The 72089-nt window shown below is 37.9% G+C and overlaps 2 protein-coding genes across 2 annotated transcripts; both read left to right on the top strand.

Moving 5' to 3' along the window:
- The first annotated feature begins 45843 nt into the window (after window positions 1-45843).
- Window positions 45844-57944, top strand: LOC137912712 (adhesion G protein-coupled receptor L4-like). The gene is made up of 16 exons (XM_068756847.1): window positions 45844-45889; window positions 46199-46348; window positions 49127-49276; window positions 49874-50023; window positions 50319-50389; window positions 51585-51764; window positions 52073-52256; window positions 52406-52519; window positions 53048-53244; window positions 54234-54413; window positions 55084-55287; window positions 55561-55781; window positions 56326-56392; window positions 56506-56597; window positions 56783-56951; window positions 57470-57944. Exons 1-16 carry the CDS (start codon window positions 45844-45846, stop codon window positions 57530-57532), a joined length of 2238 nt encoding a protein of 745 aa, XP_068612948.1. The 3' UTR covers window positions 57533-57944.
- Window positions 57945-59234: 1290 nt separating this feature from the next.
- On the top strand, window positions 59235-70485 carry LOC137912716 (vitellogenin-like). Its single transcript, XM_068756851.1, has 27 exons — window positions 59235-59274; window positions 59727-59747; window positions 59848-59999; window positions 60361-60612; window positions 60705-60866; window positions 60959-61107; window positions 61188-61332; window positions 61620-61777; window positions 62004-62169; window positions 62935-63060; window positions 63213-63431; window positions 64737-64954; window positions 65045-65142; window positions 65221-65345; window positions 65439-65522; window positions 65613-65732; window positions 65861-66050; window positions 66408-66495; window positions 66589-66774; window positions 67566-67659; window positions 67758-67926; window positions 68584-68693; window positions 68785-68865; window positions 69212-69418; window positions 69810-69949; window positions 70105-70240; window positions 70363-70485. Exons 1-27 carry the CDS (start codon window positions 59235-59237, stop codon window positions 70462-70464), a joined length of 3738 nt encoding a protein of 1245 aa, XP_068612952.1. The 3' UTR covers window positions 70465-70485.
- The last annotated feature ends 1604 nt before the right edge of the window (window positions 70486-72089 follow it).

Below are 72089 nucleotides of genomic sequence, written 5' to 3'. Positions count from 1 at the left end.
TTCAGATATTAGCCTTGCATTACAGCAGCGTGGCGATGGTGGGACTGCATGGCTTCAGGTGATTTCAAACACTGATACTCAATCCAGAATCACCGCACAGCAGATTATAATACTGCGAGATGTGATTTCACAACTCTAGCAATTATTAAATTGTTTTTGCAACATAAACATGGGAAAATCTGTTCAATATTCATGTTACAAGGTAATACAGGAAGAATGTGTGCTTGATATGCCAACACTTGCTGGATGATGTCAGGCTGCATCAAACGATGATCTTGCAATATCTTGCAAGGTTTTGATGGCGCCCCCAGCAGTGGCGCCCAGAGCACTTTGGCCTCATTCAAATGATCTCAGCCAAAATGAAAGGGGGGGGGGGGGGGGGGGGGGCGTTAGTGTACAACTTTAACCCTCTTGCTATCCTTGGCTTGACCCCAATCTGTTTTAGCTGTGTAAAGCACTTTCTAAATAAATAAATAAATATACAGCAAATAAAAAATACACTATGGAAGTGCTAAATTCAAAGCTCATGTTATCAACCTTTGCTGTCAAAAGACTAAGACTCAGTTCATTTAGTTACTTTGTTTCCACCATAGTGAAGATCAAACGGTTCAAAGGGCTCCATGATTCTCCAGCAACATTGTTTCCTCTCTTTGTTCCTTTACTTCCTGCTTCAATCCTGAAGATGGATTTTCCTCTCTTCCAGACCAGTGTGTCTCCATCCTCACATAATTTTCGGGAGGCAAATATCCCTGTGGTCAGACACACATAAAATGTGTTAGTAATATTAAGGATAACACCAGAGATTATTATTTTCATATTTATGTTTATGTAGCAGTGCATATGGGTCCTAAAAGTATTTGTTATGTGCAGGAAGTGCCATAAGTAAAGAAGACACCAATAATATGATGGCCGATCTATCTCTTATGGAAATTGATTCCTTCCCTGTTTGGCCATATGTTAAGTTAAACAGTTTAATTCTTATAGTCACAAGTTCAACCTTTTTATTTTCTTTAGAAAGCCCCCCTGGGAGCTGTCTCTCTACAAATGACCTCGCTTGAATATGAAAAATTGTTCTGCATATAGGCCTGATTATGCAAACACTGAATCTGTTTGGAATGGGAGATAATTTGAACCTGCATAATTTCCTCAATGTGTATTTTTTGTTTGGATGATGGATTGGGGAACATGCTGTAGCTCATATCGGCCCAACTGTAGCTCATCCTTCTTCCTGTTACCTGGACTTAATTTAATACCCTAAAACCCACCCTGCCAACTGTGATCCAACTGTGCACCCCGATGGCAGAAATATGTGTAAACACCTGCACTAATTACCTTCTCAGGCAGATTATTTATGAAATGCAATAAACATGTGTAAAAAAAAATATTCAATGGTCAGATATGAAGGCAATTTTTCTCCCCACCATCCAAATGTCTCCCATCCCGTGAGAAGCGGAGTAATTTCCCATTGAAACCTAAAGATATTATCGCTGCATGACTATTTCGAGACTGTTTGTTGAAAGGAGACTAAACTAGCTTATCAAATAGACAAAGAGGAATAAGGCTGTCTTCTCTGCTTTGACCACATTGAATGTTTATGTTTGGTGTAATCTGCTTAATGTGTTTATTTTCCTGCGTACATTCCAGATTCTCATAAATTTGCCTTTACGAAACAATGACAACACCTGTTCCTAAAATCAAGATCTATGTAGAGTAACCTGTGCCAAGATAAGCTTCATGAATATTTTCTTATTATAAAGTTTGTTCACACATTGGCTGCACTGCTGGTGCCGAGTAGAGGACAACATTAGGATGGCTCACAGCCTTGAGTGTTCAGGAGACTAATTGAGCCAAACATTGCATCTCTGATTGCATTACATCGGTGAAATATTCTTGTTTCACAATTTGTCTAATACTGAAGTGTCAATGACGGATACAAACCTCCATCATGATTAACGGCGGATCAAGCGTTGCCATATCCGATAGTTATCTATGTTTGGTTATCTTACCAGCAGTTACTGAGAGGGAGCCAAATTGGTCAAGAAATTTGTATTAATTTTTTACTTTAATGAATTTTGAATTTAATTAGAAGAGTTGCCACAACCCCAATGCAATGACATCAACAATAGATAATCGACATTCAGACTCTGCCATGTAATCAGCGAACCATCTAATAAAATTGATATACCGGATAATTAACAGGTGCAGAACAGCATCAAATTCTTGCATCATACCCAATAAAACATTCAAGAGCAAAGTTGCAGCTGGTTTTATTTTGCTGCAGTGTAGATATCATAGAAGTTGAAGGGAAAAACTCCAGTGACATGAATTTAACAAAACTGAGATTTTTTAAATAATAGTAATGTCGTAGACTATTTTTAGCTCATTACAATTAAGGATAACATACTTCCTGTATATTAAATTTCCCGGTTAAGGGATTATATGCTACATATGTTAAGTACGCAATAGTAAATTGTCAATTATTTGACAATGAAGTGGCTCAGTGAATATTAATTATGAAACAATGTTTTTTCTCTTCTTTTAACAAAGACCAAAACTCACCTTAATTTCAGGTTTTAGCGGCCTAACCATACTTAATCCTGTTTTTATTCAAAGAACAATTATAACCACACTAATTTTGTCAGATCCTATCCTGCTGAAGTGAGATAATTGCCAAATCATTTTTATTTTAGTGCCTACACTATATATATTATATATTTTTGGCTTTCATTATGGATTTTAAAAATCAATAATAGCATTTATATTAATTAAAGCCATTTATGATGTTTTTCTTGCTACTTGGTTACTGTTGGAGACAGATAATTCAGCAGAAAAATCAGATGTTTTAATTCATAATAAAGCAGCATGTTTTCATGTCAAACCATGTGTGCAGAACCCTACAGTTATTAAATGACATTCTTCACATTTGAACCAGATCATCCTGCGGCAAAATGTCAGTATTTCCCTCCACTGCCTAAATATAAAAAAGTACGAATGATTTTTAAAAGCAGTGGGTTGGCAGATTGTCAATAACAAATAAGGGATCAGGGTTGAGGGCCATAAAGCGAATCTGGAAGTCACATTTCCTGCAAAGGGCAGTAGTTACTACACTGTACAAACCACAAAACATTTTCTTGGTCTGATTCTGCATTTATAAGCAGGGTGTAGCCGAATTCTCCAAAGCAACAGAGCTCAGTATGACCCTTTTCACAGTCTGCTCATCGGACAGCGACATCATGAGAGGATGATGAGTTTGAATTATTGATACATTTTCAATGTTGAGTGCATCCTTCTTTTTGAGGGGTTTAGAATGCTATGAGAAGGAGTGTATTCCAGTCTGAAATCCTACAATAAGAGATACAGTAATTGTCATCCGAGCGCAGACACAGCTCTCGGTGACCACGCAGGGCTTATGGTTTCTGAACACAGAGACGTATGACAGATGCTTCCATCTTTCTGTTGCAGTAGGAACATTTGCTTGTACCATGGATCACGTGGAGAACATTTGTTATAATTAACTCTAAGGAGTCGATGCATCCTACGGAGATTATACTAATTACTTGAGCTATCTTGGAGGTTCACCGTGCGTTTCTATGTAGTCTGTGTCTCGAGGAGGAACAAACAAGCGCGCTTGATTTGTTCATTTGAGCGCTTCATTCAGGGATGAGATCCACTAGCCTTCAGCAGTGGGATAACCAGTTCAAAATAGATGGATATTTTATTTTTTGTGTTTTTAGGGAGGGGACATTTTACACTTCATACTAAATTAATCTCAGAAACAAAGTGCCCGATTAGCTTTCCTTCAAGACACCAGTTCCAAGTCTAAAAATGCATCATTTTATGTCACTTGGCAGGGGTTTTATTCTGAAATCCATGTAATTGCTCCCTTGCCATCTGCCCTGTATGTTTAGCACTTTTAACCCAGTCATCCCTCCCATCTTCACCTGCCCCGTGGACTCGCCTCCAGGCAGGAAGCCATTTGAAAACAGATCTAAAAAATTGTGAACTTATCCTTGAAAGTGAGTCTTCATATTGAGCTCACAACAACTCAACGTTGTAAGCATAATGTGTCTGTGTTGTCAGCCATATTAACAAAGTGAACACATCATTAAACAATGTCATTAACCACCGACTCATGCTAATGTCTTCCTTTAACTATCAATGACGCTTAGCTTGCTGGTCTGAAAGGGGAATCTGTTTTCTGGATTATTAGTCCAAAATAGAAAGTCACCAAGCACTTTGAGCGTTGTTGCGGTGCTTCAGAGGGTGGGACGCTTCAGTTAAATTGAATTGAAATAATTCAAATGGAAAGCATGGGCAATGTAGGGATACTTGTGATTGTTTTTATTGATGTATTTGTGAGCGGCATATACTGAGTCAATGAATTGGGTGTTGCTTTTATATTGTGTCCTGGTCCAATATCCCATTTAACATGCCCATCTAAATGCTAATAAGATTAGAGCTATTTACAATTGCTCAGTGTAACTTATGTAGTGATTGCTATCTAACTGTAACTGTGTGGCAACTTAAATTGTGCACCTTAATTTGTTAGTAAATCACTTTATTTGCACTATGGCCCTTAAAAACAATTTTGCCAGAGAGTTTTTCTTAATTTTTCTTCCATCATAATAATCCCTTCTGACCAGAATTTTGTCACTGGCCTCTCTAAAGAGCTACTCACATTTATCTTGGCAGGCTGCATATCTTAAAAATACCATCCCATAAATACCAGAGGATGCTCAGCAAACATGACCCTGACATAGCAGACCTTTTTCGCAAATGTTTTGCATCTTATCTAATGAGACAGTTAACAATACTAGACCTAAAAAGTTGCTTTTTCTTGTATGAGAAAATCACATTTGTGATCTCATTGATTGGAGTGAGGCTTTACGTCCTTCAATTACTTTAAGATATAGTGTGGCTGGTTTATCTGACTTTTGTTCCTATGTGGCACTCTCATTCTGTGGCTATATTAATCAGCGCCGCCTCGTGGGCCCAAACAGATGGCTTTGATAACTTACTTAAAGCAGTCCAAAACTCCACAGATAGTTCTCAACGAGACCTCCATCTTTGGCTCTGTTTGTTTCACTGCAAACAGAGACATTACACACTTGGCTTTGAGAGCTGAACCCGTTCCTGTCGAGGATTCAGATTGTCGTCATCTGTAATTCTTAAAGCTGTCAACTGAAATTAATATTGAGATAAAGTAACTGGTTGCAGTCACATTTAACAATTTCCACTGTTTTTTTGGTATGTACACTTTGTTTTAAAATGAAGTCTCATAATATATCGAGTTTGAACTTTTTTTTATTTTATTTTGTTGTAGATGAAGGGATAGGCTTTTGGCAATTACACTTAAGCTTCTCACGGATGACATCATGAAACTGAATGGAAAAATTGACATTACCCCTTAAAATTCTTGATTTTTTTCTTACCTTATTCTAGATCAGATCCAGGTCCGATATTCACTATCATTCTGCATGACAGATCCGGAAAAACATTTAATGGTATACAAGTGAGATCATGACCCATCTTCATATTTTCCTTTCATCAAGATCCATCCGGCAGTTTTCCCATAATCAGACGAACATCGTCAAAAACATAATCACCTTGGTGGAGGTTTATACTATGCCAAGGTGGTTCAAGTAGTTATAGAGACAAAATTATAGGTTTAAGACTGACTTTTCAAATTGTTGACACTTCATGCAGCTAAAATCTTAATAGGTTTCATTTGAAGGTACCTGTAATAAAGAATAAATCCTGTTTTCATTCAAATTTTAACTAAGATGTGCAGTATGAGCTGCTAATTCTAGTGCAGGGGTCTCAAACTCAAATTACCTTGGGGGCCAGAGGAGGCAGAGTCTGGAAAGGTTGGGCCACATCAGGTATTCCACACACAAAAATAAAATCTTCTCAAATGTCATTACTAAGATTTATTTAACTTCAATGGGTTCAAATCAGCCCATTTCAACTGATAAAAAAAAAAAAGAAATCTGTATGAAGCTGAATCTAACATTTATTTCATCCAACTCTAAAGTCAAACATGATTTTTTTTCAAACACAGTAATAAGTAGTTAGGTATGATTATGAGTCCACTCATAATCATACCTAATCTGCCATTCCAGCCCTTCTCGTGACTGAAATGAATCACATCTGAATCCAGTGGGTTTATTTCCTGTGCGTTATATTATATTATGGCTAAGAGGTGTTACACGAGCGTTCCATAGTTGTTGTGAAATATTTCTTTGCTTGCACCTAATAAGGAACCATTTGGACTGGGTTCGGGGGAGGGAGGGGGGTATTTTCTGAAAAAATCCAGCTTCTAGAATTATTTCTTATTTTACCCTCTTTTCAACATTTTTGACAAACAAAAACTCAAAAGGCATTCTTAAGATAGCATTCATTGACAATAAAATAAAAAACTCACAGGCTGCATTAACAATAAACTTTACCGTCATGAGGCCAAAATATATTATCCCACGGACCGCAAGTGGTTTGAGACCCCTGCTCGAGTGTGATATATTGATTAAAAAAAATAAAAACATAACCTGGCACATAAAACTAGCTCATATGTCACAGATTTAGCATTATATCTCAAGTATCTAATCTTAGTAGTCCATTTTAACTAACGTGTAACTAAATATCATTGTGCTTTGAGTCTCTACATTTTAATAAACACATAACAACAATTAGAACCTGATAGTTAGAGAGAACATGTTGGTGTTATGAGAGGTGATAAGGGCGACCAGAGCAGCAAACTCCAGCAGTAATAAACAGGACTATCTTACTAAAACACATCGCAGTATAAACTACATCATGTGATGACTTTTCCCAGAGCTAACTAACGGTGTAGCAGAGACACTGGTCTTCACGGCCGGAGACGTCACGTTATCACTACAACAGAGCACTACACCTCTACCTCATTTGTTATTCTCAAACAGACAGGGGGATGTTACAATAATTAATTTATCTATGCAGTTAAAGTTTTAAAATACAAATGCTGCAGCCTGTTTATCGTATCAGCCAGTGGCTGGTCACTTCAATCTGACAGACCTAGATCCTGAATGGAGAACTGATTCTGCAATGGCATCCAAACAATGATACTGTAGCCTAGCATCAGGTCATGATTGTCAAAGCTAAGCCATCTCCGTTTAAAGCATGCCTCAAACATGTAAACAATACTACATATATGTAATTTCCTCACCATCAAACCATCAGTACACATTGCATTTTTATCCGTTTTCCATGATTGGTAAAATTTCACACCTTTCATCTGATAGGCTGTCAGATGAAGGCTGCGGATTTATTTTTATTTTATTTATTTTTTGGTGGGGGAGGGGGTTAAAGAAAAGAGATACATTTTATGTTAAGTATGGAGAAAAAAACAACATTTATGCAGGGTCACAAGAACATATTCAGACTAAAATGTTAAACTAATAAACAAAAGGCACCATCCAATCATCTTCAAGTCATTAAAGTAAAATGAAGTAAAGTAGTAAGTGAAATAGTGGCTTTTTTTATGTTTTATGATGACTATGAAATAAGCACAAATCAAACAAGAAATGCATGTTGGACTTTTTCCTACCATTATCACAGGAATAGTTAAATTTGTTATTTTCTTTCAGTGCAGCATTACAACAGCAGTAGTCTTCAACCAAATAATATTAACGCAACAGATCGGCTTTTTAACAGCCACAGGAGTGACTTTTCAAATATTTCCTTTTTTTTACTTCCTTGATTACAACTCAAACATTGGAGATCTGGCTCCATTCCCTTCTGGCTCCACTCACGTTTACAAGGAAGCCAGTTTTCTTTGTTCAGTGTTACAGCTAAAATATACACCCATTTCACACAACTGCAGTTACACCCATATGTTAAAATTTTGTTATCAAAGCAGTTTATTTTTCCTGGTAAAACCTGTGCCTATCCAGTATTTAACGAAGACACTTTGCAAAAAATATAGTCCTCTCCAAATATTTTTTAGACACCTATTTTACGCATATATTTCAAGCACAAATGAGACACGGCTACATCGAATACCGAAAACTAGGGAGAGAATGGCATGTGGGCAGATGAGCGTTGGATAAAGTCTTTTACTGCCACTATTGAGCAGCTCCACACCTTGGATAATAGGAGCCAATTCAGTTCAGCCCATAAATAGGTTTATCAGTACCTGTCAGTATTCCCTGCAGGGGTGAGGTGGCAAACAACAAGGTACAAACAAAATCAGCTGAAGTCCAGCTCCCTAACCTGGGTCCCCTCTGCTAATGCCATCTGCATGTTCAAAAAACACTCCTTTCCATTCAAAACATAGCAGATTAGAAAGGAAGACGTCTTATTTGGGAAGCATTAGGAGATATCGAAGTTACGTGATTCAAAGAGTCTGCAGTTGGCACATCTCAGAAATGTCACATGTCAAGCATTGCATAGGCTGCCTGCTGAAAGGCCACTTTTTACCCACTGCTTTAGTCAAATATATGTCTTATTTAAAATATATATTTTAGAATGGGTATAAGATAAATAAAAACAGCAATATCAGTGCTGCATCATTTTATTTATTTATTTATGTATTTCTTTCTTTAACAAGTTATATTATCCTGAGCTCTAATATGGAAAAAGCCCTGGTTTAACATTCTTGTGGAATCCAAACTACATTCCTGTCTTTTCCCTGATTAAATTAACATTTTAAAAAACTGAATGAAAAAAATAATAATAATGAGGCATGACATCATCAATGTGGAAACAACTGAATCTTTGCTGATATTTGAAGAACAGGTAGGAGGAGAAAGAGGAGGAGGAGCAGGAAAATGTGAGGTGAATTTAAGAAACTTGCTATTAATATTTTCAAAGGTTTCGGCTCCATTGTGCTCATAGTGTGGACAGCAGAAGATAGGGTAATTTTGTTCATCCATAAAAAAGTAAAGGGAAATAGTTGGACTGTATTTTAATGTCCACATTAAGTCACATTAAAAAATAAATAAATAATAAACTTTGAACAGATTAGAATTAGGCAATTAAAAAAAGACTTGTATGCACTCTGGCCAACTTGTTATGTAAATGCTTTTAAACTAAACATAACAATAAAACCCATTTTCTCCTATTTTCGGAGAGTTGTGGAGCCACAGTTGTGAAAGTTCCTCAACTGAGTTTGCCATATGCTTGCTGGAAAAAATTGGTACCATATGGTTAGTTGACAGGATCACTCAATCTTCTGTGTACCTGAACACCACATTAATCATTTTTTTGGAGGATATACTTTCCCTTTCATCACAGGAATTTCCAAATAGCCTCTGCCTTTATTTCTCTCACATATGTAGTGAATTTACATACACAGGCTACACTCTGCCCTTGTTAGGAACCAGACAGTTTGACCAAGTTGGAACTGGAGCAAAACAAAATGTTAAGGTTAGGTGTCAGGTGAGCCTTCCTTCCTGTTCAACAAGTTGACTTTCTTTCATTTTAATGAGGTAAAAAAAAGAGAGGCATGTTGTATATTAAATGTCTTGCACACCATGTGTACATTTAAATAAAAAAAAGAATGTGCTAAATATTTTAGGTATTTTTTTATATATATATATCAAATGAAAAAAAGCTACATTAATAACTGAACAGAAAACAAGTTTGGAGAATGAATGAGTAAATTGATTTCAACTATTCAATTCAATTCAATTAAATCTTGAGAATAAAAACAGCAACTTAAAAAGTGTTAGAATCATGTTTACCTACCTTTATTTAAAAACTATGCTGTAGTTCCATTGGTGTATGCATCAGCATAAAGCTCCTTCCACTAATTCAGTTTTTTTAGACAGAGAAAGGTGAACAGAGTAAAAAGGGTGAAGTGGCCCAGAGGTGAGAGAGAGAGCGAGAGAGAGAGCAAGCGAGAGAAAAAAGAGAGAGAAATGGGACAAAGGAGAGAGAGGTTTCTTTATAGCAACGTCCGCTTGATGAATCAGACATGTCTTATTTGTTGGCTGCACTGCCAGGGAATTTGCATCGATTATTTTCCCCTCAACAGATACATTTAAATCAATGTGGCACCGCGGAGCAAGAACGGTGTGAGAAAATGTGCAAGGCACACAGTGAACCACGGAGCTGTAACCTTGGTCAGACAGGAGGAGCCACAGCTCCCCCTTCATGCCAAACAGATGAGATCAGGACTAAAGAAACTGTGAGGACAGCACCATCTCAATCTCCTTATGAGAAAACATTCTCCTCCCGAGACCCATAATGACATTTCTACGGGCTAATATGTCTTCATTACGCTGCAATGTTTCATATGTAAATGTGTCACGCTCAGTTTTTTTTCCTCTGGTTTTATGAAATATTGCTTTTGCACAGTTTTGCTTTTGTTCCTTTTTGAAATTCCTAAATAAGGTTTCTTTGTTTTCTATTGTTTCAGGTATCCACACAGCTCTGTGTGGATTGACCGACTATGTGGGAGTAGGTCAATCAAAATCCTGTCTGAGACGCTGCTCTTAATTTTGCCTTGATATTTACATTTTATTGTAAAATTCAGGCTTCCAAATATTTTTGTTTTAGCAATATTTACAGCAGTAAATAGCAAATATTCCATTCATAAGACGCATGTCAACATTGCTTCAAATATTTTGCCAAAAATATACTTTAATTTGTAGAAATTAGTGTGTTTTTATGAATAAATAAACTAGGCCTTCCTCATCTTGTGAGGACAAATACTCCACAAGCACACAGTTGTTCAGAAGGACCACTTTTGATCATCTGAAATGTTGTTGGTGAAAAGTAGGTTAGTGTATTATTCATTCTGTGACAAAATCCCTTGGATTTTATGCCGACCCAGCGTGGAGCTGGAGCCGTGCTAATGCTTCATCACAGGGTTTTTATCTTAAATCAAATTTTCAAGAAAGCTGATCTCGGAGGATTCTGTCTCTAATGAAGTCCTGCACTGCCCCCTTGCAAACACTCAGCTGCATGTTTACAGGGTGCAGGGAATTTTATATTTTGTTTGGAAATAAGTTTTTGCCAAATAAATGCATTAATGCAACAACAATAAGTGATTTAAAAAGGTTGAGTCTTTTTTATTTTTATTTTGAAGCTGTAGACTCTAAATAATAAATATTGCTTCCTAATTGGAAGGGCAATTTTTAACACACCCAGCTCACACCATAACACCATGCTCAACTCCAACCTGCTCGCTTCCCCCTGTCTTCCCCTCTTTTCCCATCTCATTGATAGTTTCTCCTGGAGCTTCAGCCTCCCGCATTGAGATCAAAGTGGCTGTCACACACACACTGCCAGTGGAGGATGGTTCAGGAGCATTTCCCTACAATATATTATTCCACTCTGGATGATGAAAGAGTGTATGCTGGGGGATGGAGATGACACTGTTACGGGGCAAATACAGTAGGGGGCGTTCCATTAGGTTGCCCTCCCAGGGGATTGGTTTGCAGAGCGACAAGAGTATGGTTTGGGTTCACAAATCTAGGGATGACCTTTACAACTGATTAAGCTGGAATTTAATAGACACACATACGCTCCATGTGCCCCACTCGAAACTAATAGTTTTGTTGGCGTAAACAGCATAAAAAGGGGCAAAGAATTATGGCAGGTTTGCCACTGACTGCCTTCGTATGGAGTAATCTTTTCTTGGCAGAGAGAAAGAAGAAAATAGGATCTTTCCAATATCTCCCGACTGTCTCTGTTCTCTGAAAGGCACTTCTTAAGTCTGACTAAAGCATACACTCCTCTCTCCCCCAGGGTGTAGAGGCAGTGGTGCAGAAAAAGTGAACTGCAGAGGACCCCACTGTTTAGCAAACACTCCTACTGAGGGGGGGAATTAATTATTCAAAGCTAAGGACCAAAGCAGCCCAATTTGATTGAACCACAAAGGAAAGGTCAGAGTGTTTCTTATGAGGAACCTCTCAGTTCTGCTTGATGACAGCTGAAAGGACGTGTACAGTGCGTAAGGCTGAATCACAGTCTGGCCAACAGCTCAATTAAAAGGGCAAAGATGTCTAGGTGAGGATGTGTTCACAAGACATGTGATAAATAGCAGCTCCAACATAGTTTTTCTAAAAAAAAAGCTGTGGACGGTCTGGAGGAGCTGAAGATATTTCTATCATGTGAGTCAAGCAAAAACTGGTGAGAAATGATAAAGGCTTCCACTGCAACTCTAAGCAACAATTTCATTTCTTCCCTTTGAAAGTCAGGATATCATTTTTCCCTATTAATTTTGACTTGCATATTATAATAGACAATTGTATAATTTATTAATAATCTTAATCATATTTATTCTTATGCAAAATGGCATTTGAAGGGCAAAATTCTTAAGTTTAAATATCTGACAATGCTTCACGGACTCATTTGAAAACTAATAAAGGCAAAGTTTGTTGTCAAGCTCCATTCCCATCCTGTGATCTGCATAATCCTATCAAATTTCACTGTGAAAGACCACATCTTTTTTTTGTAGCCATGCTGCAAATGCCTGGTTTTCATCAAGTCCTTTCTCCCAACGCTGAGACCACAATGCATTTTTCACAGACCATGAACATACAGTAGGAGTTCAACAACATCCAGCTACATGATCTTTGGGGTTTATGGAGTAAATCTGCCATTAAAGTACAATACTGCTGAGGCCCTGCAGCGTTGTGGACCAATACTGTATGTTATAATCTCTGAAAACTGTGGACTAATGCACCCCAGCAGGGTTGAAAGCGGAGCCAGGAGGGTTAATTCTACCGCTGTGCAACAGGGGGTGCCTGATCAGTCACTATTGGTGCGTGCACGCCACGCACATTAAGCATTGTAATCCTATTGGTCGTTTCCAATGCCCTGTCAGCCAATCATCATTGCCCCAGCTCCACCATTCCATGGAAACCAGGCCTGAACCAGTAACGACATTAAATTAACTGCAACTTCATTGTGCTTCAGACGTCTCCCAATAACCCAACTAGAACCAGAACAAAAACGTGATAAAAACAGATATTAACGCATCTAGTAGTTTTTGGAAAATGTATATTCATATTTGGTTATTAATAAAATGTATAATTACAAGTACAAAAATAATCCACAATCTGAAAGCAAAAAAATAAAATTAAAATAACTCAAGCTCTTCTGCTTTAATTGCAGATATTTAATCACAATACTGCATTTGTAGCCTCTTTACCTTACTAATATGAATTATCTAGCCGATTTATGTTTTTGGGGTATCCCAGCTGATGGATATAAATAGATAGATATGATAGGGGATAGGTCCTCTCTCAGATGATTTCTCACAGATGGTGCAGCCATTATATCTTGGTCTCTCAGATCATTAATTTCCCAGGTAATAAAGCCCCGTGTTGTTAGCAGGGCTCCCCTTTCCTCCCATTCCCCATGTAGTAGGATGAGGCTGGATGTGGCTGGTGAGTAGGTGCAAAATGAAGATGACAGTTTGCTCCGTTGTTCATCAGTGATACCATGCTGTGTCTATAGCACATAGATGAAAAATTAAACTCAACACCAAAAATGTAATGTGTTGTAATAGCATGTTATTTGTCCCCACAGAGATTTCTATCACTGCTTCAGGTCTGCCGTCAATGCATCCATTAAGGCTTGATAGATATGAGTGTTTGAAAGTAAATTTGTCTCCAAATTTATGACAGATGATATGTCTTGCTAATATCCAATAAGTGGAACGTTGGAAGCTTCCAAAGACCCCAAAATAAAGCCATTAGTAAATGGAAAACAACATTCTCAGTGAAGCCCTGATATCCTGAAGATTAAAATTACAATTTCATACCGAGCTGACTCCATTGTTAAATATATTGACACGGTGTCAAAGAACAGAGCTAGCGAGTTGATGTTAAGAATGAAGATGTACCCTTTACTCATAACTGACAAATTTAAAATGAACAAAAACAAAAAAATCAAATGAGAAAGAGAGTAAAACAAAAAATGAATTTTAGGCTTTTTACACGTAAAAAATAATGGTAATCCGAGAGGTCAATTAAAAAAAAAATCAGTTTTACCGCATCATCGGTTATAAACAAAATTCAGCACCTTACAAAAATGAATTTACAGTTAATTTAATTTATGGACATTTTTCACTACTGTTTATGTCACCATGTCTTCTCTGTAACAAAAGTGTTGATAGATGCTTACATTTTGCTTTTATAAAATAAAATAAAAACACTTTTCAACCTGTTTCAAACATAGCATTAATTAAAATAAAATTGTATGCGTTTCCATTCCTCATGTACAAAAGTATGTAATAAGATTTAATAAACAGAACTGAGTCCAAACATGATGACCTTAAAATCCAGCTATTTTGAAATGCATTATATTTGTCCACTGATGACATGATTCATGTTCTTTTCTGATTTACTGCAGCTATGGGGCAAAAGAGAAGTGAGAATATATTCAAGATGCTCTCTGTATTAACAGCAATACTGAGTGAGAGTTGCCCATATCAACTTTGAAGTCAGGTAAAATGCATCAGTCTGTGGCCTCTCTTCCTGATATACATATATTTCATCACATTTCACATTAAATACCCTGTAGTGATGCCTACTCACCGCTCCCTGGCAATGAAAGGCTATACACTACGAAAAAAAAAACAGATAAAGAAAACAAATTCAGCCTTGATTGTCAAGCACTTCAGTGCTATGCCAGCTTCTATGAGGCAAAACAGCAACACAATGTTCCCACTCATAAGACATGCAAAGTTCTCTAGAGCAATAAACTGATTTTGAGAGCTCTCATCAATCTTTAATCCTTCCTCGGGCTCTGTGGGGTGAGTAAAAACCTCTCCGCAAACCCAGAACAAGGCCAAAATGCAGCACATTCAAGATTCAGGCAAAGGTCTTGTTGGCAATTGGAGGGGCCAAATAGACTGGGGAGACCTTTAAACTCTTTCCCCAAATGGCAGAGACATGTGCCAGTACCTATTTTCTGTCCAAATAAAAAAATAATATCCATCAGATCATAGGAATAAAACATTCCAAAAGACACGAAAAGATTATTAATGAGGAAAAAATTGGCAAATTATATTTTTTTGTGTTACAATCCAGATGTAATGGAACATAGTGAGGGTTCCAAAGAAAGAAAGAAAAATAGCTGGAAGGCATATTTAAACAGAAACTGCCTGGTGCTGGGTGGCTCTGGCACTTCTCTCTAGCATCCAAAAGTCAAGGACACAAACTAGGCTGATACGACAGAGGAAAATCTAAATAAATATCTGCACCATCGTACCAATGCCACGAACATAGCCGCTGGGTGTAGCTTGTGAGTTGTTGCCAAATGGATATGACAGTTCAGTGCACTGTAGATCAGTGAAACCATGGAGTCTTGTTGAGTCTAGAGCACAGTGATGAAAAATTAATTCAGACACCAAAAAAAATAAATAATTAAGAGCCAGAGGAAGCGTGTGTAGTCTGTCCCCTGAGGTTGTCCTCTGCTTTAAATGTGTCTATTCTGAGTGGAACCCCGCAGTTTGTAATGCGACCTAAGCAACTGTCTGCTGACTGATAACCTGGTGGGACTAAAGCTCAGGCTCTCTCACTGGCAGATCACAACCCTACAAAATTCAAGCAAATGATTACATGTGGAACACAGAGTAGAAAGGTGGCTGGAGAAGGAGGGTGTCATGGAGGTTCTGTCGAAGTGTGTGCATGTGTCTGTCTCACACGAAAACACAAGGGGTGGTTAAAAAGGCCCGACAGAGACTACAGCAAAACAAAAAAAACATTACCGGTAGTTGGACATCATTTTAAAAGTGAAGCTACTCTGTGTGAGTGATTTGCCGCATCTATCCAGAGTCCCTGCATCAAGAACATAGCCTAAGAGGACGTGACAGAGACTGATCACGCTCAAGCCGCAAACAAACATATCTGTTTACTTTTAATATTAGGTGGAAGTGGAATGACCAAATGTGCTGGAGTAAACCCAGAAAACCTTTGCTGGCCTCTCCCATTTGTATCGGAATCTGACTCCCCAGAGTAGTTTGATTTTCTGTTACATCCTGTTTTATTAAGGTAGAGCAAGTTCGATGGGAGGAGGGGGGGGGGGGGGGGGTCTACCGCTCCAGCAGCAAAGCAGGTGGCCAGTTTGATGATAATAAACAGACAGCATCGGTGGCCTAATTTCTTCATGTCAGACAACACCATATGGCTCCTCTGCGCTCCTCCACCTATTTAGAAACCTTGTATACATAAGTATGCGAGTACCACAGTCTTCACAATTAATTAAAAAAGGGACGAAACAGGATACACTTTTCATATGCTGTACCGGTAAATGGGGGGGAAAACATATCCCCCCAGGTATGTACGTGTTATGTATGACATGTCCTTGAAAGCAGAACAGTTTTAACAGACAGCATGCCTTTTTTCTCCCCCGCAACAGATCCTTAACTTTTACATAAAATGGAGACAAGGCCTTTCACTGTTGTAGAGCATTTGTAGGGATACATTGAATATGTTCAATGTCTGACCTTGAGTGAACATTTCGGGCTTACTTCGCTTCATACCAGCACATAAAAGCTTGTGCAAAACAATATGAAGTTAAGTTAAAATGTAGTGCATCATCATTGTAATGAAAGTTAATTTCATTTAAGGTTGATTAAATGTTTAAAAACTTTATGTATTTCAATTGATGACAATTCACAATACATTGATGTCTTGGTTGTAACTGTCACCAGTCAGCAGAGTAAATCATAATGAAAACATTTTCCTGGAAAGCTTCAAAAACCTGAGCCACTGATGGTCTCTAAAAATGAAGCTCCAAAGGCTTTTCATGACAGCTTTGCCAGCTCACCACCAAGAGAAGGGAAGGACTCAAAGAGGTACCTCAAGAATATATTCATAACCATGCGACTCTTGACAGTGATTGCTGACACAAAGACTCTTAAACTGAGGTGGTGACAGGTGATGAGGCAAACTTTGTGCACCACAGAGACAGGACAATCCTTCATGTAGCAGTAAAAAAAAAAATATATATATATATGCACTATATGTCTCATATGTTGCATGCTATGTTGGAAAGTAGAACACATGATTTATTACTCTTGGTATTGAATGTAAATTGTTTCCAATGGAATATTAGATTCTGCTTCTGCAGCCACATCACTGATGATGGTTCCCATTTCTAGAGAATTGGGGTAAATGCTCGCTACCACTTTCACTTCGATTAACATTATTAGTGTTTTTTGTCTTATTATAGTTAAACTCTTATTTCATTTACATCTTTAAAGGCTGTTCCTTTATATTGAACTGAATGAACAAAAAATGGAAAGATGGACATAATCCAAAACATATCCAAAATTGTAATAGTTATTATGCCCGTTGTGATAAAAGCATTTAATCCAACTAATTTACATTTCATTCATGCCAAAAACACAGGAATTATTCCCCAGGTGTCGTTTTAACACAGTAATAATCTGAACACAAAAGTAATACGTTTTCAGCTAAAGAGTGGTTAGGGCCCTTGTCCCCCACCCCCTCCCCCCATGGCTTCCTGGCAACATTATGGCAGTGGGGGAAAAATAAAGCAGAAAATGGGTTTTCACAGCAGACAATATCATGCAGATAACAAGAAAGACAAGTATTGAAAACGTTCTATTGGGACGAGTTTACAGAAATGCCTCGTTTCGGTGAAACTGTTGAATTCCCTGCTCTTAATGGCACACTAGTGGGGGTCACCGTTAAGTGACAAAACAATATCAGTGGGGAAACATTTGCATCGCAGCGTACACATATACAAGTTGTCAGGCATAGCAAGCCTGGCCTTTACAATGTGACAGCGATCCCTTTAGGTGTGAGGCAAGCGCAGCTCAGCGGCACAGGGGATGGTGAGAGATTTGGTGGTGGTGGTGGGGGGGGGGGGGGGTGACTGCGGAAGTTGCATGCAGTGAGGTGTGTGTCAGGGCACCAGAGAAAAGCAACGATTACACACAATGAATGGACCAGAGTGCATGCTGACACTAATGCTGTCCAAGGGGAGACACGAGACAGAGCACTTGTGACAACTGTGAGAGGGTGTCACTAGCCCAACAGATGGCATTATGGGTACTAAATTGAGCAAAAGTTGTTTTGGGTTTTTCTCAGCCCTGGAAATATGTAAAGTTCTAAATTGACACCCCAAAAAATAAAGAAATAGAATAATGAAATAGAAATTCTGCAAAAATAATTAAATGATGTTTATTTAGGGTCCACTTTATATTCAATGGTGCAGCAGATGAAACGTATCTGATCTTTATGAAGCAATTAAAATAGCAGGTTTGCTACGGGCAAACGCTGACTCACAAGCACTTTCTGCTACAAACCTACAAAGTAAGAATGTGTAGATTAATGCATTGCCCTCCCACCATTTCACTGTTGCCATCATCAGCCAGTAGGAGTAGAGGTTTGTTTGGAAGCAGGTTCATCACATCAATAGGAGCTGCATCAAGAAGAGAATACCATCCTACACAAAAACTGTCACAACTCAATGTTAATTTAATCTGTGAGGAACCAGGCTTGCATTTACACATAGACAATGTCCTCCACAACATAAGGCGGGGTGTTTCTCGAGACAATAATATTAGCATAAGATTCAGTTATGCTCTCAGAGTTCATCTCTTCATGAGGGGATCCCAATGTGTCCCAAGCATCATCTCGCTTAAGGGATGCGTTCAGACTCACGCCGTCTGATAAAACAACACCTGCACGTCTCGCTACACATGAATAATTTAAATGTTCATGCAGATCTAGTGAACTTGTGCAAAACTTGTCCCACTGCAACACTCATTTCAATCCCATGACTAAATCATGCAGTACATATAAAATACATGTGCCTTTATATCTAACACTTATAACATACAATAGGTTGAATGTATACATGTTTGAATAAAGATATGTTTACAAGATATAAATGCATTCAGATTATATACAGCACACCCTGCACTGACCTGAATAATTTGCTAACTACTATGTCATTACAAACCTGCAATGGGTACGGCAAATGCGCACAAAGCACAGAACTAGTTTTACAAAATATGCAGTGACAATGTGAAGAATATTTGTATGTGTTTTGTAACATTATTGAGAAAGTAGTCCTGATACTGAAGTGGCCAAAAATGTAAAAAATAATCCAGGCTCGTTTTTGCTCTTTTGTGTTTTGACACAGACAAATCTGAAGGCAATGATAGCAATTCAACTTCAGCTTAGTAAAGGTGTTGAATAAACATGCAAGGGGCCAAAATATTTTTTTAGTGTCGTCCCAAGACCGAATGGATCTGCCGATCCAGAACGAAGTGTAGACCTGAACTGAAACTACTACCAATGGGTTAAAGTGGATGGAAAATTGTTTTAAGCACATTTTGGAATTAATTCCTGAAATTCATTGTAAACTGAGATGGGTGAGCATGTTTGTTCTTTGACTTTATTTCAGGCAGTTTCAGATTATGACTGCTTATATATTGGCCATTATGATATTCAAAACCCCAGGGTTGAATCACAAGACATGAGTTACGCTTTGTTTCAAAAAACAGTGTATACATCATTTTCCAGTCTAATTTACAGAATGGCCATCACATTTATTAAGGACAATTTAATCTATTTACAAATACTGCCATAGAGTAAGCCCAGAGGTATCAGTGCCTTATGGAGAAGAGGAATTACATCTCCAAATGACAGCGAATGCCTATCAAAACATAATGATATACTTTATTTTAAACACAAACAAAGCCTTAAGAATGGACATCTTCTCCCTCACTGCCAGGCGAGGTGTCAGTGTAAGCTCTGCTCTATGACTACTGACTGGGAGACACTTTTGGGAAAATCAACAAAGGAGAACTCTTCATCATCTTGGCAGGTAGGTCTCTTTACAAATTACCTTTTCCCCTCTATCTGTCACACAGGGGAGTTCACCTGCATCTGGAGCACAATGCTCTGCTGCTTTGCTTCTTCATATCCCACTTCTCCACAGCTCGTCTCATAAAATATCGCTTTATTATGTCTTGAAAGAATGTCGCAAGTGATGTGAATTTTTAAATAGTTTAAAAAAATTGTGAATAAGCTTGACTCACCTGCATGCTGAATACAATGCACATCAATCTATATGTATATTGCAATCAAATATTGATGGAATAAAACATTTATAGCAAAGGATAGATTGTTTCTTGTCACTTAATTACATTAAGACATATTTCTTATCAAGGTTTTTATAGCTCATATGCAGCTGCTGGGGTTAACACAAGTTACCATTCTGTGTTTCATTTGCACTTGAAAGCAGACTTGTGTCAGCCCTCTTGCAAGTTGCTCTACTCTTCATTCACATACTGCAACAAATGATTAAGCCAATGTGAAACAGCAATAAGCAGCGAGCATCACCCGGTGGACTCGCCTAATTGGGTCAGTCAAACAGGATCTTCAGAGAATCGCAGTAGGAAGACAGTGAGCTTCCAGCACCCTGACAGTTCTGCAAGTCTCCATGCAGACCACTGCAAAGGAACAGGCACAGGCTTATGGACACCATGATGGGACTTTGATTAAAAAAGAACAGTCTCCTGATAGCCTCATGGTGACACCGCATATCTTGTCATCTTTCTTTTGGATCTTAGATGTATTTATGAAATTCCCCTTTTCGCCACGCTCTGAGAAAGGGAATAGTTTCGTTATTGTAAGAAAGGTACTTGAATGTCCTCAACTCTTTTGTGATATGGAGTCCCATGGGACTTCTGGAGCATCTTGCCCATTGTTTTAAATACTGATTGACAATGGAGGCACATAGCTGCCATTAAATACGTATACAGCGATGTTTTCTTTTTTTTTCATTACATCTTATCTGGGCTCTGCAAGATGAAATATTGCATCATAATTTCACTCGTACTTTTAATATTAAAACCCCTCCTGCCATTTATGGTTGACCTCAATAAAATTCAATCAAAACACCAGAGATAGGGGATTGGTGCCAGTGCATGATGAATATATGATGACAGAACTCTGTGTTCAGTGATTTAAATAGCTGAATTTTATCTAATTGTAATTGACAAGGCTTAATTTGCCCGTAAAATGATTGAATTATATGAGATATATTTTTTTCTTATATTATGGTTTTACAATTTTGACTCAGCGAGGCTGGAACTTTGGGGCGGATAGCCTGAAGAACTATTAAAGATGTATGTAAAATAAATATAGAGGCACCTTTTTGGATGTGATTAGAGGATTCAGAAGGTCAGTTTTGCCTAAATTGACTTTTTTTCTGCAGAACATAGACCAGATTTGTATTTATTTGCTGTCAAGTTACCCCTCACAAACCTTCCATCTTAAATTGATGCTACCACTTCTGTCCAAACTAATGCCAGACAGTGAAGGTGGAACAAATTCTTTTGGCTGATGTTCCAATGTAGAAAAACAGACAAAAAAGGATTACATGCAACTACATGCAACTCTAAGTCTGAGAACACGCACAACAACACAATAAGAAAGCGTTAGACGATTGCACCCGGCATGTAACAAGTTTAGAAATATTGTGCAACTGAGGCAAAAAAAAAAAAAAACAGCGCAGATGGTCGTGCTGTCCACATGGGAAACATACAAACATACCCAGTTTAAATATAGCAAAAGTGATTATAATCTAAAGGTGGGAAGCAATTAATTACACCGGCATTAGTGGATTAAATATTTTAGGAAGTATTTATTTTTTCTAGCAGCCACAGATATAATAAAAAAAGCCCCACTAAAATTAACATTTTATTACATTTATTAACTTAAAATGATTGCTATTTTCACAATTTGACTCTTGAATGTGAAACTGCTGTTTAACCTTCTGGCTTTATATGTCTGCATCAAAAGATACATTTCAGTACAGATTAAACTGATGGTGTAGCATAGCAATAGGCTTGAACACCTAAACAAAAACCAATTCCACAACTGCAAGAAACGGTGCTGTTATGCAGGAATAACAATTTTAACCCGACTCATCATTAGTAACATGTATTAAATAATTTCTGTTAAATCACTATCAACCACCTAATGAGGCAGACTATCTATTAAATAGATCACACACTCTCACACACACACACACACACACACATGCTCTCGGACACAGGGAGAGCATAGAAACTCTGTACATAAAAATGGTAGAATCGAACCAAGAACCTTCTTGCTGTGAGGCAACAATGCTACCCCACTGTGCCACCACGCTTAAAAAAAAAAGAAATATTCATCTTGGAGCCTCATAAAAAGAACTAAATTAGAGGATCTTTAAAATAACAGTATTATTGCATCTCAGCTCTGCATGAAATCGACAAATTTTGCTACTATCAATAATAGTTTTTATAATTTGATCCGAGTCCAATTTTCAAAAACGTTATGAAAAACAAGACGTTTTGTTTGTTCATCAATTCCCACTTCTCAAAATGCCTGGCCTCCTGTTGGTTTGAAAGCTGGGGTTCTTTGACCACCGCCGTGACTGCAGTTCCTCATACACAGGAGAGAATAACATGACATTTACCAGAGCTGCAAGGCGGTAATATAGTTTTTTTTTTTTTTTAAATGGCACGGTTGGAATATACAAGGCTGAAAGGACCCACGCTGGGCCCCCACTGGGACTAGCCTGCTAAGCACATTCAGATGGGGGTAGCAATCACAAGCATGGAGGCAAAGCTGAACTAATTCATACAAGGTGCAGGACATTTGCAGAGCAAATGTCGGTCAGCTTACTGTTGGAGCCCACGTTATTCAACTGGAACCGCTATGACAGAAATGCTCGTGACAGCTCCGCTAATTTATAGTGACCAGAGTGACCTCACTTTTCAAATTGATCAATCTCATAATGACTTCATCCAACATAACATATAATTTGAGGTGATTAATTTTAGACACATTCTCACAATAATGCCCCATGAAGTTTGAGAAGGAAAGACTGTACGGGAACGCATTTGTTTCATTTTAGATTTTCATTTATCCTATATTTTTTCTACACAACAGAGTAAAAGAAAATGGTTTATTAACTGATTTTTAACACGTTACAAAACTGACATTTTCCAATCACAAGCGTCATTAAAGCATTGTGTTGTTTCATACAAGCACAGAACAGTGAGAATGTCAATGTCAGACTTTGGAGTCACACAACAAGCCGGTGAATTTGCTTAACACTGGGAGGTATATTTATTTCCATCAACAGACATTTGTCCATGAAAATATTGTGTGGAGAACACCTGTGGGAACAGTAACCTCCAGCTCAAAGGCTATATCTCCTGATTTTAATTGGATGTCTTTGAAGTAGCATTGAGAGAGGTCTCTGCTGCAATACAAAGAATGAAACTAAGAATACTACTGCCCTTTTTATTATTCCCATAAACACTACCATTGCTCTACAGTGACATGAGAAGTTTTGTAAACTCTGAAGAGCTTACAAGCACTTATTAACTAAAGTTAGAATCGCAAGATAGCTTATTAAAAAAATGGTTTCACTTCTTTACAAGTGAGTCGTGCGCTGTCTGTTTGTTCATTTTGTTGTTTAAGCAATTTCAAATGTCTGAGACAGCAACCAAAAACATCATCTCAGTAGGGTGGCACTGAAGCACTCATAATCAAAATCACATCTCAGCGTCTTTGATATGATAGCTGACCCCCCTGTGAACATGGAAATCAATCTCTTTGACTGGCAGTGAGAGGATGTTTTTTTTTCTTTTCACATCAATATACAGTAAGAACAGTTTAATTTTTTCCAAGGACCTTTTCATACTTTTTCCATCATGCCTTTACTTAAATGTCGGACTTATATAAATTATTTATCTGTGAAAAACAATGACATGTAGTCTACACATGGGACGAGAACGATCTATTCACTTGCAATAAATATAAATTTCCGCCATACATAATCTCTTTTTTCTTAATTTCAATTAAATTTGGTATCGAGCAATGGTGAAGGAGACATTCCAAGATGTAGTAATCAAGTTAAAGTAGAAAGTGCAAAAATGTAGCATCAAGTAAACGTTTTGCATTTAAAATCAAACTTTAATTATATGGAATTTCTGAGATTCAAGTCAGAAGTCCAACTTTTTTTTCATCTGGGCTTAACTTTCATTGTAGTACAGGTGCACATGACATGTATATTTATCTGAGAATGTGAAGCATGGTCCTCAGTGGTAATGTTTTTATGCAGCACGTTATTGATGCATTATTTGAATGTTTTGACTCCTCAGGATTAAGCTGATTTTTAATTCTAATCCACAGTTTTGTTGTTCAATCAATAACAGTATATTTTATTGAGAGGTTGCATATATTATATTTTAATCACAGTAGATTCTTAATGCTAGACATAAACACTAGATTTGCTCTCCTTTGTTCAGTTTGATAAATTGTTATATCAACCAGATTTGAATTTCAGTTAACCATTTTACTTCCTAAGGCTGCACCAAAAAGCCATTCAAAAAAATAACACAGTAAATGCTAGAAATTATAACTCAAATCTATCACTGAGCTTCTGCTGACAAATATAATCCTATCAAGTTCATTTAGCGGAGGTGTCGCCCATCCTCTCTTATGCACTTAATGGATAGGAGATAGAGTTACCGGTTCCTGTTGTTGCAGGGATTGGAGTCTTGAGCCACCGAGAGCGAGTTATTCAGCGCTGATCTGCTTCCTGTAATGAATCTTACCATGGGGTTTCTTTGAAAACCAGACAGCTTCAGTAGGAATCAGTACACACAATTTCAGGCTTACAAAATCATGTTTGAGTGTCTGGTGAACACTAGAGTGCATGGAGGTAATATAATCCTGTAGTCCAAATTGTAGGTATTAAATCATGAAGCGATAAGTTAGATTTGTCATATAGTGTCACCGATACATGCAGCTCATCAACAAATTGCACTGGTCACTGCACCAAATTTCAATTCTACACAATATGGTACTCAGAGTAACATATTCAATCTAACTCACAATGCTTTTTGATTTCATACTGCAGGAATCCTCAAAGACACCATTAAAAACCCTGGTCTCAAACCTAAATATATTATCCTTTAAAACTGTTAATTTTATATTAATAAATATGTATATTACATTATAAGGTGCATCATAAAACTAATTACAGCTTTAATAAGGATTTGGAAGAAATTTATACAAGTCTGTTTGGGTGATACATGATATATGCTTTCAGTATTAAGACTCCAACTGCAGCAAAAGACCATCCATGAAAAAAAAACATGTGAAATATTAATCGATTTTAATGATGGATGAAAAGATAATTGGAATGTCAGAAATGAAAAAGTATGGAGGAGTAGAGGTGTTTTTGAATGTAATAGTTGAACTTATGGTAGCAATTCAACCGAATTATAGCCATAGCAAATGAGAATTAATAAAAAAACATTCAAAAATGATGAAAACTTGAAAAATTAAGCTGCAGTCAATTCTATGCTTGTTCATTATTTAACCTAAAGCAATTACATTTAAACAATGAATAATGCAGAGATGGATATTATGAGATACTGTATTTCATCCGGTTGTAAATACCATATAAAAATATCCAGATTTCCTTAAATGTTGCTTGTCACTATAAAATATTCCAGACAAATAGTTTGCTGTTAATCAATGAAGCAACTTCTACATACGACAAGAAGCAGTGAGGCAGACTTCTATGAAACATTAAATGTGTGGAAATGTGCAAACTTGTAGCATACAATACTTTTTTAATGGAGTGCATGCAAAACAAACCTTCTGACCCTTCCATGATCACTGCCCAGAGGGACATTTCTTTGACAACAAATAGTCACTGCTAAGAGGAGTTTTAAGGCCCACTCAATAGCCAAGGGTGAACGCCTTGGCTATTGAGTGGGCCTTTAATATCATCCCACCGATATTTAAATGAGCTCTACTATTCTTCCCAGCGCATTAAATAGGTCAGGTTAAATTTAATTGATTGGACCGATCCCACGGGTTGGTGGAAGAGCTTCACATTGATGTTTTTTATTTTTATTTCCTATGTTGGACAAATGGTCGTCCTGTATTCTTCATGAAGAAGACTAGATGAAACTGATACTTTGCTCATCATTTAATCCAAATAATAAAATCAGAAATGTTTGATCCAGCAGAGAGAAGATTTAGAGAAAGATGGAGATGCTGAAGCATCAATACTAAGCTGAAAGGTCAAACATTCACTACGGCTACTGTACCTACTCATTTTCTTAAGGAAAGTCCTGTCACACACACACACACACACTATTGTGACCAGTGTGCATATCAGCTTACAATGTCACGCCCCGCCCTACTTTCACTAACTCCTCTGATTGGCTTGGCATAATGATGATGTTTCTGCATCCCTGAGTGAATGTTGACCACGTCAGTAATGACATCATCATAGCAGGAGCAGAGAAGGGTGGGTTATGATTACACTGTACCGACATTGAGAAACATAAATTCTGGGATCCATACTACCTGCTGGATGAATTTTAAAATTCAATCATCTGTTCGCCTCCTAAGGACCTACCGTTCCAAAAAGTCAAGTTGAAATTCATCTGAACATTTTGAAGTCATCCTTCTTATACACAAATGCACCGAGGCAGTTATAAATAGCTGAAGATGTTTACTTTGTGAAGTTTAACGTTCTGACAGTTGATCAGTATACCAATAAACGGCAACATAGAAATAATGTTAGAAGAATTTCATGCATCAGGTTACATGAATAAATATCTAATTATAATATGGAATATATCCCACGGGTATAAATGTATAAAGTTAATTTATGTATTCATCTTCATTTTTATTATGAGCAATTTTTGTTTTGTTTATTTTTTTTAGCAGCACAATCTGGTGTGTGCCCATCATTACCATGCAGCAGCAGTGATTTTTCATCTTTCCCTAAATGAACATGATCTTTACACGTCAAGAAAGACTCCAAAGACGGGACCTTCCTCAATAACTTGGCAGAAGCCCTACAAACAGCGCAAGCGTGAGGCAGTACACCATATGAGTAGTAACTGTCAATCACAGAGCAAAATGTCTCCTTGAACAACTTGCTATTCTTGTCACGTCACCGCTCTTTTACTGTACAGGAGCACTGCTGAGCAGAACGGCAGGCTGTGCAGGGGTGTCCTACTTTAATAAATGAGCTATAAGAGCTTACATGCTCGCAAAGAAAAACGATACTCCAGAATATCAGAACTGGAAATGTCTCAGTAACTATGTAATATTCTGATATTCAGACACATTCACAGGATCGCTTTCAAGACAATTTTCTTCTAAATTTCCGGTGTATATTGCACATAGATTAATGTTTCAGGTGCCAACATGATTTCACGCAAAACAGAAAGCCTGAACAAAGACATTTTTCAGGGAGATAAACTCTGACTTCCTACATTAAAGTGAGTCTTCAGCTGTCCTCATTTATTTACTTTAGTACTTCTGATATTTTATTTGATGCGTTATTATATTGCATGTATTGTTCTCTCTTATTCTACCTCAACTACTCACCAAACCAAATACTAATCAATGTTTTATTAAAATATCAAAAAGCCTTTAGATAGGGAATCTTACTTATTCATGTTTCTCTAAATAATTCTGCTGACACAAGCGCAGAAGAACGGCCGTGGGTCAGTGACCTGCTGCACCGGTTGCCCCCCCATCCCACTGGAACAAACATGCAGCAGAAATGTACTACAAAGGTTTCAAAGCATCAACATGCAGCACTTCGTTGCTCTGCATTTTCAAAAAACCTCAGATAGTATGATCAGTGCTGGTCGTTGAGCAGTATTTTCACAACACCACAACTATTAAAGTCATTAGTGGCCCTGCTGTGCTGCAATCTTTAGTCTATCCGGAGGGTGACCATTTGGGAATTGCTGGAACACAACGAAGCTGTAAAATTACATTCCATATATTTGCTTAGTTCTTTGTCTTGATTCAAAGCTGAATTGCTTTGCGGACGCGTTTTACACAAACAATAACAATTAGTTTTACAGTTGAGCTGTTCAGAGATTTGTTGTTATGTGTCCTTGACTGCTTTAAAGCCTTCACTTGATGTTATGGCTCCATTTTAGAGACATTTTGTGGTGGGACTTTATGGCCCTCTAAGCAAACAATCGTTTAAATTCAATTAAGACTATGAAATGGCGCTGTTGAAACCAGTCTTTTTAAAGCTTTGTTTTTGTGCAGTCTTGACCTATGTGCAATGACTATATCCAGCTCAATATAGACTGTATATTGCACATGGCAGTAGGTAAACTCTTCAGTGTATGTGCAGTGAATAAAATGGAAGCATTAGCGCAAAGCTCAGCATAATGAGGGACAAACAATAATGAGATGAACTCATTGTGCTCCTACTCAGAGAAATTCATAATTAGCAATTCGTTGTCATTGTATTACAGTCAGTGCAACTTTAAACTGGCTGAAGTGTCTTCGTGCGCTCACCTATCCTCAGGCACAGGAAATAAACCCACTGGATTCAGATGTGATTCATTTCAGTCACGAGAAGGGCTGCAATGGCAGATTAGGTATGATTATGAGTGGACTCATTCAATTTCACTATGTCATTATCTTTTACAATATCGACTCTGCAAATGGCCATAGCGTGTTTGAGAACAATTTCAAGATGGTTCTTTTCCTGATAATTGCATCACATACAAGTGCAATAAAGCACCAGAATCTTAATCCAGACAATAATTATTTTTACATTTAATCATAATTCAAAACCAGACAACTGCAGTTATCAGATTAAATCTCTGCAATGAGTCTGGGGCTAGTCTACTAGTACGGTTATTGACCTTTCCAATAATGTTAAAATAAAAAAATACAAGTAGGATTTAAATATAGTAGTGGAAGAGAAAAAAAACAGATTAGGAACTGCTTTAAAGTGCTAATAATAAATAAAAGACTATAAATGCATCTCACATGTTCAAAAAGATCAAGGAATATACATTTGTATGGTCTTACTACGCTAGAAAGTTAACGCAACGCAAGTCAAGTTCTTCACCTTGAGTCCTCACGTATAATTTCCTCTGAGCTCATTGCACCCCTGATCCAACAATATCATTATCAAACATCTTGTATCTTGTCTTCATTAAATCTCATGTTTTCATTTTGTCTTCAAAAAAAATTCATTATGAAAAGAAAAATGTTCAACAGCTTTTCCCCCCTGTATTACCAGGTGTCTCATTTGACCATTCTGATCAATTTTGATGAGCCTGTTGAGCAAAACTGAATAATTGATATGTTTTCCAACGACCTGATTGTCACAAACGAAGACAAATAGAGTGTAATGGGGTCATAAAATATTCACCTGAGTGTTGGCCTGAAAAATTATTAATTCCAAAGTAATTCCAGTACGGATTTAGGTGTCCTGACACAGACAGGACACCTTGACCATGAACTCTAAGGTGAGAGGAAAACAAGCAAGCGTGTTGAATAAATATATAATTTGTTGATTTTCTATTTTCTTATTTCTTTTACATCATGTATCACGGCTGCAGAATGTCAACCAGATACCATGAAAACACTCAGACCGCCGTAACAGAGGCTGGCTGGGAAGCCAAGTCAAGGTTACAAGGGAGTTATCACCACAAACACAACAAAAACCTTCACTCTGTTCCTGACATTTCTTCTGCTTGTGCTGCAACATATTTCATTGAGTCTCGAACGATCTCAAAAAACAGTCAAATATGACAACTCATGATCTTTACGTTCCAATAAACAGCAACCTCTGTAATAACAGCATCAACACAACTTTATCAGACTAATCCGGCAACAGATTTTTCAAATGAGTTAGCTGAAAAGGTGCATCATGTCTTTATTTTCGAATGTTGGTGTTTAAATTACAATAAATTGTTTTATTGTGTCCATTTGGATAGCCAGTTACCTTTTCTGACAACCCATTTATTCATGGTGAAAATGATTCAAAAATAATAGCAGAGTTCAATCCAACCATTTAAATCACAAAGACTTGGTGCCATCTACTGTCAATATAGAGATATCATTGGGGATGTTACATAAAAAAAGAAAAGAGAAAATTGAGAACAGGGCAGCTCTGGCACCAGATTGAAATGTGCTCTCTTTAAAAATGCTATTTTCTCTGTTAGAATTACAGTGGTTCCATTTCCATTCAGCAGGATATCAGAAGACTTATTTTGAAGTATTAGAAATGGCTGATGTTTAGCACAAATAACTGACGAAGCAGCGCTGGCGTACCGTTAAAAAGAAAAAAAAAAGATATTTATACAAACAAGGTTTCCATAGCATTTCAGCGAGGCACCTCCTTCAGTGCACGTTACTAACACAGGCAGGTTGGATTGTGGGAGTAAGGTGATCATTAGCATATCAGTGGCACAGATCAACATACATTAACATATATTAGGTCTGAATTAATCAGGGCATGTGGTAGAACTTGGAGAGGCATCTGAAAACAGTCTCCTAGTCTCAAGTCAATTCATGGAAAAAGAATAGTCATGAAATAGTAATCTCGAGCAGCTCACATGAGCTCATGCAGCATACATGCAGAAGCGAGCTATGATATCTGGCTTCTCACATACAGCTCATTCTTTGATTTCGAGTAAACCTTCCATTTACTCGATGCGGCTGCTTTTCTCATTAGTGACAAATTTGGTTGTAATGGAGCTGTCCTTTTCTGTGGAGCTGGCATTCATTGATAAAATGAAAATACATGATTAATAGTTCTAGTATAGCTAGCCTGTCTAGATTTTAAAACAAATGTAAAAATAAATCTAATTGATCTCCTAATACTTCAGATATCTGATGATAATAAAAGGAAATTTTGTGTTTAGAGACCTAAACCTAAATTTGAAGTCTTTATTAGCATTGAATTTTAAAATGAATGCTGACAAAAAATAAAAAATGAAATACACAGAAAAGGCTGGTGTCTAATTTGAGCTCTAAATTGTTGAACATAAATACTTTTTTAAAGTAAGGCCAAAGACTGTAAATTAAACTGGGTATTATGTTGTCCTTTATGTACCGTTCTCATTTAATCTTTATTTTGAATAATAGGTGGAAATGTGTTTTAACATAACCAAATTAAAAACAAGATAAAAAATGTCACGACAACCGGTCTAACTGCAGCATCTCAATATGTTTCCTTGCATTGAGTTCTTTGTAAAATTAAAATGACATTTCACTCCCTCCCATCAGGACCCATTTTAAATCATTTATATATCAATCAACCAAAGTCCGCCTGGAGCCACTTTTCCAAAGCCCTCTCATTGTAGGTGGAGCAAATCCACAAAATGAATTGGTAAACAAAGTGCGTGTGTGTGTGTGTGTGTGTGTGTGGGGGGGGGGGGGTTAAACTAATACATCAAATATGACCAATTCCACTACCAGCATTTTAGTAATGGCTACTTTTGCAGTTTGCTATCTCCGTGGAACACACAGCTGGTGTCCTATCTAGGTATGAACACAGATTTTGCCTTAGGCCTGGGTAGCATATTATGTGGCAGCGCACTGGAAGATGAACACCAAGCAGCTAATGTCATTCGGTCCAATACTCATCATTAACTTCTGACTGCCACGCGCATTGTTAAAGGCCTCGCTGAGACGAGGCCATATCATTGGTAGTATGAGTCAGGTCCTGACCGCATGTCCCACCCAGTTAGCAGTAAAATGAATAGTTTCCATTTAAAACACGACTTAAACAGTCCACAAAGTGCTCTTAATATTGTAATGTAATGAAAGTGTCACGCATGAAACCGGAATGCAAGTGCCCGAGTGGCTTGTACAACTTGAAAAGGCTAATTTATAAAAGGCAAGCTGCAGCACTTGATGGACAGCTTCTTCTCCATGTTGCAGCATGGAAAGCGGCTGACAACTTGAATTATATGGTTATTAGGTCAGTCCAGTCTGGCTGTGTGGACCTGCTGACATCTCCACAATAGACATGATCCATCACACACACACCAAGGTTCTTGCCAGAATTGGTATAATGAAAAGAACCATCTACTTTATTTAACACTAAGTTCCTGAAACCTGTCGTTTAAGTTTCATTTAAATAAAGCAGCACAGTGATGCTGTACTGTTTGGTCTCAAAATAAAACTACTTTTATCAGAAATATATGACATTTCAACGAAAAATGTGTCAATATTGTCTCGCTCATATGCTTCCTGTAACACAGCTTTAGGGTTTCTAGTGAAATAACAGTGTAGCAGCAACTTATTGCCTTTGATCAACTATTAAAGGGTCACATTTAATGTTCTTCAACATGTTACATGTACACGACAGTACGCAAACTAGTACTTATTGTAAAATAATTTACAGACAATAGTGTAATTCCAGTTTCAAAGTACCGGTAATTCATTTATAATACGCGATGACCTAGACTAGAGGGACGAGTCTCTCTCCATTCACTTCTGCTTTGCAGACGGCTCCCACAAACAATGAAGAACTGCTCATGTGCAATACAAAATGTCTCAAACACAAAACCCTGAACAGTCAATTATTTGTCATCCAAAGTCAAAATTGGAAATTACTTTTTGAAATGCATCAGGCTGGACAACCAATGCTTCTCTTCTTTAGGATAGAGACAGCTCTATTATAATGAAAACATTAGACTGCCTACAAAACATAATTTTAAATATTCTATATTATATAAGATAAATAATGGGCAATCAAATTTTTAAGGATTTTTAATGAGCATTACATTTCTACAAATGTACTGTACATGTAGAAAAAGCAATCAAAATGCTGAATGTGAGGACATTTCCTGTTTTTATTGAAATACTTGGACCTTCAGACGTCTCTGCCTGTCCCTACTGAGACTAAAAAAATATTTAACTTTGGGCTGTATATGTCACGTAATTCACACCATTTACACTATACCCTATATGAGACAATTAAAAATATACTGACAGTATAGAAATCAGGCTGAATGTGGTCATGGTGCATGTCTATAGTCAAGACTTCCCTGGAGACATCTGGAGTGAAGGTTGTCAAATAATATATTACGCTTCAGCTGCTCGACATTGTTGTTCTTCAGTTTTGAGGGTTTTACTATCACCGTTGATATTCAAAACAGGCCATTTGTCATCCTGTGAAACCGTGTTAACAGCAGCAATGCCCACCTCGACACATCTTGCGGATCCTTTTTTTTCACAAGATTGCAAAATAAGCCTCTGTTCTGATGTGTTCCTGTCCAACACGGTGGATGGAATCTATGGCATTGTAAGTAACTTTCCACACTTCCTCAGGGGAACGATTTATACATCACACACTGCCAGAACCATGAGAAGGCCTGACAGCCTCAGATATGTGGATGTCAGATATCTGATTGAGGGTTTTATGCCAGTTTTCTGGTTTTATCGAGTTCTGTGGTTTGGGCCAGGGAATACTGACGCCATGGAGAGAATCAATACAGACATTTTGTTGATATCCACAAAGATGGTATGTTTGACATTTTAACCCTTCTTCTATTAGTTAAGTCTATTTCCACCAGCAGCTTGTCCATCAAAATGAGAGAGGAGCCTGACTATCAGGTCTGAATTTGTATCAAGGCCCACCAACAAATATTGTTACTGGCAGCCATATTGACTTGAAATAGCACATAAACACGATTAATTAATGTGTCATTAATCATTAATTATAGTTTTTCCATTTAGTGCAACAAAGCCTTTCCAGTGAGCCAACATGCAAAATAGCACCCTGACTCAGTTTGACCTGAATAGTACAGAGCCTTAATTAGCATCAGCGGTAACAACACCATTGTTTACTCTGCTTTTTCATATCAGAACGACTGCTGTGGAAAAAAAAGAACAGGTTTTAATCAGCAGGTCTGTTTCAGATTATTAGTATTTCACCAAGTGGCTTGGCTTTACAAGCTTTGACACTAGGTTAAGTCAAAATGACAATAAAGACGTGTGGAGAAATGACATCTCAGGGGGAAACTGTTGTTACTCTGGTCATTAAAAAGATAAAGACAGGTTACCAAATTAGATCACAACAAAATAGCCACGGTCACAATATTGGAAGGACTTAAATAGTCTTCTCATATTATTGTGTGATCACTTTGGAGGTCTCACAACTGCAAATTCACCCAAACCACCATCTGCAGAGCAGCCTAGCAGCCTCTAAGACCCGGTTAGGGAGCTAGCGGAGGGGCATCTGAGATGGTGCATATTGATTGAAATTGTATGCAAGGCCACCGTTCGAAAGCATTTAACAAAGGAGCCATCCAGTGGCCTGACATTGCATTGAAGTGCCAATCCTGGCCTTGGATTGCTTGACACATCACAGTATGGAAAGCCGGTATCTCCTAGAGATCATGGAGGCTGGATGCACCACGAATCTCTCACACTCACTCTCGGGTGTTGTTTGTGGATGTGGGGGAGGTCAACAAAAGATAAATGGATAACTTTTCCTGCACCAGTGTTCTCAAACACAGACAAATCTCAGGCCTGCTGTGCTCTGTCAACCAAATCATTCTTACCGTTTGGTGACTTTGGACAGGAAGAGATTGCCCGCCCCTCAAGGATGAACCCTGGCCCCGAAACGACTACATATTAATCTGATATTGTCTTTTTATTGTTTGGGGAATAATGCAGTGGAAAGCAATGATTGATCATAACGATTGATGTCAAATCACTTCACTTAGAGAGACATGGCTGTTTCTCCAGTGGGGGCATCTCATAAATCAAAAGAACAAAACTGTTATCATGTTCAAGTTGTTATTGAACGTTTCCTCACGAGGATGAAGAACAGAAGGTTCAAAGGTTAAAACCTAGAAGGTCAAAGTTAATGTGCATTTAATTATCAGTAATTTGATACTAAAATGTGTCTCTCTCAATCAAATTGCTTAAATAGTTTTTATTTATTCATTTAGGCATTTTAACATGGAGTAACTTTCATTAATTCTCCCCACAAATGCCTCCAGTACAGACTTCCGTGGATGGATGAATATGACCCAAAGATATCTGCCATTGCGCCCCATGAGAGAATATTATCAGGGAGGTTTGTGGTTTCATTGATTTCAAGACTGCAATCATGCCCATCTGATGTAGTGGGCTGAGGGAGGACAAGAGAGAGTATGCAGTCAGTGGAGCAGCTCTGCTTGACAGTGGGACAACTCTGAGATAACATCAGCAATAACAATCTGCCAAGTGAAATTAAATAGTTATTTCCTGTAACTATGGGATGCCAAATCACTGCTGCTTTAGCTTCAAGAATTGTCTAAATTTAAATAAAAATAAATATTTTTTATCACGTGTGAGGTATAAAAAGAGTCCTCCAGATGTTCCCTTTATTTTACTTATAGCCCAAAATTCAATTTTACAATGGGTTTCTAACAGCTGTAATGAGTAGTGTGTTTTCCACTGGTTTATTTTATATATATTTTTTTTTTATAGCAAATTTGTAGGGTGACCACATTTCATTAATCTTCAGCAACAAAATTACATAAAATATACAACATCCCCACAGACCTTCAACGGAAATTAACTCTGCACATTTGACGATGTTGTCAAGAGTGAGTTTCAAACCATTAAGTGATTTGCGGTGAATCCGGTCCGACAGAAATAAACTGAATTTACATTTGGATAGAGATAGAGATGGTCGGGTTCATTCTACTTTTCCGAAAAATACCATATTTGGTGTTGCAAGAGGTTTAATGAGTGATGATGTTAATGTCAGTGCTCTTTCCTCTTCCCAACCTGCCATGACTGCATATAAATCTCAATCAACTATGTGAGCAGTAACAACAAATGAAAGAAGAAAGGTGTGCTGAGTCTCTCTAGCCTTCATTCATTATGTGCGTATTTAGGTTTTCGGTCAGATTTAATCATGTAGTTATGGCACAGGACCCCTTAAAATTGTTGGCAACTTGACATCTTTATGATTACAAAGAGTTTATATATAGGGTGCACGACATCCACCATGAAAACAATCATGATGGATTAATCAGCTGTGCTTTATAGGGTATACATTTATGCAAAGCCTCATGCTACATACCCATAGGAGCTGTAGCGAGGATCCTTATTTGGCATTACTGTGCTATTCTAGAAGTTTTTGTTACTTTTTTGCTATCAAAATGTTTTGTTATATCAGTTGGAACTACAAATGTTTCATTCATTCACTACCGCTTTTCTGCCCTGGAGCCTATCCAAGCTTGCTTTGGGCAGAGGCAGGGTACACCCCGAATGCATTGCCGCCAATTCACACAACAGATGAGACGCCAGCTCATCACAGGGCCACACAAACGACAAAGAGCAACTCACAGCTACGGGCAAATTGGAGTGATTGTTTTTTTCCTAAATTGCATGTTTTTCGAGGTGGGAGGAAACTGGAGAACCCGGAGAAAACCCACATGGACACGGGGAGAACATACAAATAGGATAGGATTCGATCTCAGTACCTTCTTGCTGTGAGGCGACAGCACTAGCAACTCCACTACCATGTCGCCCAAACTACAAATGTAACCATAGATTTTTTTTTTTTTCAAACAAAGGAAAAAAAAAAGATTTCCTGATTCATATTTTGAAGGATAAATATTCCTTTCACTAGAGGTGTTTGATGTTAAATGCAGTTCAGTAATGACAATTTACAATTTACAGTTGTTTCATGTTATCCAAACCTATTAATTTGAACACACATTTAAAATCAAAAAGTTCAAATAATTTGCACTCAAACTTTAATAACATTTTAAAGTTAATTTGATCCCAAAATCAAACATCCAAATTCAATGACAAGGGCCCTGAATACATTTTGTTTGTGATTTGCAAAAATCATGCACATGCGTGCGTGCGCGCACACACACACCCACACACTTTCAATCGTGTCTGCTGCAATAACATTGAAAAGCAAAGCCTCCAATTAATCTTTATCAAATCAATAGGGATATGATTGTCTTACCTGCAGCCGAGTGCTATACCCAGTGCTGGAGCAGTAAGTGTCTGGTGCATTGGGACAGGGGGAGATCTCTGGTTCACTTGTTGTTTGTCGGGGATAGGGTAGTTTGCTGTGTGGCTGGAAGCGACACTCCTTAGGGCCCACTGTGAATAGAGGTCAGGATAATAGACAGTGTCACACAGCAAAGACTGATAATCCTGTCTCACCCCGCAGCTCCCGTGTTGCAATCAGACATTTTAAGGGCAGTTAAGTTGCAGAGGGGGGCAGCTGAATGAGCCGCGGTTAGAAAAGACTCCCAAGCTCCCATTATGGACAATAACCGGTGTCAATTCGCAGCAATTAGACCACTCAGATGTGTCAGCAGACAGGCCTCAAATTAATAAATAAATAACGTCAACCGCAAGTGCTCGCTGATATAGCCTTTTGAGTCATTTGAGTCTCCCAGTGGTCCATTTCACTGCAGAACACTTAGTCCTTCAGAAAGTGACGAGTTGTACCTCCTTTTCTCCATTTATTCTCGATGACCTTTGAGTGATAATAGTCTGCGGTGAGCAAGTTGCTTAAATTTGCTTCAATTGGTCATTTGTTAAAAATGGATGTTGCTTTATTATCAGTTCAAAGAAGAACAAGAAAACATTAAGCAAGACACCTTTCATGCAATGCAAGAGCCTGATATGAAATATGAAGATTTTATTAGATTATAAAAATAATTAATACATTGAGGCACAAGATGCAAAAAGTGACAAAACAAAGTGTTTTCATAGGGGTAAAAAAATGACTTGGAAAGTTTTGTTGTGGCTATGATTTGCTGCAATCACCTCGGACGATCTTGCAGAAAATAGAAAATATAATTTTGACTGTGTGGAAAATGTGTATTTCTGACATATATTTACATTTTCCTATCCCACATGTGATGACAGTTTGTATCCCGCACGAAAACAATATATTAATATAATCTACTATGACTATCAGATCATTAGACCAGAAATGTCTCTTTCTTGGATGAGATGTTCCAAGCTGCACATCCCATGGCATTACACATCAAACACCTTGAGGTTTGCTTCTTAGGACTTCTGAACCTGATATACTTATACACTTGTGTCCATCCAAATTTAAAATCTGTTGACAAGGGGAACGCCTTTGGCCTTAAGGTAAATGGGAATAAGAGATGGGTGCAGTGCATTCAACAAACGAGGACAGAAATTTATATTTTACTGGAAAATAATATACATATTGTTGACAGGATTCCTGGAATTTACAGCTGTAATAATTTCTCTGTTCATTTTTGAAAAATGGAATGTACAATAGGGTCTCCTACACATGGGGCAGACTTAATACAGAACAAACCATTCTGTATTAAGCAGAATGGTCCCAAAGCAAAGGGACACAATGAAGAGCCAAAACGGGCCTCGGAGCTCTCAATCAAGAGGAAGTCATTAGTTCAGAAGAAGGGGTAGTCATGCCTTGGTGCCCAAGTTCAGTTTAATACCTCACCTTTCGGCAATGCATAAATAATGTGTCGACTGCCTGTGATCTGTTGGGGTGATAATGATAACTTCACAAGAATACGGACACCTACTGATTGAAGAGGCTCTTCCCTGTCCAAAAGTGTGTCACCAAGAATGACTCTCACACAAATGTACTGAGGGAACAAAGGGGCAACTGGACAACGAACCAATACACTTAGCGCAAAGAAAAAAGTGACTTCAGAAACAAAGAATTAGTAAACAAATTAAATAGGTGATAGGAAAAACAAATGAAAACATATACCATATGCCAATTTCCTTGATTAGTTATTTAAATAATTGACCACACAATGAATTTATATTTTTTATTATTACTTTATACTTTAATTTAACTTTATAAAAACATTGAATAATTTCTGGTCCATTTCAGTGGCAATAGAGGACATTCAATCATTTGTGATTCCCTCCAAGATATCACAGATGTAAATGTTCTCTTTTTTTTCCAGCAGTACATATTGGACAACGGTTCTTGAACACTCAGACAACCTGATACAGCTGAAAAAGGGGGAAAAGCACTCCTCTCAGAGGTCACAGCAAAGAAAAGCTGTCCTTTCACAAAGAAAGAAAAACAAAAGCCTTTCAACCAGACTACTTTAAATAAAAGTGACCAAACAGTGTGAAATGAAGGGTGCTAACAGAATAATGGTAATATTTAAAGTTTTGGAATTGCATCTCATTTCCATTTCATATTCAAGCTGTAAAAATATGTTATTTAATGACCGAGACTTCATTGAGGACACTTTTTAAATCTAATTCACTACTGTACAGCAGTGAGTACAGCGATTTCATAGGCTGAAACAAGCCAAGATTGAAACTTCTGAAACTTAGAAATACTGAACTTTTCAAGTCCGATACAAAGCAGCAGAATACTTGTCCAACTACTAGATGTTTAGTTGTAAAGATCACAATTCATTCTGAGAATGAAGCTGAAAACAGGTTGGGATTAGACCTGCATGGGAACTTATTAGCAGAGTCTCCCTGGTGGATGAACTTCTAGGGAAAAGGAAGAAAGGCTCTTCTTCAATGTTGGCTATAAAACCACAATCATCCTCTGCTGGTAAAAACGTACTTCAAACACCTAATTTCTACTGAAACCCACCAGAGAGGCAGTACTAATTAGTAAGATGCACAACCTGCATGAATAAACAATATGTGTGTTGACTCAGTGTGCAATCGTACACCATAATAATATCCAGCACTGAAGATTCAACTAATGAAAAACATTAGCCAGCTGGGACAGCAACACCCGTGACCTGCAAGCTTTTGACAAGATGATTGCAATATTCCCGTCTACAAGAAGATCGATGTACAGAAGGAAACCCAAATCCTAGATCTGGTCTTTCATTGTTTCTAAACACACCAAATATTTCTGTCAAGCTCTTAAATACCGACAGCATTATTAGCCACACAAATATTGATAAAGCTAATGCAGCAATGAAGAGAAATAAGTAATCAGTGTTGTAAACCAACCAAATGCCTTGACCAAGGTAAACAAATGTATTTGTTTAAATGTTTGATTTAAAATATTTTGAACTATAACTGTTGCTCAGGATGTTGGACAAACAATGTTTGACATTAAGTTGTGAAGCAAAAGAACAAGCAAGCATGTCATCTGCAGCTGCTGTAAAGTATGTAGTGCTGTCTTTACATCCATGGCAGATGAACTCCAAGTAGATTGCTGTGTCAATGACAAATCTCCATGCCGTACAATAATAACTCATTGTTCATAGCTACATGGGCTGCAGCAGTAATCTTCAGATCTGCTCAGCAAGGAAATATAGATATTTGTAAAAACGCTGAGGGGATTAGGCAGGGTTTTCTACCTCCTGCGGTCCGTGGTTTGAGTCATGCTGGGAGCACCAGAAGCTCTGTGGAAGTCTGTTAGAGATGGGGAGGATTTGACCTCACTGTTGATTTATTCCAACATGACCCAAACAAAGCCATCAGCATGAGACCAATGCAGGGGGCACGTTCTGTTGTTGTCCTTTGACTTTCTTCTTTGCAACGATGAGCAAAATGGAATTCAAAAGCCAACATTTCTAAATTCAAGCATAATTGTATTACTATGTTCAAAATAAACACTTTAATAAATCATTTTGTACATGGTATTGTTGAGATTATGCACGCAAACTGCAAAATGCACACAAGGTGGGAGCATTATTTAAAAAAAACTGTACATCAGTCCATTGAAGAGGCTTTTTCCAGCAAACCTATTAGTTCACACTGCTGATACAGTTATTAACCCTCTCAGTGATTCTCCTGAGTTAATTCCTAATGAAAAATAAATTGAGTTGCTCCCTACACTTTCATAATCTTTCCTCCCCAGAATAAATGTGCTCCTTTATGAGAAAAGACACACTGTTGTTAATGATTTTATAAGCAGGGAGCCCACCTGACATCCTGCTTTCTATTACTGTTCTTTATTCAATTTGCAGGAAGCGCTGCAGGTGACCTAACCTATAAAAGGGCAGTCAAAATTAAATTATCAGAGCTTCTAGAAGTTTTATAAATTCAGCTATCGGTCCCACAGAGGCATTTCATACCAGAAACGAATGGCTTCACCTTTTGCTTCACATAAATCAATTGCACAAAAGGTTAGAACACATCATGCCAAAATGTATCACTGAACCTTTTAGTATTATAATATGTAATATTTTGGAAGTGTGAATCACCATCATATGAGGTGATGTGAGAAAGTTTGTTTTGTCTTGCATGTCTTTTACATCGATGCACACTTGTATTATTATTATGCAACAACATTGAATATGTGATAATTGATTTTTCATACCTTCATAATTTAATGAATTATTATTATTTAATCAGAAGATGTATTCTTATTCCAGTTTTATATAACTGGCAGTTATATTTTTTTCAGTAGAATAAATTAATCACTCCAGAAAGGAAAGTATTATTTGTAGCATTGCCTACATAAAGCATTTAGATAATACAAATAAAGTACACAATCATTGCTGAACAAAAATTGATTTGATTACATGATTTTTCCACTTAAATGTAGCGTTACACAAAGTAAATAGTGATTATTTGATTTGGTGCAGTTGTGGAAATGGCAGTTCAAAGCTTTGTCCCCTTCATACTTGAAAATTCTGCTTTCTAACAAGACGTTGGTAGCAGTAAAAAAAAAAAAAGAAAAGCCCAATCAGTAACACTTGTTGAACCTGAGAATATGGAAATGTTGCTCTTCTGTGTTTGCCAAAATGGAAAACAATGTCTTCTAAAGAAGTCAGGAATATGGATAGGATCACTCGACTGTGTTCAATCTAAGTCAGGACAGGATCTTATATAAAGCAGTCAAGTGTGAAGGATTTTTTTATTCTAAATTGCTCCCAATCTTTGCAGAAGTTTTTCCTTTTTCAAATTCAAATCCATATGCCGAATTTACATGACAAAAAACAATTAAATAAAAAATTCTGCATCATATCTATAGAACTGCACAGACATTTGAGGTATTTGAGGTGACTTAGTCCAAAATATCAGCCAATAGTGAAGTCAATATGCTCAGTTTCATAAAGTTATCCTAATGGTATAAACTACGGCAGTGAGGGAGGTGGCGCGCCATCAGACAAACACGATACTGCAAACATCAGTATTGCAGCGTGACAAGATGTCTCTAGCATTTGAATAAACCGGTCCACAAACAACCAGCATATCCGTTGGTGTCCTTCTCACTTTAAATTCACCAACAGGTGCCACCTTTAAGTGCAACCAATTATCAAAGAAACACTTGGATGAAATGTCTGGAAACTGTTCCCTGAGCTACCTTTACACTGACATTTAAATAAAGATAAAAAGAGATCTTCTAGGTCAAGATCATCAATGGTGCATATATTATATAATAAATATATATGTTGAGAACTTTCACGCTGCATATATCAGAATTCTTGATGGTACACATATGAAGGCTGCTGCTTCTTAAGTGCATTGCAAGGAACGGCATTGAGGGCAACGGCCTTAAGGTTACCGGGTAATTTACTTTTAGTTTGAGGCAGCCATAATTCCTGTTGATGATTTTCCAGTCAGTCCAAATGAGGGAGGATTTTCCAGTGGGAAAGTGATGTCTTCTCTCTAACCTAGCAGGGTAAAATGGATGTTGACTGTTTAACACAGCAAACAAAAAAAGCATAATTTAAAATGGATATTAGTGTTGTTCTGCCTTCATAATTATTTTGGTGGATGGTGATATGTCATGTGAAAATTAGACTATTAATATTACCTGAAGCAAATGGAGGAAAACACATTTTCTGCACCACCAATTTAATTCATTTAGATAAAAGAAATTAGATGAGATGTATTGCCTACAGTTTGTGCCGCTATGCTGTGATTACGCATCTTTGTTTTGTGATATTAGTAATGTGCATTTTAGCAAGCTTACATATCTACCATTCCTGCAGCTATAAGCATCTATAGCAGAAAATACTGAATAAAAGCATTTGTCTAAAGGGATATGATTCATCACAATTTTAAACAAAACCTTCTGGCCAGCTTACTTGCGGACATTAAATTTGACATATTCCACTCCCCGGTTAATCTCACTTTGCGGGCGACTCTGCAATTTGTATGCATTTTTTTAAGCACTAAGATATATTGATTTCAATCCAATTCAAAGACGTATGTCACTTATACAAGGGCAACTATTTAGTACTTCACTATCTGTCTGCCCAGGACGTCACTCCAAATTACAGGATAAATGTTTTCATGCGCCTTTATTCCGTGGCTCAGACTGTGATGTAGGATGTGCTTGAAAAAGCATGATCCCTCAACCTTACACTGGCTTAATGATATGACAGATGATCTTGTTGTTTGCTGGGTGACATCCAGGGGGCTCCTAAACACAACTGGTATCAACCCTAACACATGTCCTGTGTGATAATGTATCATTCTAAACATAATCTTGCTTTTGAAGGAAACATATTTTAACAGCCTGTAAAATATTGTTCTTGATATATTTCTTGCATCAATATAATCAATGTAAATCATAACAGAATGAATAGAATGACACTTGCTGATTAACATTACATTCAATACAATAATAAGCTGTTCTAAAAACTGGATGGATGGACCTTTTCTTGTTTGACTGCATTATCTATTATCTATTAGCACATGTGGCCTTTCCAGAATGTTCATAATACAATCAGAGTGTTGACCGAGTCGTTTCAAGACGCAATAAATGCAATTAAATTAAAGTATTTGAGTGTCAACCTTTGCGAACCACAATTAGACTTACTGGTAGCACAGTTTGGTCAAGCATACATTGCTCTATTACATTAATTCTGTATTCATGAAAAGACCAGCTTGTAAGAGAGAGTTTGTTGACCCAAAAGGTAGAGGTCAAAGCACCAAAGCTGAAAGAAATTGCCTTTCAGGTTTCTTCTTTCCTGGTCAGCTAAATAGCTCGTAAAAGACTTCTGGAATTGCGATAGCCTGTTTTGTTGACTTTATAAGAGGATATTCTCGATCCTCTTATCTTTCCATGACCAAATGCTGACAAACAAGAAGGACAAAATGTAATTTTCACCCAAAATTGAAGTTTCTGCTTTTTACTGGAGCAATTCCTGACAGGTGACTATTTTAGTTTCAAGAAGTAGAGAGTTCATCTGATTGAGGTGCTGAATGTTTGGTAAGGCAGTATCACTAAAAGTGTAATGTAAATGTCATGGGTTCCCCACTCACACAGCAGCTGGCTGGCATCTGTGAACCTGAGCAGACAGTCTGCTTTATCTCTTAACCTTGTGTACTGAAATATTCAGCTCCAGGTTCATGAGACAGTTGCATGCCATCTGTGAGCCCTCGTTCAGGCCCAGCGTCAAACTTCAGCATAAGGTCAACATCAGAGCAGATGTATGTGAGAAGTGGGAAGATCTAATCTGTATTATACTGTTTTGCAAATGTCAATATTGCCTAAATAGCATAAGCAACACTCTCCCTCTGATGATACGCACCCACAATGTGAGAGAGAGAGCACCCCACGCAAATTCCTGCAACCGCAGAGTAAAAATTTCCATATCCATGAAAGAGAAAAGGGAAAAGGCGGAAACATTTACACAAGACTGCTTCCACACAGTTGCAGATATATTTTCTCCAAGGTGTCTTTTACAATGTCATCGTGGAGCGGGCAAGCTCCTGCGAGAGCTTTACAAATTTCTCTCAAAGTAAGAGATTTCCTGATTCAAATCGGCAGAGGAGGAGGAAGGGTGCAATCAGTCCAGGTTTGTTCAAGACAACATCACTTCCTTCCTTACTATTAAGAGAGTGTCAGAGCAAGACATTCAGATGTGGCTTTCATGAAGCACTTTCCCAGGACAGTATGCAGCGCAATTCTAATGGTGTTATTCAAAGCAGCCGTTTTCCTCAGCAATAAACTTAACGCCTTCCCTGAGCCATTCAAGCCTCCTCCACAGATCACGATCCCCTCAACAAAGAAGTTATTTTCCAAGTTCAACTATCCATCCATGCATGTGCGTCTGCTAAAAAAATGTAGAAAGTCGTTTAGAAAGTAGAGACCTCAGCAGCATCTTAATGCATACTTCAATTTGTATTTATTTAAAAAAAAATTAGATACTACTTTTTCCACATTTAAATTCAACTGCCACTGCCATCATATTCCACAATATATAACAACAAATCGGAGGAGCTTTGAGGCTTTACAGGATTATGGAAATCTTCAAGCTGACTGGGAAGCTGTTTCTTATGGTTTTGTAAACCTACCAGTAAACCACCACTGCTCATTTCTCACCAAAAATGGGGTCATAAAGCCATGACAGATGTATATTAAAGAAAATAAGTTTTTTCATATTTAATCTGTCAATTGCAGTCCATATCTACAACAAACAAAGTCTTAAAGTCTGCATGTAGCCATTCTTGCACAACAGTAGTTTCTTCGGCGGTTGCTTCATTAAAGGGGCTGTACAGGTATCATGCATGATACTCCAACAACTTTAAAGGTAACACAGTAGATCAGTGTTTCAGTATATTTGTCCATTGCTGAGGCTAAACTTGCATCGAACAAATTGCTTTTTTTCCCCTGAACAAATTGTGACTCATGTCAACGAAGTAAAAATGTGTTTATACCCTGAAGGACCTCCACATGTCTGATATGAACTGAAAGTCAAAGGCCTAGAGATGGCCTCCAGGAGACACACAGCGTTGGAATTTGTAAACAGTTATTCGCGGAAGGGAGGGGGTGGTCAGTTTGTGCCACTTTGGCCTGTGTTTGCGTAGCTTACAACACATATTCAAATGGCGCAGAGACTTCTAAAATTGCAACATAAATCACAACATGAAAGTGAGTGAGTGAATGTGGTTTTTCCTATTAGGTGTACAGTGGAACCAAATGAAAAAGTGTGCTGTGTGCTTTGTGTTGGAGCGGCGGTGAAGGAAGTGTGAGGGTAGCCTGTTGTTGAAGACAGATTAAAGATCAAGACAGGAAGGGCCACGTTTAGGGAAACAGGAAAGGTGATGCAAGGAAATGGATGACGTCTTCATCCAGCCCACTGCAGACGGTGCTAAAAGTAGAATCCAGACCAGCACAAGTATGGAGTCTTTGCTCAAGTCGCCAATGAAACTTGTACTTTTGACAGGTACGTGAGCGAACATATCGTATAGCCTGATGCCTCACAGCAATTTGTAGATGCATCCATATTTATGGGGTCATATTACCGGTGGTGGATTAGTGTTTGCGACAGGGCCTCATAGGAGACTGATATTAGTAGATATCATCAAAATTATAAACAAGTTCTTTTTTTTTTTTATTCATCTTCTTGAAGACAAGACAATATACATGTTTTTCATTTACCAAAACTTTACTCTAAGCTTTTGAATAACTATTGTGAAATGGTGGGGAACATGTTGCATGTAAAAGTGTCCTAACACTGTGTTTGTGTCCACAGCATGGCTCTCCAGTCTGATGGATCCATGCAGCCTCTCTGACATTTGCGATTCTTGTCACAAACTTGCGACATGCAAGTCCCTGAATGGATCAAACAACGCCTGCTTCTGCAACCATGGATACACCGGTGATGGAACAACATTTTGCGATGGTGAATATAAATTTAAAGAGGCCTGTTAATGAGTGATGAATACTACACTTCATTTTGGCTGTCTGGACTTATATTCATACTGCTCATACTTATTCAGAAAGAAGATGCGTGCTTGTTTTTAGTGTGATGTTGATTGCAGTGTAAATATCTTACATGTACATCATGTAAGCGTAAATATCTTACATCAGTGGTTTCTTTGTTAAATGGTCATAGGGAGGATGTACAAGACAACAGGGCATTCTGATTTCATAAAAATATAAAAGCTGATAAAGATAGAAACAATAACATTTTTAAATGTGTCGCCAACACAAACCAGCATGCTCTGCATATAGATACTTTTCTGGTAATGATGATCTCCCAACTATAATGAGAGGTACTAACTAACAGAAAACCTCCACAAAGCAGCTTTATTAGAAGTTTCTAAAGGCAAGCCATCACTGCATTGTTACTCCTGTTATGTTTGCAGAATGTTATGTTTTTAGAATTCCTGCAACATTATTTTTTGTTTAATCAAACCTGATCACAATCTCAGTCCAGTTCAAGTCTCTTTTAAAATAAATCTGTGTTGATGGAGTTCTAATGTAATGGTGAATTTGAAAACAAAAACAAAAACAAACCTTTAATTATATATTTTTTTAAATAACTTTAAAAGCTGTTATGAATTGGCTCATACTGCAAGAAAAAAAATGCATTATTAATTTTATTGTGAAGAAACCGAGACATCAAAGCAATAAAATATGTGGGCTTTGTTTAACAATGACAGTTCAAGGTGTCCCGTGACTTATTGAGGTATTTCCCCTTCGGATATCATCATCTCCTCCTCAGAGCAGAGGATTTCCCTTTCCGGACAGCTTTTGTGCAAAAGGTACATAGGAGAGGGAGAACAAAGTGTACGTTATTTCTAGGTAACAGAAAAGAACAGTGGAAAGTTTTTAACAGGTCAATTACAAACACGCTGTGTTTGAAAATAATATAAACAGTACAATGATTCATTAATGTTGAACTCTCTCGCAGCTGCTCTATTCCTACTACAACCCATCTGAGATAGGTCTCAGATGGGTTGGGGGTGGTTGGGTGTGTGTGTGTGTGTGCGTGTGTGTGTGTGTGAGAGAGTTCATGTGTGTGGAAAGTCAGAGAGACATGTCCTTGGATTGTTTTGGTAGACAGATAGGATCTGGCATTGTACAGAACTCTCTCCTATCATCTGTTCCTGGTAAATTCCATCAAGATCCGTCCAGAATATTTTGAGTTATCTTGCTAACAGACGGACGTACAAGCAAACATCGGTATTTACATAACCTTTGCCTTGGTGGGGGTAATTAGTTCTCCATTAATTTACCTGGTTAAAGAAAGATGAAATTAAAACAAAAAATAATCTGACAGGCAGAGATCGCTCTTCTAACCCCAACCCTGGCTCAGGGATCAATCCGGGGAGGACTGGCAGAAACTGGATACCATCTTGCGCCAGCAGGTAGAACTGTATCGGCAGATCTCCGGACTGAGTACTGGCTTGGAGGGACTGAAGTCTTGCCTTGGCACACAAAACGAGGAATAACTGAGGACCAGTTGTATATTTGGATTAAAGCTAAATTTTTATTTCGGCTGAATATTGGATCTATTATGTCTCCAGTCTTGTTCACGAGCAAGGGGAGGACGAAGCGTGAGATTGATAGACGCATCGGTGAAACAACTGCAGTGATGCAGTCGTATAGGTCTGTTGTGGTGAAGAAGGAGCCGATTTTCAGAGGGTGGAAGAAGGAATTTGTGTGATGTTCTCCAACTAAGGGGGAAATCACACACCTCAGCCTCCCAGGAAAAGTCAATTCCAGGTACTGGAGAGGAGGATTACAATTATAGTGAAGGTTTGAATTCAATAAGTGACGAATTATTAAATGATTGCTTCTGTTTTTCAAAAACAGACCAAATGCCATACAAAAGCCAATAAAGTACCCGTTGTCATGACTTCACAATTGTCATATACCATACATGTCATTTTGGCGTTTCAAGATATAATCTGCAGCTATATTTTAAACTGAATTCATCCATACTAATGCTCAGCAGTAAAAGAAGAGGGTATTTCAGAGGTTACAACATCTGTACCAACTTGCAGGTGAAAATGCAAATCAGTTGTAAAGCTTGTAGCTCTTTGACAAATGAGATACACTTTTAACTCCAAGGCATTCCGAGAGCTCACACCGCCGCCAACACCATTATTAAGACTCCAGCCGTCTGGAAATCGCTCCCATGCAGGCAAAGCAGAACTAAAAGCTAAGAATAAATGGTCATCAGAGATTTTGAAATAATTGTATATCACATATGTAATATTATTTATTCGCATGACATAGAATTACTTGCATAATGCAAGCATTGCAAATAGTGGTTGTCCAAATTTGCCATCCTGTAAAAAATGAAACTATAACAACAGAATCAATTTCAGTCCCAGCTCTGTGGCAGTTATCTGGTTACTAAGGCTTTGTAATGACTGCTTCACATGTGGCTGTAATTTTTAAGGTGAGGCACAATCTGACATTGCTCGGTTCAGGACAGGTTTGTCAACGTACTGAAAGTATGGTCCCCTAGGAGGAAAGAAACTGCAGCAAGTAATTCTATTTTGGTAGTTGGTCGCCCATTATAACAATATTTATGCAGATGGTTAAACTTGTGAAACAATTTCATTTTCTTGCTCATCATTTTGTTTTGTGTCTTTTTAAGTCTGTGTAAAAATAATAAATTCATCATCATCTCTCATCTCTCTCTTTCTCCATCATTTTACTGCAGATGATAATGAATGCCGTAATGTGACTAATATCTGTGGAGACAGGGGCAACTGCACCAACACAAAGGGCAGCTACTACTGCACGTGTGTGTCTGGATACAAATCGACAGGACGGAGCAAATTCCAGCCCAACGATGGCACCGAATGCATCGGTAAAGTTCTGAGCCCAAATGCACAAACATTAGCTAACATCATCGTTAGAGAGGACCTCACATGGCTGTGACCAAGATATCATGTACACGAGTAAGTGTGAAAGCAGCTCCCACCACTGTGATAGATTCAGAACTGTGTGTGTGTGTGTGTGTGTTTATTTTAACTATACTGAGTATAAGTACAAAAACACATTGGATGTGATTTGTTCCCTCGGCCTTTCACTTCCCTCCCATCTGCTCAATTGAGGAACCACCTGAAGTATATCATGGATGTCAATCACCATTTAAAGCCATGCAGGAGCGCATAGCCAATGTTTGAAGTTGATTTATTAATGTTTAAACGTGCAATATGCAGGCAGGAATTGCACTTTAACTCTCACAATTACTTCTACAGGGCACTAAATGTAATGAGGGCGATTGCATATGCCTCATTCTTTATTTTAATGAACTCACTTCACTCCCAGTTTAATTTTCATTCATTTTGAGGTTGAAATGTCTGTTAACGTCCGTCTTTATTCTGCAATCAGTTATTCTAAGAGCATCATAGTAATCATACTGTCTTTAATCAGAGCTGAACGCTTTATTTGCCTCTTTCAGATATTGATGAATGCAAGTCGGGGCAGCTTTGTGGACCAAACTCACGCTGCCACAATGCGAATGGATCTTTCTATTGCACCTGTCAGCGTGATTACATCCCAATTGCAGGCTATAAGCACTTTCATCCAGAAAGTGGTGTAAGATGTGAAGGTCCGTATGTTGAAGAACACACACAGCACACAAGGACATGGATATTTTTTCCTCATCTGTCACACAGGCAACACGGCCCTGAACTAGAACATGGTCAGCCCGTTTTGGGAAATTTTTAGTATGCAACATATCAAGTAGAAGTGCAATCTAAATTGCACTTCTACTTGATATGTTAATTACATTTTTTTTATTATTGTATTTCAGACTTCATTGCAGCAGTTTTTGTTAATCCCAGTGAAATTATTGAAATAAATTCAACAATCAAGAGAATCTTGTGGTAACTGTTGTTTTCCAGAACATCCCCAAAAATACTGCCATGACAAAATCGACTGCATCTCACAGACAGTCAACAAAACACTTGAAAATGTGAGTATTCCTCCTCAGGATTTCAGCCAATTAAGGAAATAAAAATAGATGTGATGACACTGCCCTCTGTTGGATGGGAATACATTTCACATGATTGACATAATTAATTAATTAAATAATCTGAGGAACACAACACAAGAGGCCAACTGATATGTGGGATTTTTCACCCAGTGTACCATTTTTCCTGTCTGATCATTTAAAAAAAAAGGGGGGGGTGCTCCAAATGCTGTGTTGCCCAGACTTTCAAAGGAGCAGTAAGTACCGTAGTGTAGATTAACAGGAATCACCGCACTGTTGTGTTGACCTCCAGTTAACACCCTTAATAAAACCAAGTTCGGTACCCTCCAGACAACAACATCCACTACTGTCTGACTGCCACTTGCACCACCAGTGGGTTCAAACCTGCAGTTTTGGACTGCCTGAGGACAAGAACAGTAACAGTGGCAGTGGTGTATGACTGACAAGTCAATGTGCACAAACTACAGACAAACAAAATGACCACTTTTGACCTTATGCTCATAAGATGCCTGCAGGATATGTATTTTTCCTTTTTTTTTTTTTTTAATGGCTGACGTCTCTCAGGGTTTGTTAAAATTAATTTCAATACATTTCAGCGCTTGATATTTTTTCTCTACATGTTTCACTAAGATTAGAATATTTACCTCCGCCGAGGTGAGGCAGAGGCTATGTAATCGGCAGCGTTTGTCTGTTCGTCCGTTAGCAAGATAACCCAAAACATTCTGGATGGACCTCCCCACCACATTTCATCCTCATTGGATCCAAAATGACCTTAGGAAATAATATTACATTTTAACATTGAAAACCCCATTTACGGAATCAAACATCTGTTAAAAATACACAAACGGATTACAACCAGTAATGCCTGTTATTATTGTATCAACTCCGATTCACTTACTTTTCATGGTTGGTTGATGAAGATACCAAGAACAATTTATAACCTGTTCACGGTGATCCAGATCACCATGTGGACGGTGTAAATCCAAGTTTAAACTTTAAACTAAACAAAAAATATCACTGCAAGTGTAGAAAATAAATTTACACAGTCTTTCACAGTGTGAATCATGTATTTTCCGTGATTAATATTATTTACCATACACCAGATGCATAATATGAAACCACTGCCGAATTTTAGCATCATTCGCAAACTTGACCACATTTCTTTTCCCTGTCCAAGATGATCAACCTTACCGAGCCCCAGACACTGCTGAATGAAATTGCCAAGCAGACGTCCGGTCAGCTCACCACGGTGGAAGTGATCGCATATGTTGAGGTCTTGCGTCGATCCGCATCGACACTGGTTTCAGGAGAAAAGGATTACACCGTCAAAACGTCGGCCATCAACTCAACACTTACAGTAATCTTTGTTTACAGTTCTTGTCTCTCAGTCTACATTTGGGGTTCTGCTTGAACTGCAGTTAAGCCTTGAACTGGCACCACATGCAGTCCAGCTCCCTTCTCTCATGCATCATGCATTTGCAAGGGAAAAGTTATTTTTTTTGAAGCTGCAATCAGTAACAAGATGAGTTGCTATGTGCGCAGAATTGAAAAAGGCACATCTACATTAATATAATGTTGTGATCAAGCCTAGTAAAAAATATACTGGAGTGCAGGGATGCATTATATTTTCATTATTATGCACACAATAAAAAATATTTTCAACAGAAATTAGTGACAGCAGTAAACAACTTGGTGGAGAAGGACGAGCTGGTGGCTTGGAGCAGAATGAAAGAGGAGCAGCGAGAGCAAACCATCACCAAGCTGCTACACGCTGTTGAAGAAAGCGCTCTTACACTGGCCAACAAATACAAAACTCCAACTGAGCTCCAAATCAAAGCAAGTGAAATGGGTGAGATAATTATTAACAGAGAGCAGTCTCACAGACAATCAAATCATATTAGGCTCTCCTGCTGTGCATTCATTTGTGCAAGTAGGTGAGGCTTGGATTAATTGTCATTTTATTTCATTCATATCCATGATTTTGTTTCCCAAACACAGAGTTGAAACTCTTCACTTTTGAAGCTCATCACTCAAAAGCCAAACTGTCGGCTTCCATGGCGGAAGATCACATAAATCTAACTCCGAAATTGAGACCGGAGGAGGACAGAAATGGTAAACTAGCCTTGTTAGCCTTTTAAAGTTGGACCATCTGCATGCTTAAGTGAATGCTGTTTTGCCATATGTTGCCATATGCTACATATAGTATGTTGTACACGACAGACAAAATGAGTATTCATGGTATTCTAGCTACAAACTATTTCTATTGACACCTTTGGGGACATATGTTAATATTTTCTCCAATAAAATCTGATTTGAGGAGGTAACCCATCCCAAACTCTGCAGGTCTTTTTAGAAGAGCAGCAGGGTTCGAATAATTTTGGTGCCAGCATGAGAAACATTTCCCTTGATGAACTTCGTTTTGAAATCACTTCCAATAATTCCCGTTTTGGCTCTGCATTTCAAGCAGAAAAAGATCTAAAAATAAAATGGTAATTAGAAAAAGATTTTTCCCTGGACTATCAGTTAAAGAGTCATTGTAAAATTGAATTTGAATGCTTAACATTCCCAAACATATTTTAGTGGCAGCATTACTTAAATTTACTGAGATTAACTTGATTAAAAGGTTCTTTCATTCATCAGGAAGTGTGTCGGTGGTGTTTGTGCGCTATAACAGCATCTGTGACATCCTGAAGCCGAGCAGCGACCCAGGTGTCACCGACTCCATGAATGCAGGAACAGGGGAAATCACTGTCAACTCTAATGTCATAGCAGCAGCGGTCAAACCTGCTGACGTTTACCAACTTGACCACGTCACCTTCACTCTGCGACACAATGAGGTAAAAGCGATGCAGAGAGCCGAGTCCGGCTTCGTTGTTGTGCCACTTCGGCACTGCCTTCAAAGTGATGGTGATCTTCTATATCCAGCCCCTTCACTTCATCACTAAAAGATACATTTTATAAACTACCACAACACCAAATTTAGCCAAACCCCTATCTATAGAAGCAGCCAGTGTTTTGTGCAACAATGAAATGTTAAGTGCTGTGGTGAACTCTCTGTTGATGGGAAATTGGGAAGAGTAAAGGTGAATATATGATGGAGGAAAGCGGATAATGAGGGAAATAACCCTAAAAGTTAATGTTCTGGTATCATCTTTTAAGATAATTAAAATGTGTTAGTGAGTGAAATCATTATTTTTGTTGGACCCTTGAGGCTTGAGCCCAACAATGGAGGTGCTGATTTATGTTGAGTATTGGACACTCCCTATAAATTTCCTTTAAAGTGCAAAACTCAATGATTTGGGTTATGTTTTTGTGTTTTCTGCTAAAAAATTGTTGCTATCCCTTGACATGCGTTTGTTTTGTTGTTTGTTCCTGCTCAGGGTCTTTGATATATTAATGAACTATGTATGGAACTCCACATAGACCTCAAATCAATATGCAGTCTCAAGGGATAAAATTATAAATTTTTCATCATTTATAAAAACTAATTAATTATATATTATAGATAAATAGATAACATTGTAATTTATGTAAAATAGTGTGGCATAAAGAATAACAAAGGTCAGTGGAAAACTAAGCAATAAATAAATAACTGATATCATTACTAATTTTAAAAATGTTTCAAAAAATAATGTAATTATTGTAAATACAACATATTGTATTTACTATTGATGGATAGTCCTTAATTCTAAGCGCTATTTTGGAACATGCAATCTATTATAGCCCCCTGGGTGTGTTGTACAGTACCACAAAGCAAAGCAGCACAAAAACTCATAAAAATAGCATCAGCAGCTAACAGCATCTTTATTCCCCTCTATTCCCTAAGCCCATCGACACTAAAGCTGATGTGACAAAGTGTGCCTTTTGGGAGTATGAGTTGGACAGCCTGCAGGGCCGCTGGGCCACTCACGGCTGCAAAAACCTCCACGTCAACAGCAGTGCAACGACCTGCTCCTGCAACCACCTCACACACTTTGCCATCCTGATGTCGTCTGGGCAAGCAAATGTAAGCGTGCAGACTTAAAAAATTAAAAACTGTGACAGGGCAAAGGTATTTACTTTGAGCATGGAATTATGTTTGTTTATTTCTCTGCAAGTATATAATCTTAAGATGTATGTATGTATGCATGCAGTTATTTAACAAGAGACAGAACACTATCAGAATCAGTTTTATAACTAATTGTGCTATAAACGTGTTTTAACACAAACTTAAATAGTAAGTACAGTGTTTCCAGTCATTTTTTTCATAAAATGACTAAAATACTGATGTGTATATGTCACCTTCTTACAAAGTTTTTTTTTCTTCTGCCCACGTCAGAAATGTTTATGTTCAGTGAAAACGTATTAACGAAAAATATATATAGATAATTTTATTGAAATAGGCACAGAGTGAAAATTAGCATTGAGACAGCAATATTGATGTTCCGTTCATTTGCAGCAATAATAGTAGGATTATTCCTAACCTTCCAGTTTCTCGGTGTTTGGTAAAAGCAAGCTCTTTATATCTGATACTGCAGACTAAAAGTGAACTCTGCCTGTATCCCGACACCATGGTAGAACCCAAAACCCTTTCTATGTCATATCAAATGATCCCAAGCAGAGAGCACAATGATTTAAAACGTCAGCGTAGCATGAATCTGTGAATCAAACACCTCCCTTTTCTATTTACCACTCAGCTGCTGGCCCACTCTACTGTCCTGACTCGGATCACCCAGCTGGGGATGATCATCTCCCTCATCTGTTTGTCCATGTGCATCTTCACCTTCTGGTTCTTCAGCGAGATCCAGAGCACCAGAACCACCATCCACAAGAATCTGTGCTGCAGCCTTTTCATGGCTGAGTTCGTGTTCCTGGTGGGGATCAACATGTACACACACAAGGTGAGTCTGGGATCTGAACCCGGTGAATCAGAGGAAATCTGCTCTGTGTGTGTGTGCATGTTCTACTTAATTTGTTAGAAACCCTTCTCATATGAGCTGTAATGGAGGGTGAGTTCAGCATTTCAACTGCTAAATAATTAGAGTTGTATTTACTCTTGAATTAGACTACACATCGTTTAAATATGTGCAAAGTGTGCAATGAAAGCAGAACATGGTTTCTACACAAATAAAATCTCTCTTTCCCTCTTCTTCTATCTGTCTGTTCCTTGGCAGCTTTTCTGCTCTGTTATTGCTGGGCTGCTGCACTATTTCTTCCTCGCGGCTTTTGCCTGGATGTGCATCGAGGGCATCCATCTGTACTTAATAGTGGTTGGCGTCATCTACAACAAAGGCTTCCTGCATCGCAATTTTTACATCTTTGGCTATGGAAGCCCGGCGGTGGTGGTGGCGATCTCAGCAACATTTGGCTCCAAATATTATGGCACAGATAAAGTGTAAGAAGAAATATTTCCTCTTCTTTCTCCCCCCCCCCTACTTTTTATTGACCAAGAGGTTAGGAAGCAAAGTTTTTACAAAGACCTCTTTTCTGACTCAAAGAAAAACAATTTCCATTAATTATAAGTACAAGAGGACAGAGATTAAATTTGGTCTGTTGGGACATAAAGGAAGTTAAAGACGCTCGTAGAGAAAATGGTAATAAATGAATTCTGGAAAGTTTTGGTCATCACAGAAAGTTTAAATAGGAATCTCTAAATAAAGAATGAATCTGTTGTTTATTCATGCAAAATTTAATTTAAAAAGACTGTCAATGAAAAGCTGTTTGTTATTTGCTACATGCAGAGGTGACTTTTCTAACCAATTGTGTTTTCTCTTGTGTGATAAGAAAATTATGTAGCAGCTTATAAGACTATCCTGGATTATACTGACATGAAATGATAAAGTATTTCTTCATTGAGAAACTGTTATATAAATGTCAAGCCATCCAACTCATAAAGATGTTATATAATGTATACAGTATGTGCAACATTTGTATTGCAGGTGTTGGCTGAGCACAGAAAACAACTTCATATGGAGTTTCATTGGGCCGGCATGTTTGATCATTCTGGTACTCTGATGCCTTTTTGATATTGCAATATTAATTGTATTCAATGAAATCATCAACCAGTGAGTTCGTCAGAGGTAAACACTCATTTCACTGTCATTTAATGTCCATTAAAGGTTAATCTCTTGGCCTATGGAGTAATCATCTTCAAAGTGTACAGACACACTGTTGTGAAGAAGCCGGAAATGAGCCACTACGAAAACGTCAGGTATAGATAAAATGGATCCAGCTGGGAAAGCCAAAGGAATATAAAAAATCAAGTTATTAATTCCTTATCTGGTGGCTTATTGTGAAGTCATGGAGCTTTCCCGCACAATCAATTTACAGTGCACTTCTTTCTTGTTGTTTGTTGCATTCACCCGTGCTCTCTTAACGCGGCGCTATTGCCTCCAGGTCCTGTGCCCGTGGTGCCATGGCTCTGCTGTTCGTGCTGGGGGCAACCTGGACCTTTGGAGTGCTTCACATCCTCAATCAGACGACTCTCACCGCCTACCTGTTCACCATTACCAACACCTTTCAGGGGATGTTCATCTTCATATTCCTCTGTGTCCTATCCAGAAAGGTAACACGTTGGTTGGGGTTCTTTTGATTTTGTGTGCAAGTTTTTAACAAGAGATACCATGTGGTTGTAGTTGGATGGTGGGAAATCAAGACAATTTTAACGCCATCAGAATAATGTATTTGTTTTTCAGTTTGAAATATTAAATATAAAAATAACACATTTACATTATATTATGTATATTATTAATATAATATGTGTGTGTGTGTGTGCGAGAGATAAATGTAATTAGCCTATAAAACCTGAACCATGAAATAATTGCCAGATAAAAAAAAAAATGGTTTGTTTATTGAACTGACTGAACATTTTTAAAAAAAATTAAATATCAATTTGCAAATATAAGATTCAAGTTTCAGAATTGTTTGCTACAACGAGCATTTTTGTGGATCCAAATGGCAAATACATGCGTTTTAAAACATGCATTTCCTATCACACATTTAGATGTCTTAAAAACTCATAATATATACAGTATGTTTATTTTATATATATTTCACCTACATCTTCTTCTATTGCTCTTACAGATTCAGGAGCAGTACTACTGGCTTTTCAAAAACGTCCCATGTTGTTTTGAATGCCTGAGATGAACAACCAAGCAACCAAGATCTGTCCAGAATTGTTGTCACACCTCACAATATCCTGCGATTCATGCCTTCATTTTTTGAAAAAGTATTATAAATTGTTTAGTCCAGATATGTGATAAATGAGAACACACTTGTACTTTCTAAATATTTTGACTGCCATTATTTACAAATACCGTTTTTTATATAAAATGATCTATTTGTATAATGCAACTATACGCAACCTCAACCACCATGTTCACAACACATCTTCTTCTTAGAATTGTACAATAATTAATAAAATGTTATACTTCTATTTCAAAGTAAGAATTTAGCAGTTATCAGCAATACGCTCCAAATAATCAACATGGTCTGTTTTCTTTGTTCTTTCCTCATGTTTGAAAGTGATTCATAAATTATTAAAATGAATGGTGCAAAGTAACACATTTCTTTTGTTCTCACTTCTCTTCTGTGAAAAATCAATCCTCTTGTTTAAAACATTCTTCACTTCACATCACACCACGGAGTGTATGTACCGTACAAGTGTCCATACTCTGATCATATGGTAGGCCAACGTCTCCATCTAGTGGACTCAATAGGGAACACTCCTTCACCTCTGTGTTTTGACTGTTTGTTTGGGGGTTTATGTTTTACCTATAGAACTACAAGTCCTTTGGTGTAAATAAAAAAAACAAATTGCACACAGAACTACACGATCGGTGTAACAGGAAGCTACTTACGTAGCAGTCACTACACACTCAGAAAAAATATCCCCTTACCTTCAGGTATAGAGCTGCTTTTAGAGGCTATGCTTTTTCACAACCAAAGTAGCAACATGGATGATGCTTGTTTTACTTAAACCACAGTCTCGATACAAATATTATTCAGAACAGCAAAACCACAGCAAAAAATGAACCATTCACGCTCTCATTCACAATCAATTATTTCCTTAAAATGCACATTTTGAACTATGAGGATTGGAGCACACAGAGGAACCTCCCGCAGCCACTGGAAGAACATACCGTATAAACTCCACACAGATTAAAACCCAGAACCCCTGAATCATGAATGAAAATCATATTTATGTTCAATTCATTTATTTGTTTGTTTAAATCCAACTTCCTCAAAACAAAAATGTGGTGTTTAGCCCCCTCTACTGGCTGAAATAACATGGATCAAAGCCTGGAAATGTGGAATGATGCCCGAATCCTTGTAGGATTACAGATTAGTCTGAAACACTATCTGATTGCTATCTGATGTCATCAGACTGAAACTGCACATTTCAAGAGGCTGAGGCAAATTTTAAAATCAAAATGAAGAGCAGCGATTCACCATCTTTTTATAAAATACTTTGCTACATCCTGCAGGAGGTGGATAATAAATATGTTTGAGGACAAGGAGACTCATTAATAATCAAGAAGCAACAGAGCAGATAATCCTGAATATTCTCTTTCTTCCGTCACTTCTTGTGGGATGATCCCCCTATTCACCTTTGAAAGATTTGTGTCCACCATTTTCAGAGGAGATTCAAAGTAATTTTGAACAACAGGTTTTTAAGTAAATAATATATTTAGACATTGACACAACCAACCGTTTGACCAGATTGTGGTGACACGGTCAATCTGACAGTGATACAGGTCAACATGTGCCCTCTGCCCTGGGTCCCCCAGTCAAAACCCAAACTGCTATATAAGACAAATGACAAAAGCTCCTGTCTCCAAGGTCCACAATGTGGAAGATCCTCCTGTGCTGCCTTGCGGCCCTGGCCAGTAAGTTTTCTCACACATCATTAGGACAATTTTAATCATGCCCGAATATTATTATCCAGCCTGATTCATTTAGTTCCATGTCAGAGTTTTGGGAATCTTGAGTAAATCTTAAGGTTAAATGAGTCATTTTATGTGGTTTACCACTGATTAGAGACTTTAGAAGGTAATTTCATCTTCACTATCCACTATCTATTTGCTCTCATTTGTTTATCTTGTTAAACAGATGTTTGATTGGAAGGGAAATGAGGAACTGTTTATAAGACAAGGTGAATTTTACTTAATTTTCCCTTTTCTTTTTACTTAGTGCAGATTTTTATAGTTTGGTGTAGTTGTTGGTAATGTTTTCAGTTTTATAGATGAGACCTTTAAAAAATACACAATTCACTGATTATTCTTCTAAATATTGTAATACTGAAATTTGATTTAACTTGTATTATTATTTATTTGTTTAGCTTGTGAAAGTGTCCATTATGGTGAGTCTTTTTTTACTAGTATTATAAAAGTAACAATCATTTACAAATCCTTTTCAGAAATGCGTGAAATTAAATACAATGTTGCAATCATACATTTCAGAGCTCAACCTGAATCCCAATAAAACCTACGAGTACAAATATAGCGGGGATGTGAATTTTGGACTCGGCCTGCCAAACCTTGCAGAGTCTGCAGTGAGAATCTCGTGTAACTTTAAGATCTCCGGCGTGTCTGCAGAAACCTTCCTCCTTCAGGTAAGTGTGGCAGATCACCTTCCTCCATATCTTACATATGTTAGAGTGGATGTTACGGAGGTAAATTTGATCAACATCTGTTTGACAGTAGTTCCAAGTAGAAAATAAGTTTCAGCATTAGAGATTATTTGTGAAATCACAGACAGTTAGTTCAGAGATTGTTACATTATGTTTGCTGATGAGTTCAATGTAAAAGAAAACTAATCGGCCAACCAAGGTATTTAAGTAATCTTCATGTCAAACAGATACCGTGTAATTATATTAAATAAAATTAGAGCAAATAAAAAACCTGTTTTGGACAGAGATTGACACACTTTCAGTGTTGTGAACGTGAATTAAACTTCTCATTTTTGGTCTGAAGGTTTCCGATTTTGCCTTCGAGGAGTTGAATGGCTTTCCAGGCAAAAGCAGTTTTCATGCCTCTCCAAAGCTCAGCCAGAATATTGCAGCCCACCTCATCAAACCATTCATGTTTAGCTACGCCCACGGGCATGTTGGCAACATCAGCGCATCAGCCGAGATCCCTGAGTCTGTTGTCAACATCATCAGAGGGATCCTGGGTCTTTTCCAAGTCACTCTGAAGACCGGAAATGTGTTCTATGAGCTCGAAGAGGCAATTTCCTGCTAACACATAAGTTCTCTTAGCACACCTTCATTCAGGGTTTACCATCAGAAACTAAAGTTTAATTCTGTTTCTTTTTTCAGGTTAACATCCATGGCAAGTGCCAGACTAACTATGCGACTGAGATGAATGAGGAAAAAAGAAACATGACCATCACTCAGATAGTGGATGTCACTGCCTGCAGGGTGAAAGCAGAGTTATACAGGGGAATGGCTACAGCCGTGCTTGACAAAGTCTCCAAACAGGTCTGTTTATCTCACTGCAAATTCATCAAGATCTACCTTTAAAAACCAAACCGACCAAAGTCAGTGCTGTTTGTGTGTGTCCTCCAATGCAGAGAGGGGAATCTGTCAGTGCAATAATGAAATATGTTCACATAGTCAAACCAACAGAAGAGGGAGGTGTCATTACTAGGGCTCATGGCTTGGAGCGACGGCACTTCAGTGCCTTCAATGTGAAGGATGGCACTTTCAAGATGCAAGCAATGTAAGGCAAGAACACATATGCACATTATAGCTTCTCATCCATGAGGCCTGTCTGCTTTAATTAAATACCTCATCCCACAGAAAGGAAATGGTGCTGCTCAATGTGGGTGACACGGCAACAGTTGTCGAGTTTGGCCCGGTGGAAAGCAAGGGTAGCCTTGTTTACATATTTGGCAATGCCAGCATCCCAATAACGATGCAGAACCTGGACAACCCGCGACAAAAGGTGATTTGTACACAGATGATTTTTTTTACTCCTGCTACATGAGCCAGAAGACATGCGGAGTTAAATTAAAAGAGTTACAGCAATACCACAGAAACAATTGATTGAAATCAATTATATCAGTAGAAATAATGAATAATTATTTGACTATGCAAGAGTCAACTGAAATAATTCTAGCAAAAAGTGAAATGAGAAATAAAAAATATTTATGGATGGGAATACACTGGAATTTTCAAAAAGATAATAAAATATATTTGTCATTTCTAAACAGCTCTTACTGTTCTTTACAGGCCACTGAGCTGATCAAACACCTGGCTAAAACTAATAAATACGAAATCAACAGTTCCACCACCGAGGATACAATAAAGCTGTATCAACTTCTGAGAGTTGTACCTTGTGAAGAATTAGAATATATGTGGCGGGATCTTGCTGATAATCCAGAACACAGGTGAGTTCTTGATTAGTTTACAGTGTTTGAGTTATTAATGAACCCCTTCTTATGTTAAGAGGTGGAAGTAAATTATATTTATTCAAGCACTAAATCAAAGTGTATTTCTTTTAATTTGAACTACTTTCTGATTTTAATCAATAAAACATAGGCATAAGCATAAGCATCTGTCTAATCCTTATTCTATGAGCACAACCAATTAATATCCTCTTCCTTCATTTATTAGGCGCTGGTTTTTGGACATGATTGTTGAGGTCAGCGATGCCAGGATCCTTACGTTCCTGGAGACCAGGTTCCAGGCTAGGGATTTGTCAATCTCAGAGGCGCTACAAACATTTTTGATGTCAATTAACCATCTCCAAGCAATTCCTGAACTGGTAGAGAAGGCTCAAGTGAGTCATTGTTGAAAACTGGTCAGATTATTATTTACTTAACCCAAGTACTGGATTTTACACAGCAGACCACTGATGCTGTTTTTAAACATGAATTAATGTTAATCAAAAAAGTATAAAATAAACTCTGGAGTTGTTGGAAATGTCACCAGGAAGTATGGATCAGTTTCCACAGCCATACTGATGAGACAAAGCTTTATATATTGCTGTTTCTCCTGATGTCAGTAGACACCCTTATTAGCTGTACACCCTTATTGTAGGCATCAAATCATTAATTCCAGATAACGTCCGGTAGCTTAACCAGGACAAAAAAAAAGTTACTGGTTCCAGAGCCCAGAGAGACAAACTCAATGCAAAATCGCAAGCCATCAGATTAAAACCCATGTCAACAGGTTTAACAAAAAAAGAAAAGAAAAAAAGAAATAAAGTAACATTTTTGATTCAGAGCAGAGCTTTGAGATGTGCATTAGAAACATAAAATTACCGTCATTTGAAGAACTGTTTTGTTTTAATTTGTATAGCTGTCTATCATCCATTTCCTTTCCCCATTCTCCATCACTCTACACTGTTGACCCGAGGTACTTGAAGTCCTTTACCTTATTTACAAATATTTCTTGTAACTTCACTTCAGGAATTAGATATTAGAACATTAGACCACGCACAATCAGGTAATAATGGTGCGATAAAAGGTAATAATTTATTTTTTAATGAATTAGTGAAGCATAATCCAGATCATGTCAAAACACCTTTGTGTCCTTTTTGCAGAACTTCCTGAATATGCCCTTCAGTAAATCCAACACCCATCTGCACCAAACGGTGGTGCTTAGCTACGGCTCTCTGGTGTACAAGTACTGCGCCTATAATACGCCTTGTCCAGTGACTGCTGTTCAGGTAATCCAACGGAGAAAAAAAATATTTCATCAAAAATGTTTCACATACTAAACAGAACCACTCATCAAACCAGTTATGCAGTGAGAAAAGCTGCTTTAACATGTAAAAGTTGATTGCAATCTGTACAACCTTTCTTTTAACATCTGTACTAGCCACTTCTTGACATGGCCATAGAAAGTCTGCGGAATAACAATGAGAAAGACATGATCCTCGCTCTCAAAGCTCTGGGGAATGCAGGTCATCCAAGAAGCATTAAAACCATCATGCGTTTCCTCCCCGGGGTGTCTGCCAACCCTGTGGAGCTGCCATATCGTGTGCTCAGTGCCGCCCTGCAGTCGCTGAGACTCATAGCTTCCAGAGATCCTCATAGTGTAAGAACACTACTTTCATAAGTATTATTTAAAGGTCATTTTTCACAGCTATGTGCTAGATTTGTATTTACAGGATAGCCTATTTATTTATATGTCCAGTGTACAGCAAGTACAAGGAATTTCTCAAATCAAGAATTATGCTAATGAAGTAAATTAAATCTCATTTTGGTAAGACTGCAGGGAGTGGTTACAGTCAGAGTCTAGATGACAATTTCAAATTATTATATGATCTGTTGTGATAATTATCATTTCAAACCTTTGGGGTGTCTGATTTACTTTAGCCTTAACACCATGATATTATTGAGCTTCATTTTATCTTTCTAAGAACAATTTTAAGAAATTGGTTTTCAGATTTTTTATTTTTTTATTTTTTAGGAAAGTCAGTATACAGTGGTACCTCGACTTACGAATGTCCCTACATCCGAAATTTTCAGGTTACGAAGTTTCTGAATGGGAAAATATTGCCTCTTGTTACGGAAGCATTTCAGGATACGAGGTGAACTCTGGGAGCGGCGAATAGCGCTATTCGCCGCTCCCAGAGTTCACCGAACGTAAACAAACTTGTAGCTGCTCTGCCATCTGCCTGGCAACCCGTTGCGTATGCGTGTATCTCAGCATGCTATTCGTGTCCCCCTCGTGTCACCCGGAAAAAGTGTTGACAAGTCGGGCTATTGCTCATTATGATGACGTCTGCCTCGCACATTTCCGACGGATTGTCAAAAGCCGGCAAAAGCAGACGTCATCGGATCAGTTTTTCAAGAAACGCGAGGCAGAAAACACCGCAAAGGACCAGTAAACAAAGAGGACAAAAAGTAACAGCTAACAGGTAGATTAATATTTTAAAAAAATATCATAATGTAGCGTCCGTCGGACGCTGGAATAAGCACACGACGGGTAGCTCTCTGTGTGTGTGGGTGCCGCGAGGAGGAGGAGAACGGGAGAGCTGCGTAGCTCCCGCAGCTCTCCCGTTCCCCTCCTCCTCCCCGCGGCACCCACACACACACACCGCCCCTCCTCCCTGGATGCCTTTGCGGACTCTCTGCAGCGTAGGAATAATGAACACTCCTAAAACATGAACCGTTACAATACTTTTGCGGGGCTTGGAACGGATTAGTGCATTTACATTCAAAATGCGTCTCTACTTACGAAGTTTTCACGTTACGAGGTTAGTCCCGGAACGGATTAAATTCGTAAGCTGAGGTACCACTGTATTACTATTTGAAGTGTTAATCCCAAACGTTATTTGGAACAGAGCTAAATTCCCTCAGCACTGAGTGGATTAATGTGCAAGCCTTCTCTTTACAGGTCCAAGACCTCACAATGAACGTGTTCCTGCAAAAAAGCCTTGACTCCGAGATACGCATGCTGGCTTTCATGATCCTGTTGAACACTAAACCATCATTTGGTCTGGTATCTACATTGACAGCACATCTAGTGGAGGAGAAAGACCTGCAAGTAGCTAGTTTTGCATTCTCCTACCTGAGAAGCTTTGCAAGATCCAGGACTCCAGAACATTTCTTCCTGTAAGTAAAACAATTGTGTTATGAAATGTTTGGCGTTTTTTTTGGATAATATTCCACAGCTTAAATTTTTGTGTGTATTCTATGCAACAGCTCAACTGCTTGCAATGTAGCTATGAAACTCTTGGCCCCTAAGCTTGGTCGTTTAAGCAATTACAAGAGCAAGGCAATTCGCATGGACTGGTTTAAAGGTATGTTGAAATACATCAGTTTAAGTCCTATTTCTCAGAAATCATTTAATTGAAAATTGCCATTTTCCAAAAATACAGACGATTTCTTAATGGGTGCAGCAGCAGAAAGTTTCATGCTGAAAAGGAAAGTCAACCTCCTTCCCACTGAAATCATGATGAAGGGAAAACTTTTCCTCATTGGCAGAATTTTACAGCTGCTGGAGGTTTGGTGTGATGCACTTGTGTTGAATTTATTGATAAAAATAAATAAATCAAAATACGTAGGATAATGGTCTCTGTTTCCTTTAATGCTAAAGATTGGAATCAATGCTGATGGAATTAACGACTTGATTGGCAACCGCATCTTTAGTTATGAAGACTTTCAGGCTTTTTTCAGTTTGGTGAGTATATTAATGAGATTTAAAAGAATCATTATGACTGTGCTGCTCTTCCTGCTTTGGGGTGACCCCATTGTGCTATGTCATTTTCAGATTGAAAAAAATGGGAGACTACCAGATAGTAAGACGCTCTTATCTGTCTTTACACGTGCATCTGGACAAGAGTGGTTCTATATTGACATAAACATGGAGCTCATTCAGAATCTCATCAGGGTGAGTGACAAATTGATCAGACACAGCGAGAATGAGCCATTAATGTCTAAGACAGTTCAGTCAGCAGATGTGAACATTCTTTCTCTGCATATTCAGTGTTCCATGCTCCGCTCTGATTTGACCTGCAGGTCTTCAGACCCTCTGCAGGGAAGGAAAGCCCACTGTGGGATGTGATTGAGAGGTTACACCAAGGACAATCATGGCATTGGACAAAAGCTTTCTTAATCATGGAGGCTCGCTACTTACAATCTACCAGCCTGGGTCTCCCAATGGAGATTAGCAAATATTACCATGTACTCAATGGGGTCACGGTTAAAGGTGAGGAGTCAAATCCTATTCAAGAGACGTATGCACGAGTGGAGTTCAGATACTTCAATGATCTCCTTCCTATGCAAAACAGTATTTATTCATTACTGGAAAAAAATTGTACGACTACCCATGATAAAAAAATCAGAATCCGATAATGATCCCAGAGTGAAATTCCATCATTGCTCCACTCAACAAATTTCAGAAATACAAAATTCTCATTGAAAAGTCATTATTAGCTCTAGCTTATTAAAAATAGAACAAATATATCATGACAGCACTACTGTAGGATTCACAAATGATCTTAGTAGAGGTTTGGGCGGTGTCAGTGCTGTCTAGTTATTGTTAAAGTGATTTTCTCTTGTGCAGCCAAAGCCACAGTAAATCCACCAATGAATAAAAACATCGGAGAACTATTGGCTTCTGAAATTTCAATGGAGACCGACGGTTTTTTCGGGTAAAATATTTAATGTTCATTTGATCTCAAATAAATAAATAAATAATATCAAATATACTGCTACGACTAATCAATGAGCCTCTTCTTTTTTAGCTACACAAAGGACTTTTGGCTTTTCTATGGGATCAACACAGAACTGTTCCAGTGTGGCTCCGAGTTTAAGGGCAAATTGTCCATTGCAGTCCCTTGGAACTTTCATGCCAAGCTCAATGTCAAGGCAAAGGAATTTGAACTTGATGCCCATCCATGCAAGAAAGAGATTAAACTCTTATCAGTCAGGTGTGTCTCAGGTTTATCATACATTTCATGTGGCAAAGTTTATGCATTTCTGATTGTTGCAATTTCTAATTTATTTCCATGTTCCCAAAATACATTCTTCTGCCAAGATCTACACATCCTTGTTCTTCCTTGTAGCTTTAACAAAATAATGGTATTGGTTCAAACCCTGATTGACATCTGCTGCTAGTACTACTGTACTTTCGGCTTGTCCCGTGAGAGGTCGCCACAGCAAATCAACTTTCTCCATTTCACCCTGTCCTTTGCATTGTCCTCCCCAACACCAGCCACTCGCATGTCACCGATCACTACGTCCCTGGCAGTTCCATCCTCAGCATCCTCCTACAGATATAGTCCCCATCTCTCCTCTGGACATGTCCAAACCATCAAAGTCTGTCCTCTCGGACCTTACCTCCAAAACGTTTAACCTTCACTTTCCCTCTTATCATCTAATTTCTAATCCTATCCAACCTGGTAACTCCCAAGGAGAACCTCAACATCTTCATCTCTGCCAATTTTAGCTCTGCCTCCTGTCTTTTCCTCAGAGCCACTGTCTCTAAGCCGTCCATAATGGCTGGCCTCAACACTGACCTTTCCCTTCATACTTGCTGACACTCTCCTAAAGCCTGATTTACATATATTTTAGAAGCCAATATAGCAAAATCATTTTTGAATCAAATCTTCATCCAAGTATTCAAACAACTAGTGTCAATGTGAAGTAGTGCGCCAAGGTATCCACCATGATGCCATTGTGCCAAATCTAAGATTTATTTGATTTGATTTTTGACCAACAGCTCCGACGTGTATGCAATCACCAGGAACTCCATAGATACAGATGCAACGAAAATAACACCAATGTTGCCCAACACTATGGACGCCGATGATCAGGTCACCAGACGGAAACTGTCAACATCTTTGAGAACATACAGTTTGTCTTAATTTACAGGGACCCAATATATTTATTATGTATGTTCCCAATCCAGAAGTACCAGAAACAAAAAATGTGGCATCCAAAATTCAAAACGTGTGCCAAGAGTAAAACTTACGGAGCTGGCCTCTGTTTGGAATTTGAGTTAAGGAGACAGTATTATCAAGAAGAATACCCCTTGTACTATTTCCTAGGATACACCCGAGTTGCACTTACAATTGTCCCAGGTATGCAGATCTAACACATTACATGTTGAATGTTAATGAATCTTGTATTTGAATGAAACGCATCGAGTAGTTCAGGCTAAAGGTACGTAGATATAATGCTATTTCAGTAATAATAATGTACAAACGTTGCTGCTACAGTTGCTGCAGTTTACTCATGCTATAGAGCTATAAAAGGAAAACCAAAACAGTTTTTGCTATACAAAGTTTTGCAACTATTGACACAATTACTACAGACAATTACATAATTTTCTGATAGTATTGAAGTGTTGAACATTAAAGACGATTCCAGACCTCGGTCAAGCTGGTTTGGATCATCATACTGTAACGTCTAATGACCCAATGTGTGCCTTGGTTTGTTGGTTTCAACAGTCTGACCTGACCAAACAAACAATTTACATAATGAAAGTACTTAAAAGAAGCACAGCATTGAGATTTATGGAGCTGCCTTAACTTATGTACCAACACACCCTGGTATATATTTTCACGTCACTGTAACAAATAAACCACGAGTAACATAATGTTTTCTTACTTACTTACTCTTTGTTTTGATATAGTTTATTTATTTATATTTTTTTGATGAACCAGGCAAAGCAGATTTGACTGTTGACTGATTGCCTCCCTTCATTTCTGTCAACATGGCCTGTGCTCTTCTTTTAGTCGATGCGGTCAAAGCTGTTGACAAAATACACTTCAAAGTTCATGCCTACCCGAGTAGCCTTCCAACGGCCAGTCACCAGCAGCTTGAGACGCTGAAGAGTCTTTCCAAGGTATTTAGCTACCCTTTGAATACCATTATCTCTGCATCTGCTCTAGAGTTTTCACCACTGCAATGCTCCTGTTATTTAAATGTTGGAACAGGAAGACACCCAGCAAGAAAGTCTGTCCTGTTCAGCAAGTGTTGGAGAATCTCTGGACAGCAATCAGGACTTTGTTTTAGAAGTAAGTTGCTACAAACAGAGAACCACAAAAAAGAAAGTCACTAAATAGGCAGTTTGTACCAAAAAAATATACCAAGTACATATTTATGATACAACCACCAGTATGTAAAATGTGGCCAATCCAAATTATGATTTTAACATTTATTCTGAAACAACTGGACTTCTGTTTATGTTTTAAATATATTCTACATATATATTAAGGATACTGTTTAGTATAAAATATTCTGCATACACACAAAAGCATACACCATCTGAAATAATGGACCAATAAGTAATTGTATTTGTTCAGCAAAGACGGAATGTACCCCAATAAAGTGTTATAGGTTGTTTTCTTTCACATTCACTAGGAATTGGATTCAAAATGTGAACCTGTGTTGACTATCAAAGTCCTTGCCATGAGTGGCAACCGGATGCCTGAGGGTTACCATGCAGTCTTCTACCGCACAGCTGATGCCAACGTTCGAAAACACAAAATGATTGTGTCCCAAGTAGGAAAAGACGCGAACTGGAAGATGTGCATCAATACCTTAAAAAAAATGCATTCTGATGTCACGGTAGGCATAAAACACAGACCATTGTCAGAATACTTATTCTTAAATGGCTGCATAACATGTAAAGAAATATATAATGTATTTATATCTATAATTTTATACAGCTGCTTTATATTAAAAATAATTTCCCTGACAGGATCAAAATTAAAGGTCCCATCAGAAATAATTAGGAGTAAATCACCTAATCTATCCTTAAATTACCAGCTACCACCATACACAATTTCAACTGAGGATCATAATACTATCAGTTTAAATTTTTAAGTGCAGTGTCTACAATGTACTGTAAAATGGTTATATGTCTACATCAATCTCGTAATGTTTCATGAATTTTATTTTAATTAATAATGTGTAAAAAGGCAGAGACTCCACCTTTGATCTCTTGTGTTTGGTCTAGACACACATTAGCTGGGGAGCTGAATGCCAGTCGTCTGAGGTATCAATAAAATGTTCCGGTCTGCATGGTTCCAAGTCAACATACAAGTCTAAAGTACATTGGCGCAAGATCCCTAAAACAATGGCAGCGATGGGCAGAAGGTAATCCCCAGTGGAATAAACACAAAGCTTTGAAGAGGAAGAGATGGAAGAGATGAATTAGCATTTTTAAACTTAGAGAGCATGGTGCAAACATTTTCTTGCTTACAATTATGCAGACTGCCATGCGTCATTAAATGTGATTCTTACATTTCTAGCATTGAAACCTACATCCCAGGCATGGCCTTCCTGTTGGGCTTCACCCAGCAATGTCAGATAAATGCAAAGCAGGAGGTTTCTACAACAATCACCTCCTCAGCAGACGGCATCGGTGTGATGATTCATTTCCCAGAGGTACTAAGTAAACTGTCACTATCTTTAATTTTATGCAAAACTTCTCATCTCGTACATTATCTGTAAGCAATCTCACACTGTACACATATATTAATTCATCGTTTTGCTTCTCTTGTCATTAGTATACAATCTACAGTCAGTATGTACCAGTTCCTCTGGCCCCTGACATGGTGTTGCAACAAGCCATCAGTAACACAACAATATACAGCTCTGGAGACATGTAAAAAAATGTAAGCAAAATAAAGCAGTTTAAGCTTAAATGTTCATAATTGTGTTGTGTTGGAATGCAGAAAAATTAATTGTGTGTGGCAATGTATCGTTTCAACAGATTTTTATGAACTGTGGATGATCAAAAAGATCATCCACATTTGCCTCCAAAAGTATTTCTGCTCTAGGAAGACAACAAAGCCCACATGGAGCCAGATGTCTCTTTTCAAAGTGGCAATGCTGCAACCAAAATCATTGTCATAAAAGTGAGGTTCATAAAAGATTCATCAGTAATCCATCCGGCCAGACTACTTTGAAACAAACTGGGAGCCATCCCGATTCCCGATTTATTTTGTTCAAAAGTATTAATATTTGATCACCCTCTTTGGATGAAATATTCCAAAATACTGACTTGCCATTATACTACATTTTTCAATAATATAAAAAACGTAAGTTTTATTTTGCTTATTCTGATTGAACCAGAATAAAATCCATCCTTATTGAGAAAAGAAAGCAATTTGTGCAGCATTCAACTGTCCAAATCAAAAAACGTGTTTTTTTTTTATTAAAGAAATGGAGTGGAAAGAAATCAGATTATTGGCAGGTTTGTCTTTGTCAACAGGTCCTCTGATACATAGCATCATATTCATGTCATTCTGACCTGCTGTGTTTGCTTGCGCAACCAATCCAGGAGAACTGTTTGCAGATATCAGAGGGCAATGTCACCATGCATGCCCTTAAAGTTCACTGCCTCTGACACACAAAGCACACTTCGTCCCTGTAAATTGTGATGTACATAATTTAGTTTTCAAAGACATGACATTTCAGTCATTACCGTTTGATGAAGGATGAAAGATTCAACCAATATTATTTGCTCTTGACCTTGGCCCAACCCAAATCTCAATTTAAATTCCTAACAAATGAGATGTGCCATTATCCAGTTTTAATGATTGTGTCTACACCAAAGATTGGTTGTCTTAAGTGCTCCTGGCAACGTTCACTTCACTCATTTAGCCAGATGGTGTTGAATTGCTGAGAAAAGACAGAGACGTCAAAGGCTGAATGGGATGAGCACAAATATAATGGCACCATTACGTCACATTTAGATTTTTAATATCCTACATGCTTTTAAGTGGCAGTTGACAGGCTGATTGCAAAACCATTTTACTTGCGTCAAGACACTAAGATTAATGTTGACTCCGGTCAACAGCAGATTAGGACGCCCTGACTTTGTGTTTGCAGGGGAAATCAGATGGTTTTAAAACATTTGTCAATCATTGATTGGGTCACGTGGAGGGGGTGACTATACGAATAAATATCATAGATCTATGATAGACAGTAATAAACGTATTCTTCCAATTGAAGCTGTAACTCGGATATAGCATCACTGTGTGAGTATGTGTGTGTGTGTGTGTGTGTGTGTGTGTTCGCATGTTAGCACTAGAGGACAGTGTTTACCGAGCACTGAATAACAGTAAGCATTGGCTTACTGTTTAAAGCCAGGCACCAGTACTTGTTCAGGCTATGCATTGAATGTTGACTTTTTGAGGATAAATACGCACATGTTTTGACAGAAACATTTTATTAAAATACAAAAATGCTAAATATCTAAAAGGCAACAGCAAACTATGAAAACCACTGT

Source organism: Brachionichthys hirsutus, unplaced genomic scaffold, assembly GCF_040956055.1.
Source record: "Brachionichthys hirsutus isolate HB-005 unplaced genomic scaffold, CSIRO-AGI_Bhir_v1 contig_468, whole genome shotgun sequence".
Taxonomy (NCBI): Eukaryota; Metazoa; Chordata; class Actinopteri; order Lophiiformes; family Brachionichthyidae; genus Brachionichthys; species Brachionichthys hirsutus.
The sequence above is the reverse complement of the archived record's forward strand: the minus strand, read 5'-3'. Positions and strand labels throughout refer to the sequence as shown.

Bases quoted from the DNA above. Each gene is read 5' to 3' on its own strand.
- LOC137912712 (XM_068756847.1), top strand. From the start codon at position 45,844: ATGGAGTCTTTGCTCAAGTCGCCAATGAAACTTGTACTTTTGACAG. The intron at 50,390-51,584 runs GTGAGTATTCCT...TCCCTGTCCAAG, and splicing joins TCAACAAAACACTTGAAAAT to ATGATCAACCTTACCGAGCC. The intron at 56,952-57,469 runs GTAACACGTTGG...TTGCTCTTACAG, and splicing joins TCTGTGTCCTATCCAGAAAG to ATTCAGGAGCAGTACTACTG.
- LOC137912716 (XM_068756851.1), top strand. From the start codon at position 59,235: ATGTGGAAGATCCTCCTGTGCTGCCTTGCGGCCCTGGCCA. The intron at 61,333-61,619 runs GTGATTTGTACA...TGTTCTTTACAG, and splicing joins TGGACAACCCGCGACAAAAG to GCCACTGAGCTGATCAAACA. The intron at 65,733-65,860 runs GTGAGTGACAAA...TTTGACCTGCAG, and splicing joins TCATTCAGAATCTCATCAGG to GTCTTCAGACCCTCTGCAGG.